General features: G+C 47.2%; 5 protein-coding genes across 5 annotated transcripts; 2 read left to right on the top strand and 3 right to left on the bottom strand.

Moving 5' to 3' along the window:
- Positions 1 to 25,215: 25,215 nt before the first annotated feature.
- LOC120842863 lies at positions 25,216 to 25,804 on the top strand (the record flags this gene model as incomplete). Its single annotated transcript, XM_040214049.2, has 2 exons — positions 25,216 to 25,380; positions 25,454 to 25,804. Coding segments are annotated over 2 exons (516 nt in total), but the record flags the coding sequence as incomplete, so codon positions are not given.
- Positions 25,805 to 28,318: 2,514 nt separating this feature from the next.
- LOC120842843 (P2X purinoceptor 7-like) lies at positions 28,319 to 37,351 on the top strand. The gene is made up of 4 exons (XM_040214029.2): positions 28,319 to 28,718; positions 29,519 to 29,740; positions 30,099 to 30,264; positions 37,257 to 37,351. The coding sequence occupies exons 1-3, from the start codon at positions 28,477 to 28,479 to the stop codon at positions 30,262 to 30,264; spliced, it is 630 nt and encodes a 209-aa protein (XP_040069963.1). The 5' UTR covers positions 28,319 to 28,476; the 3' UTR covers positions 37,257 to 37,351.
- On the bottom strand, positions 35,227 to 39,255 carry LOC120842864. Its single transcript, XM_040214050.1, has 6 exons — positions 39,031 to 39,255; positions 38,651 to 38,837; positions 37,229 to 37,471; positions 35,715 to 35,886; positions 35,515 to 35,660; positions 35,227 to 35,458 (listed from the first exon to the last, which is right to left on the bottom strand). The coding sequence occupies exons 1-6, from the start codon at positions 39,253 to 39,255 to the stop codon at positions 35,286 to 35,288; spliced, it is 1,146 nt and encodes a 381-aa protein (XP_040069984.1). The 3' UTR covers positions 35,227 to 35,285.
- A 468-nt stretch (positions 39,256 to 39,723) lies between these two features.
- On the bottom strand, positions 39,724 to 44,671 carry LOC120842865 (peroxynitrite isomerase THAP4-like). Its single transcript, XM_040214052.2, has 6 exons — positions 44,045 to 44,671; positions 42,027 to 42,198; positions 41,800 to 41,883; positions 41,380 to 41,725; positions 40,847 to 41,289; positions 39,724 to 39,734 (listed from the first exon to the last, which is right to left on the bottom strand). Exons 1-6 carry the CDS (start codon positions 44,375 to 44,377, stop codon positions 39,724 to 39,726), a joined length of 1,389 nt encoding a protein of 462 aa, XP_040069986.2. The 5' UTR covers positions 44,378 to 44,671.
- A 397-nt stretch (positions 44,672 to 45,068) lies between these two features.
- LOC120842866 lies at positions 45,069 to 45,734 on the bottom strand. The gene has a single exon (XM_040214053.1). The coding sequence runs from the start codon at positions 45,732 to 45,734 to the stop codon at positions 45,069 to 45,071; it is 666 nt and encodes a 221-aa protein (XP_040069987.1).
- Between the last annotated feature and the right edge of the window lie 25,048 nt (positions 45,735 to 70,782).

Here is a 70,782-nt window from a genome sequence, read left to right as displayed (position 1 = left end):
GCAGTTTCGTAATAGCGCAAAACCATGCATTGGTCGGGGTGTATTCGCCCTTTTTCGCGTCAGTTGAAATGCGATGGCGCCAGTGTGCAAAAAGCCCCCAACCACTTTCGGTACTGAACGAGACGGTAAGCTTCGCAGTATTTGCGATATGGCCACTTTAGCACGCTCACACTTAATCCACTCTAATGATAAAAGAATGACGAGTAAAAGTTTATGAAATATACTTGAACCGGAAGTGTGCCGGCGCTCTCCAATAGATGGTGCCACTGAGTTTTGCCAATCAAAAAAGGGGCGAATAACGCCACTTATTGCACAAAATTGTTACGCAATTCGCTACACCATAAATACGAAGATAAGGTTAAATAACCAACACGATATGTGTGTTTCATTGTCTAATAGTGTGGTGAGGAATGTGTTTCTACTATTTATGAAATATTATGTTATGCCGTACCGGTCTGTATTTGTTCTTCAGTCCGACCCAATAATTTAAGGCATGAACCTTATTCGTTTCTTAGCTTTCTCTATATAAAACGTTCTGGCAATCATTTCTATTTTCTCTAATTTTTAGCTTTTTAGGCTTGTAGTTTTCCATTTTTCCAGTGTCTGCCTCGTAATGAAGCCCTTTTCTCTGAAAAAACACAAAAAAGAACAAAAAAATTTGGTTATGTTGCACACGAGCAAACCTCACGCGAAAGTGTTATGAGCTATATCAGCAGATATAGCTCACAATTTGCACATTAGTTGATAGCGCCAAAGCCAGAGTTTACTCAGTAAAAAACGGCCTGGAAAACGGAGACTGCCGACACATTTATAAGAGCAGAATATTGCGCATGCGCAATATTCCTATTGATAGCTGAGTAATTTTTAAAGAGATAGCAGTAAGGAGCTTGTGCCACAGAGAAGCCGGCGTCGGCGTCGGTGGGACGGAAAAATCCAGGATTGGTCGATAGGGTCATAATTTCACAACCAAGTGACCTCGCGCGGGAATTTCAAACAACCAACAACGCTCAAGGGAAACGTCACGTTACGCGTGCGAGGAAAGTAGTTAAAACGTGAGATGTAATGGGAATTGAGGGTCTTAAATTATTTCCCTTTTTTAACTAATTTATTTGCCTTAAAAAAAATTGTAAAGTTTTAGGCGGGGGCAGGATTCGAACCCACAACCTTTCGGCTAGGAGCCAGAAAGGCTACCGAGTAGGCCACGCGGACACTTTCTTTTTATTGATTACTAGGCCACGTAAACAATTTTTTTTTATTTTTAAAGTGAAACACTAATTTATTTACAGTGCATATATAGTGCGACAGATATACTCTTGGTGAAGATACTGTGTATGCTCACGAGAGAACCCACAAAAATGTAGCAGATTCCGGTTTTGTCCCTTCGTGTCCCGGCACTAGAGCACCGTGTCCAAACAGCACGACAGTTCCGGGGGGTCAGCAGCGCGGAAGCCGTCTGTTCCCCTGCCTCTGGCTCAGCGCGGCCGCACGCGCTGGTCACTCAGTCGCCATGCTTCCAGTATCTTTTCAATTAGTTGCCACCAACTGTCAGCAGGAGTTTTGTCCCCAGCCGCGATCGTGGTCATCCACCTTAGCCCGGAGGTGAAATAGTCCCACGTTGGTCTGGCGTCGGTGTGGCATTCCAGCATAGCAGTTCGTGCCAACCAAAGTGCCTGAAGCCCCAGTAGCACTATTGCCGGAGCTATGTCCGAGCCGTTGGTAGCGTTAAGTTCGAAGTATTTTAACATCTTCCGGTCTATCTCAAGATCTATTGCCAAAGTTACCCTCAGTTAGTCCCAAAGCAAAGAAGCATTTGTGCACTCTACAACGACGTGCCAGAGTGTTTCGCTCGCGCCACACAAGTAACAGTTCGTTGACCACGATACGAATAACACCCTCGTCTCCAGCCACCTCTTCACCAGCTGCACCTTGAGGTGTAGTCTGTATCGTGCCAACTCATGCTGCCCTGTCCTGTCATGCCGGCAGCACCGCCCCCTCCCTTATCTGTGTGTAAACGGTTATGTAAGCAGTGGGAATAAAAGGACCAAGGGCTTTTTGATCATCGGAGCTGGCTGCGTCGGTCTGATTTGTGAACAGAGCGCCGAACGATATATGATGCCAGGAGTGGCTCACGCAGCCACAATCTAGAGAGGCGGTCATAGAACCGCTGAAACCGCCCGACCCTCTGCTCCTGTCTGGAAACGCTACCAAAAACTGGACGCTCTTCAAGCAGAAGTTTGAATTGTACCTTCAAGCCACGGCGCCAGAAAAAATAAGGACGGAAGCTGCCAAGACCGCAACGCTGCTGCTCATCGCCGGAGACGACGCCCTGGAAGTCTACTACAACTTCACGTTTGCCGACGAAGAAGGCAAGACTAACTACGAGGCTGTGGTGAAGAAGTTCGAGGACTACTGTTCCGACCAGCAAAATGAGGTGCATGAAAGATACGTCTTCCGTACAAGAATGAAGGGCGAAGCGGAGCCGGTGGAGCAGTTCATCCGTGACCTGAGAAAACAAGCAAGGTATTGCAACTTTGGTGAATTCTCAGATTCCATGATTCGTGACCAAGTGGTATTTGGTACCAGCAACAAGAAGCTGCGCTACCAAAACCGACATGCAGGTCCATGCAGTCGGCATTCTGGCATCACTAAAGATGGCCGTGCTCCAGGAGAACTGCTGCAGGGAAGGCGCCGCCGTACGCTGCTCTCGGACTTCAGCCAACAGCCGAGATCTCCCGTCAAAAAGCATCGCCAGCAGGAAACAGCGGAACGACGGCTGCACCCTCTCCAAGAGGGGCAGGTTGTAAGAGTCAGAGGCCAGGTCTGGTCTCGAAAGGCTAGGGTGATGGAAGCTGTCGCGCCCAGGTCGTGCCAAGTGGCAACAGAAAATGGAAAGATTCTGAGGCGTAATCGTTAACATTTCCTGGCTACGTCGGAAGAAACCAGCAAAGAGTCATAACGTGACAGCGATGATGGTGATGACTCGGGGACGCCGAAGCGGAAATACAGCTTCATCCAAGGTCGCCAGGAACATCGAGTATAACTCCTGTGCCCATAAGATTCACGCGAGAAACTGTTGCTCCCAGACATTTGGAGTACAACAGAAACTTTGAGCAAATTAGTTAAAACTGGGTGTTCTTGTTTTTATTATTTGTTTCCCTATACAAACGGAGGTGTATCGTGCCAACTCATGCTGCCCTGTCCTGTCATGCCGGCAGTGACGCTCCATGCCGTCAGCACCGCCCCCTCCCTTATCTGTGTGTAAAGGGGTATCCACACGAAGGAGAACTCAGCGGACGGATGTCGTGACGTCAACAACCCGGGGAAGCTCCGTACCCGGCTCCGCCGCGTGCACCTGCGGAGCTTTCGTGCTGAAAGCACGAAGCCTCCGCGCCTCCGCCGCGGAGTATAACGGCGCCGCGAGGCGTCAAAAAGGGATGACGTATGTCTCATTTGATGCGCGCTCCGCGGAAGGAAAGGGGCGGATTTCTCCTTCGTGTGGATACCCATAAACGGTTATATAAGCAGTGGCAATAAAAGGACCAAGGACTTTTTGATCATCGGAGCTGGCTGCGTCGGTCTGACTTGTGAACAGAGCGCCGAACGATACATAGTCGAACGAAGAAGTCCTTGCTGGTCGCCTGAACAAGGAGCCTCCTCACCTGCCTGAAGAACCTGGTTGCACATTGGAGAACATAATCCATCTTGTACAGAGGCGCTGGAAACAAGAGACAGAGGGTGTCCCAGCTCAGACTCTTGCGGTGACGAAATATGTTCAAGAGAAGCGTAAAAAAAAAATAACTCAATGGAGATGGCGATTTCGGTGAGATGGTGGAGGGCACTTCGTAAGATGGGGTCTCGCTTGTCTCTGAAGAGCAGGAAGCGCTGCACGTGGAGCTTTAGAACCACGTTTACTGGGCCCAGTCCACCAGCCTCAAGGCTCAAGGAAAGTTTCCTGCTTTGCGCGTCCTCTCCATCGACGATCTCCATATGAAGACCGCCCAGCTCGGGTTCATTCGGTTGGTGACTGACTCACTACGACAGGCAGTCTGAGCCCTGTAAATAATCACAGGGTAGGTCATAGCATTGCAGACATACGCTCTATTGAAGCGCGCTAAGCGCCTGCCAAGCCATGGAGATAGCTTGCCTTGGGTGGCACTGGTTTCCGACGCATTTCTTTCACTGTGGGCCCGCGCTCGCCGATCGTAGCTCCTAGGTAGTTGTCCACTGTGGTTTCCCATGCAACTACTGCGAAAGGTTTTGGCTTCGTGGCCCACTCACCCCAGCCAGGCTCCCAAGGACTTCCGATGACTGATTTCTGATCCGGACGCTTGGGCGAAAAGCGCGACGTGCCTGAGAGGGGACTCCACATGCGTCTTGGAGCCAGATATCAAAGCAAGATCATCGGCCTAGGCAAGCAGTTTCACGTGGTGGTCGCCCAGCCGGTGCCCCTCTATGAAAGTGTCCTGGATGATGGCCTGGCAGAGGGGCTCTAGCTGAAGTCAGAAGAGCACGGGCGGGAGTGGGCAGTCCTGTCGCACCGAGCGGCCTATCCGTATCGAGTGTCCAATCTCGGCATTGACAAGGAACCTCGCCGACATATCTCGGTAGCACAGAGCCACCCAATCCACAATCACTTCCACAAAGCCCCACTTCCTCAGCGCGGCCTGAAGGACGTCATGGGAGACTCGGTCGAAGGACTGACTCATGTCGAGCAGAAGGTCTTCAAGGGGCTAGTGTCCTTTCTCGGTTTCCTCTCTCATGATGCGTATCGCGCGTATGTTTCTTTCGATGGAGCGCGCAGGGAGATCGTATTTTTGGTGGTCACTCACCACGCACCGAAGTCCAAGGTCCAGCCTTTTTCCGGAATTTTGGCACGAATGTTGTAGTCCCCGTACAGGAGACTGATGAGTCTCAAGGCTGTTACTGCCGGGTCGTAATTGCTGGCAGCTTTTTTTTCGAAATGAACGCGGTCAGATTTTCTCTCATCGTTGGAGGGTGGAGTTTTCATTCAAAGATCTCCTGGAACACCTTCGTCGAGAGGGGGCGAAGCAGGTCCGCGTGCTTCTCGTAGAACTCGACGCCAATTCCTTCATGTCCTGGCGATGTGTTACCTGACAGCTTCCTGATTGCTCTCCGCACCTCTGTCTCTCTGACAGGAGCATTGATTAAGTCGTGCGTCTCTGCTGTGATGGGGGCGAGTCCGCGGAGGAGCGTCCGACTGGCAGTGGCATCACAATCCTGTTTCCTGAAGAGTTGAGTGCAGTTCGCCTTGAAGGCCGCGGTTATCTCTCTCTGCCCGCACGCGAGGTGGTCTTCGTACCACACACTAGAAATGTGGTTTGCCTGCGCGCGTTTCTTTTCAGAAGTGCGAAAAATCTTCTTGGGTTGGGTTTCACTCCTACACACTCCTAAAGGCGCGTTTGGCAGTGCCGTATATCATCCGTAAACGACCCGGCGCTTTTTTCCTCCTCCCCGAGAACCAAGCGGAGCGTCTTCGTGAGCGTTCGTTCCTCTTGTCTGGCCTAGATTGCCTTGGTACGTAAGAAGGTCTCGGTAGACTCCCGCAGCTCTCCTTTGAAGACCTCCCATGCGGAGGAGTCCACCGCGTCCCTGAGGTGTTCCAGGCGTTTTCTCACCTGCGTCGAGAACTCCTGGGTGTCGTTGGCCGGCCACGCGGCCTTGTAGCTCTGTGCTAACAAGGCCATTGTCCAGGAATGGGACCCCCTGACGCCGCACGAGCTCACAAGAGGGAGGAGATCGCCGGAGAGGCACAGACGGTTGAGTCTCGAGTAGGAGCCTGCTTGCCATCTCGTGTAGCGCGCCGTGTACTCTAGGAAGCTTGACGTTAAATTCACCATATCATTATCTCGAAGAGCGTCGCGAAGATAGCGGCGCTGCAGTTTTTTCTGTCGGTTCTATTCCTGTCCGTAGAAGCGAGTACAAAGCTGAAGTCGCCTCCGAGCACGACGTCTCCAGGTGTGTCGAGCATGCGGCTCAGCGCTTGGAGGAAAGTTCTGCACGGGGTGTTCGGTGCGTATGCGGAGATAAACTTGATCAGTGCGTCGCCGACGAGGCAGACAGCTGTGGTGGAGCATCCGGCGTCTCCCAGGACTTGGTCAACCACGGTGGCGTACATGCGTTTCCTGATAAGTACCACTGTGCTTCCCGAGTACCCCGTCGTGAGCGTGTGGACACAGTAGAACTCATGTCCAAAACACGCACAAAGTATTTGGCCATCTCTGGGGCGGACAGTTTAATTGCTTGAATAAACGCAACGTCTATCTTTCCTTCGTTCAGCAGGTCGAGAAGGCATCGTTTTCTTTTCCAGGTTATCAAACTGACTATATTGATTGTCCCAATTTTTTACTCTTTCTTTCGGGTGTTTTTTGGTTCATGTTAGAGAGATGTGAGGGGTGGAAAAACTTCGGGCGACAGGGGAGCGCCTGTGTGGTGGTCTAGGTCACGCGGCTGGAGAGGGAAATTTTCTAGCTTCATTTCACTCAGCGAGGAGGCTTGGAGACGAGAGGGTTTATGTATTTAGCTATCGCGTTCCACTCTTAAAGGCTAACTTAAGCGTCCTCTTGTGATTTTTATCACTGTTTGTTTGTGGAATTTTTTTCAAGTACTTAAGTTGCAAAACACGCAAAAACGGAAGACTGGAGTGCAGACATATGCAGGACATGTCAACCTGAGGGCCACGAGTCATAGAACGCGCCGAAAAGATAGGCGAATCCGACCTGACGCCCGCCAGTCAGTACGTCTCATGATTTATAGAGATGGTCGAGTCCGACCTCACGCCAGACCAACAGGAAGTCACATACTTTAAAAATTACCTCAATACACCATGGCGCCAGCTAATTAAGAAGTCACATTCTTTAAAAATATCGCCGGTAGTGGCCTGCCTTCACCAAATGACAGCATCACACGAGTCACGTGAACTCATGAGACGCTTCTACAGTTTGGCGGCTAATCGGATTCAGCATCACACAGTTGTGCAACAGAATGGCCGACGTAGCTTTCGAATCCGACCCCGCTGAATAAGCGTGACAATGGCAATCTTGAGCTTTCCTATACGTTTTACGACAGGTCAGCAGTTCCGTCCTTTCTCTAGTAGCACACTTCCCCGTCCCGTGCTTGGACCAGCTTGGCGCAAGCTGTGGTCAGGTTTGAGCCAATTTGGCTCTAGCTCGTGACAATCTGACCCAAGCCTAGGCCGTTGAAGTGTGCTACTTGGATTGTATGTTATGCATTTTCTGCCTTTTTTTTTTGTCGCGGCGTACGAAATGTCGGACGTTTTCTTCCCGTTGACACAAAGTTATCATTTAAAGGAAATGTTTATCAACGCTCACCACAACTGTACAGCTTAGGGTGCCTCGACGTCCTTCTGCTAAAAGTGATGCCATTTTTGCACTACCCGATTCTGACAGCACGCGCTCACAGGGAACCTACAAAAAAATCGCGGAAAGCTAAATGGCACTGAACACAGTCAACGCCAGGGGCGCGTGCAAGAGGAGGTAGTTTCACGCGCTCCAGAACAAAAAAAAGAAAAACAAGCGGTTGAAACAAAATGGTTAGATTTCATCACACTAAGCAAAGCGCACATGAAGGCATCATTGGATAGACGTTACCAGGCAAAATAGCGTTCGATAACTTTTAATCCAGACGATTAGTCATCCCTTTTTTATATCACTGGTGACTGTAGATTTGTGGCGACAGAAAGACGTTTGCCGGTTTAAAAACAAACAAATCTTTATCACCACAATTAATTAAAGAGAAAAAAAAGAGCTGCTAAAAATGCATCCTGCTGCCGTGATCCCAGCCAGTCTCGACGTTCGGGCAGAGCTCGTGATCTGTGTCTGGTACGCGCCACACGCGCGTCACGCGGCGTTGCATCAATGTCACGTGTCTTGGCATGGCAGACATTCCTATAGTTATCGCTTGTCCGCTACAAGGGCTCCCCCCCTAGAGGAGTCTCTAGGGAGATATTTTGTCCAAGAGACGAAGAAAGTTTTGCGGTACTGGGCGGGGTTTAGAGGTGGTGTCGAGTGTGGGGCAGAGGAGGGCCAACATAGAGGCTGGACACTTGGAACTTCTGTTGGCTTAAGGTGGGCAGGTTTAAGGCGGTCGATGGAGATGGTGTCTCGTCGCCCGTTCAAGTCTAATACAAAGAACTTCTCTCGTCTGTCCAGCACCTCGAAGGGACCGTCGTAGGGTGGGTCGAGCGGTTTCTTGACTGCGTCTCGACGTACAAAAACATGTGTGGCCCAGGTTAATTCGTCGCACACATACGTCGGGTGGCGGTCGTGCTGCCTTGTTGGTGAGGCACGAAGGTTCCGAATCACTTCTCGATGCTGTGTGACATAGCTAAGAGGATCGGGCACGGTGTAATTAAGCTGAGTGGCTATCATTTCAGCTGGAAGGCGAAGCGTCTGTCCATAGACTAGGTCTGCGGCAGTGCATCCGATGTCTGTCTTGAGGGTGGTGCGCAGGCCTAGTAGGACGATAGGAAGTAGTCTGGCCTAGCTCTTAGGGTCGTTGTGTGCTTTTAGCGCAGCCTTTAATGTTCGATGGAACCTTTCCACCAGGCCGTTAGCAGCGGGATGGTACGCTGTGGTGCGAATGCGAGATGTTCCGACGAGTACCATGAGCTCCTGAAACAGCCTCGATTCGAACTGTGCGCCTCGGTCGGTAGATATAGTTGACGGAACGCCCAAACGCGATATCCAGCCGTCGACAAGGGTCTTCACAATTCCAGTCTGAACAACTCCAGCGATGGGGAAGGCCTCTGGCCAACGCGTGAATCGGTCTATGCACGTGAGCATAAATCTGGCCCCTTGCGATGGTGGTAAAGGACCTAGAATGTCCAGGTGAATGTTGTCGAAACGAGCGGCGGCTGTCTTCATTGTAGCGAAAGGTGCAAAGGTATGACGTTGAACCTTGGAACGCTGACACAGAAGACAAGTACGTGCCCACGCGCGCACATCTTTGTTCAATCCCTGCCAAACAAAGCGTTGAGCGACGAGATGTTGGGTCGCTCTGATGCCGGGATGAAAAATGTTGTGCAGCGAGTTAAAAATGGGCCGCCGGAAAATGGCTGGTACCACTGGTCGAGGTGTACCTGTGGACATGTCGCAGATGACCGTTGTATTGCAGCCTGGGAGTAAAACGTCGCGTAGATCAAGGTTGCTGGACGCGGAGCGTAGTCTCAGGATCTGCTGGTCGCCCTGCTGATCTGCTGTTAGAGCAGCGAAATCTACAGCTTTGGGGATGGCTTTGCAACAAGTGATCCGAGAAAACGCATCAGCAGGTGAGTTGTCGGTGCCCTTGATGTGGCGGATGTCACAAGTAAATTCTGCGATAAACGAAAGATACCGACTTTCCCTGGAGGAGAGACGGCTGTGTGTTGCTTGGATTGCAGAAGTTATAGGCTTGTGGTCAATAAGGACGTGAAATTCCCGAGCCTCTAGGTAGTGCCGAAAATGCTTGATGGCGAGGTAGATACGTAGGAGTTCTCGACTGAAGGTACTGTAGCGGGACTCCGCTGGCGAAAGCTTCTTGGAAAAGAATCCTAGAGGTTTCCAGTGTCCACCAACAAGCTGTTGAAGCACTCCGCCGACAGCGACATCTGAGGCGTCTGTCATCACACAGAGAGGCGCACCAGTTAGCGGATGCGCTATTAGTGCAGCTTCTGCGAGGGATGCCTTGATCGCCCCGAACGCCTCCGCTGCTTGTGGAGACCATGGTAGAGGTGCAGAGTCGCGCTGATTTCCCTTCAGGAGATCAGTCAGGGGCTGTAGAATAGTTCACAGTGTGGTAGAAAACGCCGGTAAAAATTCACAAGTCCGAGGAACTCTCGAAGCTTCCTGCGCGACGTTGGTGTGGGGAACGTTGTGACCGCGTCGACTTTTGATGAAAGTGGGCGGATGCCTTTGGAGTCGACGTGGTGGCCTAGAAAATCCGGTTCGGAAACGCCAAACTGACATTTGGGCTTGTTGATAAAGAGTCCACATTGAGCCAGGCGCTGGAAAAGGATCTCTAGCTGTTCAAGATGTTGCTCGGCATCAGCGCTGGACACTAGGGTATCGTCGACATATGCGAAACAAAATGTCAGCCCACGGGTGACGCTGTCGACGAATCGCTGAAATGTCTGTGCAGCGTTACGGAGGCCGAATGGCATTCTGACATACTCGAAGAGGCCAAACGGAGTGATGATAGCCGTTTTCGGTATGCTGGATGGTTCTACCGGGATCTGGTGATAAGCTTTGACTAGATCGATTTTTGAAAATATAGTTGTCCCTTCCAACGACGCGGTGAAATCGGTGATGTGTGGTAGGGGATAGCGGTCTGGAACGCTGGAGTTGTTCAGCGCGCGGTAGTCGCCGCAAGGCCGCCAATCCCCTGGGAATTTCTTCTGCACCAGGTGGAGGGGGGATGCCCATGGACTTGACGAAGGCCTGATAATGCCGAGCTCAAGCATATGCTCAAACTCAGCCTTTGCGATCTTTAACCGATCTTCCAGGAGTCTTCGAGGTCGAGCATAAGTGGGAGGTCCGGTCGTCCCGATGTGATGAGTCACGTCATGTTCCACTGGCTGTAGAAAGTTGGCAGGACGTGAAAGCGAAGGGAACCTTCGAAGCAGATCTTGAAACCTTGTGGCGGGTGGAGTGCAACGTTGCGGGAGTGATGATGAGGATTCTATGCCTTGGACTTCGAAGTTGGTCGTTGAATCCACAAGGCGCAGTCGCTGCATGTGCACTAGGAGTTCGAAGTGATGAAGGAGATCTGCCCCTAAGACTGGATGCGTCACGTCAGCCACCAGGAACACCCATCCCAGAGGTCGTCGCAAGCCGATGTTTAGTGTGAGTACTCGTTCGCCGTAGGTGGCAATGGCAGACTTGTTCGCCGCTTGCAAAGTGACGTTAGAGCGCTCTGGCTTGCTTGAGATGGACGTCACTGGTAGGGTGCTAACTTCGGCGCCGGTGTCGACTAGGAACCGAAAACCAGAATTCTTGTCTGATATGAAAAAGAGACGGCTGGCTTCGGAACTGGCACCACTCGCCGCCTCTAGTGGTGCGTCTGGCCGTTTTCTGAGGCTGTGCATGGTGGAACGCACTTCTTGGCTTGCGCGCCGAAAGTGCGATGGTACCAGCACGTACCTTGGGAGGGCGAGGGAGAACGATGCCGACGCTGCTGGGAAGTTGATCGGTGACGTCGGCGTGTTGAAATGCGGGTGGTGAGGGCAGCGATCTGAGCAAACAGGCGTCCTATCTCACGATGAAACTCCGCCCTAAGGCCGCTGACGTCGGCTGTGGCAGTCATCACGCCAGCAGGTGAAGCCGTGGACGGTAGTGGTCCGGTCTGACCTTGGACTTGTGCAATGGTGGGCACAGCTACATCTATGACGGAGTCTGCGAGCTTTGCCAGTTTTTCGAGGTTAAGTCCAGACGCACACGTCAGGGCCATGCGGACGTTAGTCGGCAGCCTCTGAAGGAAAAGCTCCCGGAGCAACGCGACGTCGAAGGTAGGCGCCTTCTCACCCAGAAGTTGTAGGCGCCGCAGCAGCTGTAAAGGCTTGCGGTCGCCCAACTCCTCTGAAGTGACGAGCTGTTGGAGTCGGCGCTGTTCGGAAGACGTGGTCCTCCGTATGAGCTCCGCCCTGAGGGTGTCGTACGGAGCGTTCGCAGGCGGTGTAAGAACCAGGTCCCTGATTTCCGCTGCGATATCTGGCGGAAGCGCTGCGATGATGTGGTGGAACCTCTGGACTTGTGAAGTGATCCGCCAGGTGGTGAACTGGCTCTCCACTTGGGCAAACCAGGTCTGCGGGTCCGCCGTCCAGAATGGAGGCAGGCGAAGGTGGAGCGCTGACAGTTGACCCGCAGCGGGCTGCTCAGGAGTAGACATTGCGAGGTAGGGTGGATTGGATACCCTTGGCGCAGAAGATGAAGGTCTTCGGACGTGGAACGTTCTCCGGGTCACCAATTTGTGGCGACAGAAAGACGTTTGCCGGTTTAAAAACAAACAAATCTTTATCACCACAATTAATTAAAGAGAAAAAAAAGCGCTGCTAAAAATCCATCCTGCTGCCACCGTGATCCCAGCCAGTCTCGACGTTCGGGCAGAGCTCGTGATCTGTGTCTGGTACGCGCCACACGCGCGTCACGCGGCGTTGCATCAATGTCACGTGTCTTGGCATGGCAGAGATTCCTATGGTTATCGCTTGTCCGCTACAGATTCAAGTCATTTTAAATCGTTTGGGATGTTATGCAAGCATATTGCATTCCGATCACCTCCCAATTCTGTCCCCTCCTTGTCGTTGCATCCCTGCAGTATGACGAGTATACCATTAAATGTGTGACTAACCTTGAGTCCTGAGTCTTCCTTTCCCCTTAATTTATTTTGCATTAAAGTAAACACAATATAAATACGAAATAGATTACAAAAAATAAACACAATATAAATAGGATGTAAGTTATAACACAAAATGAATTTCGTTTTTCTGGTCAGAATTTCTAAAAGACGCCAAATTTAGAGGTTCTTATCTCAACGTCCATGTCGAATATACCAAATATGACTGAATTTGATACAGTTCAAATGTTCGGGTATCTAAATTATTTCGAACCGTAAACATTGATTCACTGCAGGTTCCAAAGTGTAGTTCCTAAAAGTCTCGCCGGTTCGCTCCTTTGGAGAGGGATTATGTCGAAGTGGCTAAATTAGCGCATTTCATCTGAACAGCTAGAGTGATTCCTCCGAAGTTCCCTGGCCAACATGTAGAAGATCTATTAGGGTACATACTTTGATTGCTGTAAGCCGCATATGTTAGATACGGTAGGTTACTGACTCAGATGCACTAGTTTCCTAAAAAAAACTCGTAGGTCTGCTCCTTCGGAACGTGATTATTTGAAGTAGCCATATTTAGCGCCTCTAATCTCAAAAACCGGGGCGAATCTCGCGAAGTTCCGGGGAAGTCAGATGATAAAACTCTTTGAGTAGATGTTTATATATTTATGAGCTTTATAAGTTGCACGCTGAAGGTTCCTCCCGCAAAAAACTCGTAGGATTGCTAGTTCGGAACGTGATTCTCTGGAAGTAGGCACGTTCCGCGCTTCTTATTAATACAACCAGGTCAAATTTCTCAAAGTTTCAGGCAAATAATCTAGTGCAACTCTTCTTGTAGATGATTATTTAATTTTTAGCCATATAGGATGAACAATATAGCTTAAATGCAATTTGCTGCGTCTTGTTTGCATTTTTTTTCATATCTCTTGTGCGAATATTTTTACTTTTACCTGCTCTTAAATCATTTTGTGTGTAACCCCCACTATAATTCCGGATATGGGTATTGAATAAATAAATAAATAAATAAATATGGAAGTCAACGGAGGGAATTAATTTTTTTTCTCCAGAAACCTACAGAAATAGTCAGGGTAATGAAAATATTCTTGGAGTAATAAATCCAACTTATATTATTATATCTATAACTCTTTTATTTGATTTGTATCAGGTACATTTTATTGTTATTCAGCAGTTTGCACACATCTGCCAAGAGATTGCTCAAGTGGTCGATGGCCCAAAATTCTGGGGATGAGGCAGATTTTTTTCAGTCGCGCATTAGTCACCTAGCTGTCTTTGAAGATTTGTGTTTGTCCTTTTAGAGCGCAGATCTTAGGCGCCCGTTTCCGGCTTGAGCGGCATCGCCGTTGGCGTCGCCGTCGGCGTCGGCGTCGGCGTCGCCGTCGGCGTAACCGCGCGGTGCATTATGGGTAAATTTCCCCGCTGTATCTGGCGGAAAAATTTCTCCGCTAAATCTAGCAGAAAAGTTTACTGCTAAATCTAGCGGAAAAATTCCCCCTCTAAATCTAGCGGAAAAGTTTCCCCGCTAAATCTAGCGAAAATTTCCCCCGCTAATCTAGCGGAACAATTTCCCCGCTTCATCTAATGGAAAAATTTCCCCGCTTAATCTAGCGGAAACATTTCCCCGCTAAATCTCGCGGAAAAATTTCCCCGCTAAATCTAGCAGAAAAATTCCCCCGCTAAATCTAGCGGAAAATGTCCCCGCTAAATCTAGAGGAAAAATTTACCCGGTAAATCTAGCGGAGAAATTTCCCCGCTAAATGTAGCGGAATAGTTTCCCCGCTAGATTTAGCGGAAAAATTTCCCCGCCAAATCTAGCGGAAAAATTTTCCAGCTATGTCTAGCGGAAAAATTTCCCCGCTAAATCTAGCGAAAAAAGTTCCTACTAAATCTAGCGGAAAAATTATTCTGGGAGTCACGTGACCCCCTCCGCCCTTCGAGGTTAAGTGACCACGGGGAGGGGGGGGGGCGGTCAGGTCATAGAGTTATTATAATGTTCGCTAAAGGTTCAACTGGCGCCAGTGTCTATACAACTTCCGTGACGCAAATTTAAGCAGACAACAACCAGTCTACTTTTGCGGTGCTCATGTGCATTCCTAGGGGAAAACTCGCGTGCATTTTGTCTCTTCGCCGGAAAATAACACGGAACACTTTGCTTATTTGGGTCGTACCGAATAGCATGTACCTTGATTAACACTGTAAACGTGTAATTGTTAGCGCATATTTCTTCACCAGTGAACGATATTTAACTTCGCTACATTTCAGTCCCAAACGTGTGTTCCGCAGCAGTTGTGTAAAAACAAGCGACGATTCAAAGCAAAATTACAATCGAAAGGAATATAGAGTGTGTTCAAGGCTCGCCAGCATTCCGGTGACGCTTATATATATTGATAAAATATGCCAGTCCTGTCACTATACGAAAATGACCCCGTCGTGCTTGAGCAGATAAAAACATTCAAAACGTAGAGTATAAAGTCCGTGGGCTATGAAAGGTGTCTCTTTGTATTGTTTTCTCTGCCGGACAGCTTTTATCGGGCACTTGTTCTCAAAGATTTCGAGCGTGCGGGTGATATTTTGAACGTAGAACAAGCAGCTTCGCTCAGAGCAGAAAGACTAAAGCGTCATATTACATATTTAAAATCAGAATAGATTACGCGGCCTTCAATTTATTTTTATCGTACATGCACGGGTAGTTACTGATCCAGTGTTACTGCGTAGTTCTCGCCGTCCCCTTTAATTTTCAAATGTACTTCGTTCGTTTGGCACGTATATCCCTCATGCTGAAAAGCGCCGACGTCGTGTTCGCGCTGTGTCCGACAGTGCACATAAATGCACGTACAGAGCCATTAAAGCACCGTTTTTAATGCGATGAATTTGAAAGAAAAACGCCCTAACTGAACAATTATTTCGTCGGTCGGACTGAGAAATGTTCCAAGCTACCTAGTACGTACGAATTATTTGGGATATTTGCTCTTATGATTGAGCGCTGAGAGAAAATGCACTCACTTTTTCCCATAGAAATGCATTACCGGAAGTCAATTTTAGACTGGTTGCTGTCTGCTTCAATTTGCGTCACCACACTAGCGCCACTTGAACCTCTAGCGTACATTATAATAACTCTATGGGTCACGTGACCCCTCCTCCAGGTCTCGTGACCCCCCCCCCCCTCCAAGAACACGTGACCCTCAGTACACTTTCCTCCTCCTCCTCAAGAGCTGCGCTCTAATTCAACGTTACAGGGACTTCTAAACGGCTTTTTCCCCTTTTGTTCCCCTTCTCAAGGGATTATTATTGTTATTATTGTCCAGCTCGCTTGCACACCTGCCTTTGCATTAATTGCATTATCATCACAACCTTAAACTGCAGGCCGTTTACTCTTGTTGGTGTTAGACTGGTGGCAGCTGCTAAAACCCGTTTGCTCAACTGACGTCTAACTCCTGGTTAGCGCAGCTGGTAGAGCGCTCCACTGGAAATGGAGAGTTTCCTAATTCGATACCAGGACCAAGCGGATTTTTCCAGTCGCGCACCAGGCACCTCGCTGTGTTTAGAGACTTGTGTTTTTCCTTTGTCCCCTTTGTTCCCCTTCTCCAGGGATTAATATCGTTATTCTCTTACAATATTAAAGCAGATGAAGGTCTTACTCGCTCAAAAACGTTCTCCACTGACACGACTCTTTTCAATCAGATACTTTTCCGCGCCTTCGCCCGAGCTTGGTGATCGATATTAGATATTAATTTATAAAATCACATGCTGATAATAGGTGCTGCGTGTTTTTTATTCATGTGAGAAGCATAAAAACGGTTGGTGCCTCCTAAAATATTAAAAGCTGTGGATTTATTCTGAGAATATTTCGCTGGGTCAATTCAAAGTTTCTCAAGCGTGACAAGTCTCAAGTAAAAATATTTACACATGGGTACGGCAGCCGCTTTCTCTGATGTCTTTTAAAAATATTTACATGAAGTTTGGCCTAAAATAATTTTCACGTAACTATTTGGAATTCTAAAGTGGTCGAAATAATATTGTTTTAGCACGTCTTTAAGTTTGCTGTCTATCCGTGCATGGCAGTAGTTATGGTATTGTTACCTCATCTGATCTAGACCATCTAATCTAATAAACCTATTGAGCCAGCACCAAGGCTGATAAAGGGGTTCCTCAACTATAATCAAAATTTATGGTTAAGGTTATATTTTTGTACAATGATAAAGCATTTATTTTTTATTTCAGTGAAGAAGGTCTTCGAAATATAAAGATCAACAAGTATGAGGCATTTTAAAGCTAATTATTTTGAACACGTGTAGCAAATAGTAGTCTATCAATACTTTCTGATTAGCTTTAATATATGCCATGTGTAGTCATATGAGCTGATGTGAGGCACATATACCCTTGCAACAATTTTTTTTTCAGGTAAGGCAATAGGTATAAATCAAAACATTATCAAAATTTAACGCCCAAATTATAAAAAAATATTAGTATACCTCATTGGGTTAACAGCTAAACGACTTGGCTTTAAAAGCAACCGCGAGAATATTCGCGTTTTACTTCGCTTCCTTTAAACAATATGCCACTGCAATCCCTAATAGAGACATGCGGTTGACCAGAATTGTTGGCAACAACCGCAAAGAAATGATCGGTTGTCAAAAGCATTACCGGAAAACGGCGAAAGCTGTTACGTAGGCCGATCTCGTAAATGGGAGAGCTAAACGGGCCATCATGGCAATCGACCGCTTTCACCCAACGATGGCAAGGGCTAAACTAGAGTGAGAACAAGAAAAGAAAAGACAGCCCGTGCGACGGTAGAATACGGGGAAACTACAAGCCATCTGTATTATTTCTTCTTTTCCTGAGACATCCGAGCGAAAGCCTGCCTGGGGCACATTTTCGGTGTGTTGGTGTTGCCTGCAACGCCATTTGCGCTTAAGCACTTCCTGCTTATCTTATGTCGCTTCCAGATGAGACGCATTGTATTTTTGTTGTTGTTATTATTGTTGTATTTTCGAAAAAGATTTAGGTAAACGTAAATGATACTTGTTTTGTTGGTTTGTTTTATTCGCATAGTTGCTTGCGTACATATAATATTGTAATAATAATCTTAACTTCACGTTACAGACCCCTAAAAAAATTGGTGTCGGCAGGCTGATCAACTTTGTTTTATAGCGGCATAGTTTTTATATACAGGTGCTTTTGAATTTCAGAAAAAAAGTTATGAGAAATATAAACCTTAGACGCTCGTAAAAATAATCCTTTTGCTTGTTTGGTTTCATACGTTTTATGATGGCATAATTTTCGGAGGTAGTTATAAACTTCCCAATTTCTGGTTTCGTATTTGTAGTACTTGGATTAAAGCAGATAGGAATAAACACGGTTTTAAAAATTTGTGAACCTAATATCTGGCCCATATAAACTGATATGTGCGGCCGAATTTAGAAAACAGACCAAATTCCTAAATTACAGTATTTCTATTTTTTTAAGTAAAGAAAAACGATATGCAGAATTTATAACAAAAAAAATGGAATAAATTCAGGTTTTGGGGGTTTTGAAACAAGCTCTAGCACCAAGTCGAGAAGATGACCCTTAGCGCACAAGCTGAATTCGCGACCTGAACACTCAAGAAGACTTACCTGAAGCAGTTCCATGCGATTACAGTTATTCAATTGTCACGCGCTCATACAGTTTGCTTATAACGGTTTCATTAAGTATGTTTTACAAAATCCTCTTGCTCAAAATAATCCGTGCGGGAGAACTTTGCAAATTCCAAAAGCTTCAGCCTGGGTTTCAGTGCCGTTTCTTCATGATAAGCATGACAGATAAAAGTTGTACTAGGGACAAGCAAACTCTACTTTATACTCGCCAAATCGGGTTATTTCATCGAAGCAGATTATGTCTCACGGAAGTTTTTAAAGATTATTTCGCCTACTCGACGCAGACTGATTTCCTTACTATATTGGGGGACAACCTTCTGTGGTCATGCAGTTAGGAGTACGAGAGTACGCGTTTGAACGCCGTTTAAAGCTAGGCACGTGCGCTCTTGCATTTTTCGGAAATGCCTCAGGACGTTGTCAGGATCGTATATAAACGCATGCTCATAACAAAAAACCGGCAGGGCAGCTCCCTGGTGCATCCGAGACAAAAGGAACACGAAATGTAATTTTCACAAAACTATACTTCGTTTTAGCTAAGTTCAGATTCAACAGACGCTACGAGGTAATGAGAGCAATCAAGCAGTGCAAAAGAGCGCGAGTCACTTGGCCCTTTTTGTTTCTGATTGATTGAGCGATGATAGAACGCGTAGAGAATCATGACGCTTTCGACGTTGTCTGATCGGTCCCATCAGCTCCTAGCGCCGGCTGCATTTGGACTTAAGGTGAAACCAAGTAGAGAAAAAGCCGGACCAAAAGTGCGAGTGGGAGAAGCTAGACCAATCAAACAAGATGGCTGGCGCAGTTTTTTTTTTGAAACAAGGTTTCAGAGAGGTGTCCACTAGTTTTGAAAGCTTAATATTTATGAAAAATCTCTCACTTATGCGTTCGGCTTTGGTGTCTCAACGGAACAGTGTGACATCAAAAGCACTGGTACAAGGGATTGAGCTGAGCTGACGAATAGCCCCGTGTAGAATGGAAGATCTTTCGAATTTTTAAGACATCCCAAGCAGACCAGTACGCTGTAGGAAAAAAAAAAAACACGTGAACGTTCAAAAATATTTTTAAATCACGGAATGCGAAATAAGTGTCTTCTATTACGTTTTTCCGCCCAATTTACAATTTTCCATCTAAATTTAGCTTGGAAATGGAATTACTGTGTAAGTTCGAACAAATTTTGGTGTTTGCGCTATATTTAGGGGGGTATTACGCTTTTAGGTTACAGTTTTCTAATAAAATCTTGATATATAATTCTATCCCGAAAATATTCTGCGTAAAATGTTGTATGCGTTTATTTTCGAAATTCCTCAAGAAAAACGGAACTGCTTCCTGGTCATCATCATCCTCGAAGCTGACTTAGCACCACTTGGGTGGGTGATTCCCCAGAGCACCCAGACATCCAATCTTCATGTCTGAACCCCTTCGTAGCGTCGCAGTCGAGGGCTCCAGCACACGGTTCATGTGCAGCCAAATTTTACCGGAACAGGCAGAGTTTCCGAAGACTGCTGGCCCGACAGGCAGACATGTGCGCGGACTGGCTTACAGGCTCCCAGATAGAGAAAGCCCTGAAAAAACCTGTCGATTATCACCCTGGAACCATGATTCATTAAGTATTCAAAGCTTCCTAGCAAACGTTTTACATGCGCTTATTCATATTTATATTTTTAACCGCGTCTCCAACTCCAATAATTTTTCCGCACGTGTACGCGGTGTTCTGTGCAATTTGTAAGCCCAGTGTAGTGGGAAATTGAATGGCTGCACGAATTCTTGTTGTATCCTACGATATTTGTCATGGAGGAATTAATTTTATGCTATATTTAGCGGGGAAATTAAGTTTTTGTATATTCACCAATGACGTCATGTGACATTACTAATTGAAACCGTGACGTCACGCTACCTGAGGTCGCCTGACGTCGTGCTACGTGAAATTATTTTTTATTCTCAGAAACGTCTTTTTAATGTCTTCTAAACAAGTTTTCGCAATCGCTCCTACAGTACTGAATGTTATGCATTAAAGACTTTGGGGATAAACATCACCAACGATTGATTTCCGGCGTTACTACGGCGTAGATTACCCAACGAGAACGCTCGGTTGGCTCAATCCTCTAGTTTCAGCGGAAGCCATAGAAGGTAGTTCTCTGGAACTATTCTACGACTTTATTTAGTATGTTTCGCAATACCCAAAAAGCAGCCAGTTAAGGTCTAACTTATTATTATTTCGCGGTCTCTTTATTTGATGTTATAAAAATGTTACAAAAATTGCGATGCATAACGCATTATGCAGGACGTTTCCGTGGGGTAGTATAATCCTTCGCTTTTTGCTCTCGCAAAATAGCAACAAGAGAAAGAAAGGGAAACTTTAAATCCTAGTATATTCAGGGACTAAAAAAGTGAAAGCCGTTTACAACTCCCAGTAACACCGAATTAGAGCGCAGCTCTTGAGGAGGAGGAGGGAAGGGTACTGGGAGGGGGGGGTCAAGTGACCTGTGGGGGTCACGTGACCTTGGGGGGTCACGTGACGATGCCGATGATGCCATCAGTGACGTCACTGATCAGTGACGATGACGATGCGGATTCCGATGACGTCATCAGTGACGTCACTGGTGATGTCATCAGCGATGATGACGATGACGATGCGGATGTCAGTGATGTCATCAGTGACGTCACTGATGACGTCATCCGGGACAATGACGATGACGATGCGGATGCCGGTGACGTCACCAGTGACCTCACTGATGACGTCATCCGTGATGATGACGATGACGATGCGGATGCCGGTGACGTCATCAGTGACGTCACTGATGACGTCATCAGTGATGATGGCGATGACGATGCGGATGCCGGGGACGTCATCAGTGACGTCACTGATGACGTCATCAGTGATGATGACGATGACGATGCGGATGCGGTGACGTCATCAGTGATGATGATGATGATGACGATGCGGATGCCGGTGACGTCATCAGTGACGATGACGTCATCGGGGAGGTCATGTGACCTCGGCGGGGGTCCATGCTCGAAGAGCGAACCACCCAATTTATCTAAGACAATTCCGCGGGGAATTGGGGGACGCGGAATTCAACTTTCATAATTCCCTCTTCGCATATGATTTCGCACACCTCTGCCCACTGGGAAGCTTCGCTTAGCATGGCGCAGTTCCATGTTGAGCTCAATAACGATGGCGTGCTGATAGAACAGCCGACTTTTAGAGTACGGAGAACTCAACCGTAGCGATGTGCGGTGATTCGTATACATTTTTGTTTTACGAATAATTTCTTCAGCTATATTTTTAGAGCGCAGCTCTTAGGCGCCCGTTCCCGGCTTGAGCGGCGTCGCCGTCGCCGTCGCCGTCGGCGTTGCCGTCGGCGTCGGCGTAACCGCGCGGTGCATTATGGGTAAATTTCCCCGCTAAATCTAGTGGAAAAATTTCCCCGCAATATCTAGCGGAAAAACATCCCCGCTATATCTAGCGGAAAATTTTCCCCGCTAAATCTAGCGGAAAATTTCCCCGCTAAATCTAGCGAAAAAATTTCCCCGCTACATTTAGCGGAAAATTTTCCCCGCTAAATCTAGCGGAAAAATTTCCCCGCTAAATTTAGCGAGAAAAATTTCCCCGCTAAATTTTGCGGAAAAACTTCCCCGCTAAATCTAGCGAAAAAACTTCCTCGCTAAATCTGGCGGAAAACTTTCCCCGCTAAATCTAGCGGAAAATTTCCCCGCTAAATCTAACGGAAAAACTTCCCCGCTGAATCCAGCGAAAAAACTTCCTCGCTAAATCTGGCGGAAAACTTTCCCCGCAAAATCTAGCGGAAAATTTCCCCGCTAAATCTAACGGAAAAACTTCCCCGCTAGATCTAGCGGAAACTTTTCACAGCTAAATCTAGCGAAAAATTTCCCCGCTAAATCTAGCGGAAAAATTTCCCCGCTAAATCTAGCGGAAAAATTTCCCCGCTAAATTTAGCGGCAAAATTTCCCCGCTAAATTTAGCGGAAAAAATTTCCTCAATAAATTTAGCGGAAAAACTTGCACGCTAAATCTAGCGGAAAAAATTCCCCGCTAAATCGGGCAGAAAAATTTCCCCGCTAAATCTAGCGGAAAAATTTCCCCGCTATATCTAGCTAAAAACTTCCCCACTAGCGGGAACTAGATCTAGCGGAAAAATTTCCCCGCTAGATCTAGCGGAAAAATTTCCCCGCTAGATCTAGCGGAAAAATTTCCCCGCTAAATCTAGCGAAAAAAATTTCCCCGCTAAGTCTAGCGGAAAAAATTTCCCCGCTAAACCTAGTGGAAAATTTTCCCCGCTAAATCTAGCGGAAACTTTTCCCAGCTAAATCTAGCGGAACAAATTTCTCCGCTACATCGAGCGGAAAAATTTCCCCGCTAAATCTAGCGGAAAAATTTCCCCGCTAAATCTAGTGGCAAAATTTCCCCGCTAAATTTAGCGGAAAAAATTTCCCCGCTAAATTTAGCGGAAAAACTTGCCCGCTAAATCTAGCGGAAAAAATTCCCCGATCGGGCAGAAAAACTTCCCCGCCAAATCTAGCGGAAACATTTCCCAGCTAAAAGTAGCGGAAATTTCCCCGCTATATCTAGCTAAAAACTTCCCCGCTAGATCTAGCGGAAAAATTTCCCCGCTAAATCTAGCGGAAAACCTTCCCCGCTAAATCTAGCGGAAAAATTGCCCCGCTAGATCTAGCGGAAAAATTTCCCCGCTAAATCTAGCGAAAAAAATTTCTCCCCGAGATCACGTGACCCCTTCCGAGGTCACGTGACCTCGGGGGGCACGTGACTCCCCCTCCACGTGGACCCCCTCCCCTGAGGTCACGTGACCCCAACAAGGTCACGTGCCCTCGGGGGGGTCATGTGTGACCCTTTCCCCTATGTCACGTGACCCCCGAGAAACCGTGGCCCTCAGTACACTTTCCTCCTCCTCCTCAAGAGCTGCGCTCCAATTCGGCGTTACAGGGAGTGGTAAACGGCTTTCACTTTTTTGCTTGCTCATCAAACTAATCTTAGCTCGTTTCAATTCCAACTTTAATGAACCTTTCTTATACCCCTGTCAGACGGACGCGTTAAGCTCCTTTAGTAGAAAGGACCTTCTCTCAAAAGGAGAAGGAGATCGTGCTAGACGGCGCAGTAAATGCCCTTTCCCGAAAATGGCATTTTCGGGAAAGGAGCTCCGTAATGGACTTTAGCACGAAAAGGAGTACTCTCGGCAGTAGGCACCCGTAACATAGTAATTGAATCTCTGGCTTAGAGCCATTAAAACTTTAATATAAATAGTATGCGAAGTGCGATTACGAGAAAGCACAATTTTTCTGTGTTTGCGGTGACTGCGAGCGAGAGGTAATTCGGTATACTCTCGCAGCACATGCGGTCGGTTTTCATTTCCCAAGATGGCGGACGCAAGTGTAGTGGGGGTGAAGCGGAGCTCGCTAGCCAAAGGTAGTCGGGTGCATTGGACCGAGTCCGAGACCCGAGCCCTCATTCAAGTGTGGGAGGATAACCTGCAAGACCTCCGCCGTCAAAAAAGGAATGCCGGCGTCTATGACACAATGGTCCTTCATCTTGGACGCCTGGAGATACACAGGACCCGAAAGCAGGTGGTTGCCAAGATCGACAACCTGACGCATATGTATAGGCAAGTTTCCCTTCTCTTCAACCTCTTTTCTCAGGCAGGAGGGGAAATTAGTGGCCAACTGGGCTAGCGTAAAGCCCCTTGATAAGTGAAAAAGGGCTGCTATTCATTGTAGAAATACTCGAGCACGTGAAACGCGCTACTTCCGGGAAGAAAATGCCGTCTTCATATAGCTCAACTCAGTGCTGCGCTGTGCTACTGCTTTTCCCCAGAACTACACGAGGCACGCGCCTCGTGCATCGACCGACCTTGCGCTATTTATATTAAGTTGTAAAGGATCTTTATGCTTGCGCACACCAGCTCGGAGTGCGTGGAGCGCAAGCTGGCTCTGCTAAACCCAGGCCGCCCCTGCCAGTTTTCGAATTGGATAAGCATTGTGCCCTTCAGTGTAGCATTCTTACTGCAGAGGCTAAATTCATCTTTAACGTAAAGACGTGTCGGCCCTCGGGATGGCAGGCATAGCGCTGTTTTAACTCCAGCACGCCTGTACATTTCTACCTCCCAAGTGCAATAAATAATATATCAATATCAAACATTGAGGGACGCCAATTTTACCTCAGCATCTACTTTGTTAACTCACCTGTTGTGCGAGTGCGCTGCTTGAAATCACTGTACTCTGCTTCATACACGAGTGAACAAAAGTTAGAGGTGCGAGCGCGATCTTAGGGCATGTTATGCACGAGAACGCGTGAAAATGTGCGATATCAAGCCTATGTGGGAAAACGGTGTAGTCTCGTGAACTGTCGGCGGCCGAGATGTTGAGCAGCATGATCAAAACTCAAGCACAGCCTTAGGGCATCAGTCGATCACATTCTGCGCAACAGTAGTACGTCACGCGCAACTCTTTGGCTTGATAGCAGTTGTAAGCCGAGAGCCTCGACTATGTACTCGTGGTCGTAAAAACACCTTCGTTGAAAATAGCGATTATACACTACTCAAATATACTTCTGCTATACTTTTTTTTTCAATTGGCAAAGCATCGGTTGCTGTGCGGTGCCACACAACACTTGCAAACTCGGCGAGAACAAATTGGACTGCAAAATAAGCGAATAATACACAGATAACTTGAACATTCCTTGATCAAACGAGAAATCAAGTCCAGTCATTGAGTGACTGAATATTAAACAATAGCTTTAAATCATTGGCGAAAAGCAACAACCCAAAACCTTTTACGCACAATTCGATGTCACTAATAAAAATAAGGAACAATGGTGGGTCAAGGTTGGACCCCTGAAGGACACCAGATGAAGGAACAAAGGCATCAGAAAGAATATTTAAAACTTGCACACTGCTTTTATTGTTGGTAAGGTAACATGTTTGGGGAGAACAAATACTGTTAAGAAGTTTTTCGAGGACATGCTCACAAGCAACATCAAAAAAGTTTTGCAGCTTCAAGAAAAAATGAAAAAACAAAATAAATGTCTTTTTGTTGTAGTGCTACATTTTTTTGGAGATAGCACACCTTCAACAACAAGAGGAATTATCATTTTAACACCGCTGAAAATGTTGCGCTAAGTTGTCCATTCCAAATTTGTTTACTTAGCAACTACAAAACCTTTCATTTTATATATTTCTCCGGGACGCTAATTACAATTTCTATGTTTCTTCAGGACGCTGCTCAAGGGGTGTACGACCGGATCAGAAGGAATTTCGTGGATATATTTCTACGAGCTGCATCGGTTTTTAGGTGCTCTGCCCATAAATGACTCCAGCCTGGTTGAGGAATGCATCGACTTTTCAGACGTAGCAGAGGTATGTAAAATATTTGAAGCTGCAATCATTTTCACACTTTCGTGACCTTGCTTAACACAAGTTATCACCATAGGAAAACATCATAGAGGTTACGACCAAGGAGGATGCTGTCGCTGCAGACCCCGACGAAGACAATCAAAACCAGGACCTTGACCTGCCCGGCACCAGCGCAAAGCTCATGAGCGTTGGAGCCAAGAACAAGACAGGCTCCAGAAATGCAGGTCCTCAGCAGCCTGCAAAAAGAAAAAAAGTGGCTGAAAAGCAGTTAGAGTTCATGAAAGGACTGCTGGACGAGCAACGTGCCCTCCGTCTCTGCTGGGAGAACTCCAGGAGCTCGGAACTCGCCCTCAGAGAGAGACAGCTGAACCTCCTTGAGAACATGCAGCAAGATTTTGCAAGCATGCGCCGCAGGATGGAAAAGTAAAGGGATACCAAAATGTATAAACTTACCAAAACCTGAAAGCAATAAACTTTTTTACCTATTTGAAACAGACGGATGATGGGGAGTAGTTGGGACAAGGACCTCAGGCAAAGGGGTTTGTGTGTGCCCCGTTTAATCGTCCATTGTCCCCAGATTTTGTAAGACATTATATGTCAACCAGCTCACTTGTTTAATAACATTGTCTTCAAAATATACTTTTGTTTGAAACATGCACTATTGATAAAGTAGCTGGAAAAAGTGATGCTCCACCAGGAGATAAACCTTCTCATTACAAGAGGGGTGACTGTTAGGGCTAGTTGGTTGGTCATTTGATTGAGCGCGCGCAGCAAAGACAAGGACGAAGGGCGGACAGGACGTTTAGTTTGTGTCCTGGCCTTCTTTCGTCCTCGTTTTTGCTGCACATGCAGGAGTTTTATGAACTTTTCATAACAGTTCTTAAGGAAACACGAGTACTAACATTGAAACCCCTCAGTTAGGGAGTTAAACCATATACATGATTTGTTTTGCTGGAACTCAGTAGCTTACCATGATAGATGGCTACCAGCTAATCGTCACGCAATCCAAGCTCCGGATGTGCTGCGAAGTAGTTGACCAGAGCTGCACGCACGCTTGGGCCACTGTCCTCCTCAGCTTCTGTGGTGCAGACTGACTGGTTAGCACGCATTTTTTCAATGTCCTTCATTGTGTCCTTCAGCCTTTGGGGGTCCACAGGGTCATTAAATCGCTCGCAGACATTGTGCAAAATGCAGCATGCACGAACGACAGAGTTCACATTTTCTATTCTTGTCTCAGTCCTCTTCATGATGATCCTAAATCTCGCCTTCAACCGGCCAAAGGCATTTTCTACGATTCGTCTGGTTTTTTTAAAGGCAGTAGTTGTAGTCTCCTTGGGGCACTGATAACTGTGTGCCATGCGGGAATGGCTTCATGAGGTTTGGTGTCAATGGAAATGCCTGGTCGCAGAGCACGATGGGTGGTACGGCAGTCCCATTGACCACCAGGGGTGTCTCTGCCCGAAGACTGCTGAGCAGCGCTGGCAGCCTTGAATTGCGGTACACGTGGGCGTCGTGGCACTTTCCAGGTGAACCGACGTTAACGTACCGAAATGTGTACCGATGGTCCACAATGGCCAGAAGGATGATGCTGTACCTTAAAGGAAAAAACAAGAAATAATCAGTGTGAGGATACACAATGCTAGCACTCAATGAAGAAACTAACAATGGAGTGCAGTAGTGAGTTTGTATTTAAACTCCACCTTCGGTCAGCTGCGTGGAGGTACTCGCAGTGAATAGGTAGCAAGACAATTGTGGTGATTGGCCGGGGTGGGTCGCTTGTCGGGGGTTTCCACTTGTGGTGGGATGAACGGCATTGGTTGCTTATGCTACACCACAAGGTGGGGTCTGCCCTAGAGTACTTCACGAAAGACGAGCTACAATGTTAACCTAGGAAAGGTTAACATGGCGACAGTGTTTACGTTTGTTTAGGTAAGGACAAGGTAGGAGTTGCACACGACAAGGTTTGTTGGATACTTAGATGTTTCTGTGAGCCAGGTCAGTCAGGGATGCTACAAGGAGTTGCCAGCAATAGCATAAGTGCATGGAGACACTCGTATATATACTCCGTTCCACCTTCAGTCCGAGCGCACTGGGCGCCCACGAGCTATCCCAGCCGATCCAGCGTCGGGAGAAAATCGCGTGACCTTTCGGTTGGCCAGAGCGACGCAGGGAGCTCAAGGTCACAAGACACTCTCTCAACGCTGGATTGGCTGGCATAGCTCCTAGTGTCAGCCGCGCTCGGACTGAAGGTGAAACGGAGTATAGTAGCGGGTGGTGAGTTGCTTGCGGTGGTTAGCTTACAGTGAAATTGACTATTCTGTGTGAAACCTTATGTAACCCTTTCCCGCTTGGATGGTGGAAAACCATTTCCAGTATTTTGTAAATAAAAAAAAATGGCTGGCATGAATAATCTTGCATTGTGGGGTTATTGAGTTGTATGTGGTGAGTAGTTTGTGGAAAACCATGCATAGTGAGTTAAGCTTTGAGTTGCATGGTGGATTGTGGCACATGTTTAGTTGCTTGGTAGGAAAGTACATGCGGAGAACATCTTTCTTTGTTATGAGTGATCACTTGCTTCACGGGATGTGAAGGGAGTGTATGCAAGTGAGAGCATGGGGTTTAACAGTGACGATTGTGATGGAGGCGATGTACTGGTGCCTGGAACGCATAATCGACTGGTGCGTTTACCTGGTCTTCATTTTTGTACCCTCGATTTCCTGCTCGTGGCATTATCATTGTTAATGTTGCTGCCCGCTGCGACCCGTGCCGGTGGCACAGAGCCCTGCATGGATTCTGGCTGACCTTAAAGGGATACTGAACTGTGAAATCGGGTCGACGTTTTTGGTCTTAATCGCAAGAATGGCACGTCATTTAATTTTTACTGGCGCTGGTAAAGCGAAAATACCACGTAAATTTTAATAAACCAGAAAATAAGCATTTTAAGGTGCCCCTGGTGAGCGTCTCCGGAACCTCGCTTCGTGACGTCAAAGACCTCAGAGACCTCGCGCAGCTGCCTCAGGAGACGCGAAAAATCACAACTTTGTTGGTTTGCTGTCACCTGTGACCTGCCGCGTTTACCTCGAGCTCGGTGGCGTGGTTATGGCGACACGTGCGTGCGCCAAGAGCGGCAGCAGCAGCAGCAGTAGCTGCAGCGGGAGCGACGCAGTACCGTCGGATGAGGAGCGCGAGCACCTGCCAGCGAAGAGGCGTAAGGTGCTGCCTTACGCCTGCGACCCGTCCGCGACGTCGGACAGTAATGAAACTTCAACGGAGCCAGCAGCGGAGTCCTCGCCAGACGCTCTGCCGCGAAGTGACAGGCGGCGGCTACTCAACACACGCTGGTAAGAACACGCGCACATGGCGCAGCGTATGTCTTGCATAGGCCCGGGAGAGCGATTGTTTTGGGGTTGCGCGAAGTTGACTTGCAGCCTCGAAGAACCGATTGTTTTGGGGTTGCGCGAAGTTGACTTGTAGCCTCGAAGAACCGATGATAAATGGGGTTTTATATATTATGTTATCAGGTGTACTAGTGACTGACATGCTCTTGGTATCGCCGAGCGGCGGCGAGTAAGCTCCAACCTGAACTTATCGGCTCCATCGTTTGGGCTACAGAAAGATGCGCCTCCTTTTGCTAGAAACTGTCAGTGCTAAGGCAGGGGCTACCCGTGCACCTGTCCCGCGAAGGCGCGTTAGAAATTGGATGCATCAGCTGCGTGCGGGCTTGAACCTGCACGTAGTGCCGATACACCGTCGAAGTACTCACGTGCGCGCTGTACGTTTTTTTTTGTTGTTTTTTTTTATTATGCACGTGTTTGCGCAATGCTGGGCCCCAGGTTGGGCACTCAGGCCTTTGTGGCATGGGCAGCACTGCTTTTTTGCGGCCCTCTATGCCTGGGTCAAAGATTCCGGAATATGAATAAAGTATTACTATATTATTATACGCAAAAATGTAGCTGCTGTATAGTGACTGCATCGTGGTTGTGGATACTCCCAAAAGGCATCTGAGGCTTGAGCAGTGTTTGGGTGACACAATTGGATTGAGAAAAGAAAGAGGCAAAGTGTGTAGCCACACCAGTGCCCACACAGCATTACAGAAATGTTGACATATGCACTAATTCATGTTTCTACCTTTGGGAAACAGGTGCTGCTGCGAATCCCGGTGTGGCACCATGTCCACACCAGTGGAAAGTGTGTGCTGCAAGGAGCAGTGCAAGGTCAAAGAGAAGGCTGGGAGCCTTCCCTGCATCACGGCACACAGGCTCTTCGAGCTGTACTGCCTGGACAGGGATATCCTGGACCTAGAGTACAGGAAGCTGAGAGTCTGCCGGCCTCTCAGCACAAGAAACATAAAGGAGATAAATGCGTACGTACAGTCAAACTAAATTAGTATACTTTTTTACTATCATGTGCACCGCTTTGTAAATAAAGGGAGGATGCAAAGCGAGATTTGCATTAGATGAACCAGAAAAGGCAGTGCCTCAATGTTGGCAATTGAAGTTTCCGACACAGGCAGGTTTTTATTGGTGGCCTGAAAAACATACCCAAAATTTAGAAGCAAACCATTCATTACATGCTTGCTCGCTCGAATATGCATGTTTTAATGAAACTACAGCTTGTGGCGTCTTGCTGCTGGCCATCGAACTAAAAACAATGAATGCCTTCTAGTTCCAAGTGGATACCTGGCAGTGTAACTAAATAACTTTATTATGTTATCATTGCAGTAAGTACAGGTACACGGCATACTGCCAATTTGTTTGGTGGATACACGGAAGGCTCGGAAAGGAGAACCGGGTCACCTTGCCCAGCTGCGTGGTGACCAGGGTCCGCAAAGAGTTCCCCGCCCCGAACCCTGCAGACTACACGGGCTTCAAGCAGTCAAAGTGCTGAGTAAGTTTGCATGCTATCTACCTTCAAACCTCCTAAATATGTATCTTTTCCTACCAAGCACTTGGGAGCAACAGCTTGCACGAGCAGTACATAATTAATGTTAGAATGAAGAGATCAATATTTGACATATAAGAAACTCACTGTTTATTGCAAACTAACCAATTTTTTACTTTACAAACAATGTGTAACAACGATCACAGACTGGAGACGAGGAAATGGGCCAGAGACGTTTTGAAAAGGAGCTCATGGCAAGGAGCTAGTGGCCTGGGAGCGCATGGCCCAGGGCTTGTGCTCGGAACACATGAGATTGACACGTCAGATCGAACTGCTTTGTTCCTTGTGCATAGTGTAAATAAATGTTTGCATCAACGTAACCAACAATGACACCAGAAGTTCATGCATTTTGTGCGGAAACCCGCTACGTAACGATTCGACGAAGGGAATCTGGTAGACCGAAGCAATACCTATCGAACGAAAGAAGCAACGTTCCATCGAGACAAGACTGAAAGATCATGGACATCCTCAAGAAGAAACGGAAGACTCTGCAAACACAAGTAACTAAACTCCTCAGCGAGGCAAAAGAATTATTTCAGCTGACTCCAGCAGTCATCGATGACCTAGAGATTTTGATTGAGTGCATAAGCCTCTCTCGGGATCAACTCGGCCACGTAGATGCCGCGATCGAGCCTTTGATTACCGAAAGAGACGTGAAAATGGAGTTCACGCAAATCATAGATTATACTGACAAGATTGTCACATGCCTCACGAAGCTCAGAAAGAAGGCGAAGGGCGTGGAGAACAGCCAACGAGCAAGTGGTCCCTCGAACGATTGGAGAGCAACAGCCGTAGAAAGTCAAGCTTCCAAAATTAGAATTTATCAAGTTCAACGGCAACCGGAAGAATTGGCAAGCATTATGGGAGTGAAACCACAATCCACGAGAATCCGGAACTGACTCCATCGAAAAAGTTCAATTACCTGAGATCAGCGCTTACCGGAGATGGATCAGCTGCCATCCGAAACTACAGCCAACCGCTCAATGCTATGCGGACGCGATCGACCTTCAACAGCAGCGGTTCGGCAAGCAAGAGACTCTGGTACACAACCACATGGAAAGTCTGATGGACATCCAGAAGGTACCACTACAGGGCAATGCCCGAACCCTGCGTCGTTTGTACGACAGTCTTCAGGCGCACATCTGGGGACTTGGAGTACTGGGTGTGGGCGAGGAATCCTACTGCGCCATGCTCTACTCGCTCCTACTGCTAGCACTACCGAAGGACATGTCCCTGGATTACAACCGGAAGATGTCGTTGGAGGACACCAAGAACGCCACCGCAGTGACGGGCACCAGTCCCGAGTCTCCAACAGAGAATGTTCATCTAAGAGCTCTACAGACTCTACTCAAATTTATTCGAGTTGAAGTCAAGAGCTGGGAAAGGACGTCAGAGGAACAAGAGGACGACTTTGGCGGTAAGCCTGCAATTCGTTTCCCTAAACAAGAACTGCCGAAGAAACTTTCAAACTACACAAACCTTCGAAACTCTACCGCAGCGGCCTTGTATGGCAAGACTGAAGGCTTAGAGTGTTAGTTCTGCAAATCCGAAGAACACGCCACACCTGACTGCAACGCCAATATTGAGCTCACTGAGAAAAAAAAACAAAGATTGCAGGCTGGCAACAGATGCTTTCGTTGCACAAAAGCAAACCACACGGCGAGAATGTGCCGAAGCACGCCGTGTTGCACCAGGTGTCAAGGATGGCATGCGCCTACTATGTGTGACCCGGATTACGTACTGGAACGACTTTTCGCGGTGAATAAAACAGAAAGCGAAGATAAAACACCGGTCAGTCTTCAGATCAATGGAAAGAACTGCAAGCCAGCAGTGTTCTTGCAGACGGTGACCGCATGGGCCGAGAACAAAAACAAAAGAAGACTATCCCGAATTCTTTTTGACAGCAGCAGTCAACGTTCCTTCATTACGGAGGAGCTGTCCCAGAGACTCGGTTGCAAACAACTCGGGATGGAGATCCTCACGTTCGGCGTGTTCAGAGGCGAAAGCACCGAACGTATGTTTCGCAGGGTGCAGCTTACTTTGCGGGACCAACGGTACTACAAAAAATATGAAATCGACATGCTAGAAACACCTACCATCTGCGAACAAAATCTCCCGAGCCCAGATTAATCCATCGTCGCGACATTAAAGGAGCTCAGTTGCTTAGTAGGAGATGCCATGACCGGACTGGAACATCGGGGCATCGATATCCTGCTTGGCCCAGATCACTACTGGGAGTACATCATTGGAAAGATTCACCGACAGAGGAAGCTTGACTGCAGTGCAGCCCGTATTCGGATGGGCGGTTCAGGGACGAAAAGGGTCAAGCTCCCCGGTTATTAGTTGCTCCAGGGTGGTCATGCGGAGAACGGCGGTCCAAGAGCCCGAACCCATGCCAAGCCTCAAGCAATTCTGGGAACTTCAGAGGATGGGTGTCATCGACGCATCGGTGGACGATCCTTCGGATATGTCATGCGAGACTCCGAAACTATGATCGCCAAGACCAATGGGAGGTGCGAAGTCGGCCTTCCATAGAGGGCAGACATCAGGTTGGCAAATGACAAGGTTGCTGGAATGCCACAGAAGAACTGCAATGTGTGACATGGCACCACCTGCCGGGAAAGGAGAACCCCGCCGACCTCATGTCACGAGGTCTGACCACCTTGGATTGGTCTCCACTCCACTCTGTTGTTCGGGGACCAGTTGGTTGCCGCTGCCAGCTAAAGAATGGCCCAAGGAGAAGCGCGAGGAGCCACCTCGATATAAGCTCGAGGAGAGGGGACCGAGAGCTGACATATTGGACATTTCAACACCATCTGCAACGTTGCTTGATGTCACCGCATTCAGCTCAGCTTCAAAACTCAACAGAACAAGAGTGTGGATGTTTCGATTCCTTCACAACGTTAGGTCAACGGGAAAACAATCGGGGCCTCTGACTGCAGAGGAAATCCAAGGAGAGCGGACATATTGGCTAAAAGCTAATATCGGCGTTTGCCGCCAAGCTTCGACGTGCGACCAGCAGAACCGAGACCCCATCCACTTCTCCTCTTCGAGACTTCAGTAGTTTCATCAACCAAGAGGTAGTGCTTCGCATAAGAGGGCGACTCCGATCGAACAACATGACATACGATGAACGAAACCCTATCGTACTACTGAAAGAGCATCGATATTCCACGGTACTTGTGATCGACGCTCACAGGATGGTGTTACACGCAGGAGTAAGACACACTCCAGTCCAGCTCCGCGAGAGGTATTGGATCCTTCGGGGTACGAGAGCTGGTGAAGAAGATGCTGCGCTGTGTGTAACGTGCCAGCGATTTAGTGCTATTCCGGCGAGTGCTCCAGTGCTCCAGCGGGACCTCTGCTGCGTACGAGAACGACGCAGGCTGAACCTTTCGAGGTAGTTGGTGTAGATTTTGCAGGACTGCTGTACATACAGGCAAAGGACGTCGTACATCACGCTGTTCACTTGTCCAGTGGCGCGGGTGGTCCACTTGGAGCTCGTACCAGACGTTTCAACGAGAAGTTTTCTTGTAGCTGCCCGTAAGTTTGTGTCATGGAGGGGACTTTGCCGCATCATCTACTCAAACAATGCGCTAACCTTCAAGCGAGCCTCCAGAGACCTGGCAGAACTTCGGAAGATCCTACGACACTCAGAAGTGGTGAATCACTTCGCCAATGCAACCATCGAGGGGAGTTTTATTGTTGAGCGCGCTCCTTGGTGGGGAGGATTCTACGAGCGACTGGTTTGATACGTGAAGGTGGGACTAAGAAAAGTGATCGGGAGAAAAACTATGAACGCAGCAGAAGAGTTGTCCACAGTCCTATGCGAAATTGAGGCGATGCTAAATTCTTGTCCCCCAACATTCGTTTACAATGAGCTTGACGAAGGCCAGCCGCTCACACCGACTAGCTTTTTCAGGGGAGGACGACTGACAGCACTTCCAGTGGCTGAAAGAGAAGACTTTGCGTCGTCTCCAGAGATGCTCCGAGAAATATGGAAACAAAGGAAAGCATTCTTTAACAGACTCTGGGTAACGGGAGGTCAGACTACCCGAGAGAACTTCGATCTGCCCTTGAAACAAAAGGCCAGCAATCGCCACGTCTGGAGGTGGGCGGGCTCGTCCTTCTGAAGGAACAGCTCCCACGTTTACTCCGGAAGATAGGAATAGTTGAAAAGGTTTTCTGTGGGCGAGACGGCAGGATTTGTGCATGTATAGTGCGCCCGGACAGGGGCAGTCTTCTGAAAAGACCAACTTCTCTATCCGCTAGAGATAACAAATTTAAAATGGGGTAACACCCATTCGGTGGGGAGTCTGTACCAACAATCGGAGACCTAAGACGAGAAAATGGGCCACAGAGGTTTGGAAAAGGAGCTCGTGGCAAGGGGCTGGCGGCCGGGGGCTCGTGCTCGGAACAGATGCGATTGACACGTCAGATCGAACTGCTTTGCTGCTTGTGCATAGTGTAAATAAATGTTTCAAGTTCCTGCACAATGTACTGTCAGGGAAAAATGATATGCAAACAGAGGAGCGCGTGGCTTGCGGTACAGGTTGCGCTGCCTGGAAGTGAGCCTAGGGGCGAAGGTGCGTGGCCTACTCCGATATGTTTATGCTCTCCGCTTGGCGCTCCCTAAGCTTCATCAGTGCGTCTCTTAGTGCACTGAAAGCTACCACCTCTATCTTTGCTCGCTCCGAGAGAGTGCGCGCTTTAGCTGCTACAAGCAGCAAGCTTCCTTGTGCCGCATGCGCCGAGTGAGCAAAGATAGTGGTGATAGCTTTCAGTGCACTAAGAGGCGCACTGCTGAAGCTTGGGGAGTGCCGAGCGAAGGGCGTAAACGCATCGGGTAGGCCATGCACCCTCGCCCCTAGGCTCGCTTCCAGGCGGCGCAGCTTGTACCGCAAGCCACGCGCTCTTCTGTTCGCATTTGATTTTTCCCCGACAGTACATGTTCCTTCAGCTTCAGCTTAGCAGTTGAACCGGGAACGGTGGTTAGAGATGAGCAGGTCATTGTTGGGGCGTTCATATTCACTGGACAGAGTTGGGGGAGCCTCGACACAGTTGGCCTTTCGTGCAGCTCGGTACGACGGGTAGTGGCAATTGAGGGCGAGGGTTTCCTTCATGAGCTCTTGTACATAGGCTGAAATTAAGACTAGATGTTAGAAGCTGGTAGTTGTACTCGTTTTGACATCTTACCGTATGTGCAGGGCCCTTTCATGGGAGATGCAATTGGCCTCTTTGTTTGTTTAGGCCGCTTGACCAGGAACCTTTTTTTGCCTTCCTTAGTAGTCGCCTGTGGCCTGTCGCTGTTTTCGTTGAAATGCAGCGCTGCCACAAAGACTCTGAAAAGTTAAGACTTTAGCGGGCACATGCAAACAATTGGTTAGCTTGCATACCTTGCCTGCATGCTCTCGTAACCGAAGTGTGTCGACTTCGGTGCGAACTGGTTCACAGTGCTGTGAAAGCACTCAGTTGCGTAGGTTTGCGCTGAGGTTGAGAGCTGCGGGATGTCCTTCAGCAGTGGCTTTGACAGCACGATGCTCTTTAGCTTGTCGTGTGCCTGAAGTCCTGGATAAAGTAGGACACTTGTATTACAGACTGTGTGGTTTCAAATCTGCTATTACAACAATAACACTAAGGCTCATAAGAAAAAGTAGTAGTTTTGTGTAATTAAATTAAAAATATATGATATCCAGAGGTTAATAAAAGGGTTAGAGCTGATGAGAACAGATTAAATTGGGTAAGTTTAATAGGCTGCTACCAGTCCTGCTTACTGCCCGTGTTTATGATGCCTAGATTTTTTTATCGAATAGACCAAGCGATGCCGATTTTAATTTTGCAAAGCCATGATGCACCAAATCGTCATGCTTGGTTGACTCGTGTGCCCGAACATGTAAGTACAGGTCCCAGCGGTCCGTATAAACACCGCGCGGTAACGATGCACGCGGAAGAAAGCTGAAGCTACCACCTATCGGCTCACTCCCCTCTACCAGCAGTCATAGGTTCTTCCCTGGCTGCCACACGGACTAACCAGTATAGAGAGCCAGTAAACTTGCCACATTCATAATCAGACACCTTGAAACTAAGAACCAGTACAACAACTTGGTTGAAATTGTTAAAGAATTCAACCTGAGGCCAATTCAAAAGTTTTATGTGTGATCAAATTGCGGTTCCACTAGAAAAGGCACACCAGGGCCCGTTTGCTTGAAGCGCTAACTATGGCTACAAATTGACTGCAGTACCTAGGCGAGGGATTTTGAAATCACGCGACTGGCTCGGTAGAGATGCGGGGAAACATGGCAGTGCCCCGGTGAGTTAGCGCTGCTCGCTTTGGAACTAATATGTCGTTGTAGCTGCAGTATCGGGTGCGTTAATCAGCAACGAATGGTGCAGGAGCCTTCACTTTGCCTTACCTCACTTAAATCGCAAAGCATGAGCAATGACCTTGCCACATTTTTTAGTCTTTCCATTCTGGCCATTTCTAAGCCTAAATGAATGCGATAATTGTCAGCATGGCAACGTCTTTGGAAAACGGATTGCCTTGACTGAATCGGCCGGGTATTCATACCACACAAAAGCAGACAGCGTCGCAGCAGACCTTTTTCTAAATACCCAAGCATTGAGGAGAACGCTGAAAGTGTAATTCTATGGTCCACGAGCGCTGGTCTTCCTCTTATAAACGATTCAAAGTAAATAATCATAAGGCTTTGACAAGCATGCGTGCAAGGCAAAATTTGTTTTAGACTTGTGGGCAGACCAGCATGTCTGCCCACATCTCATTGCGCAATGTGTGGCACTGCTATCGGCCGGACCTGTTTGTTTGCAAACATGAGTTGGTGTATACTTCACAGCATCACTTGGTATGAAACACTAACATGTCAACACTGTTAATATGCTGTGGTCTACTTGCCCTCAGGAAGCCACTTTTTCTTCCCCAGGTCTCCGTGCTGGCACCTTGGATACAGGGGGTCGGCATGTTCGTGCAAGTCAGCCACGTGTCCCACCAGGGAAGTCCACTTAGGAAGGATCTCCTCTGGCGCTCCATCGCTGGATTCCGCACACCAATAGAGGTGCTTGACAGTTGCCTGCACCCAGTCTTGGAGTCCCACAAGGGATTTGAGTTTCCCAGCTGAGACCATGCGTTTCTTGATGCCTGAAAAATGAAGCATTGTATTCATTCTGCTAAGCACCAAGCTTACATTGCCAGAAACAACAGCTTGACAAAATAAAGAGTTCATAATTAAATAATTATGAACACCAAAAACAAGAAAAACCCAATCCTGCCCCATTTTCTCAAGTATAAAAAAAACATGGCGATACCTCACTCTAGGACACTTTACTTTTTAGACGCTTTCGTCGAGTGTAAAGTTTGTGCCTGCGGTCTTCGATGCTGCGCAAATAGTTACGGGACGGAAGAAACATCAAAACCCAAGCAGTTTGGGCTCCAAGTCGGCATGCGCATGGCCTGGTGAGCGAGATCGTTCCCAACCGCTCTGGGGACGCCACCTCGCCCAACCTTGCCAACCGCGACCGGACCCTGAGGCCGAAAGGCTCTGGCACAGCCAGGAACGGCACCGAGGTTGGAGCTCCTCTTTCTGCCTAGCATGCAGTGCTCAGAGCTATCGGCGTCTGTCCTTGCACTGAAGGCTCTAGGGACTCCTTCGGACACGAAGGTCCTATTTCGCGAGGCCTGGACAAGGGCCGCTTTACCGAGCAGATTTGCTATATGTCGCTCACATAGTTTGACAATAAAAGCTTGCGGTTCTTCTCTGGAGAAAATATTGCGGGCGACCACACGGACTGCTCTCCGCCGCCGCCGAGGGTGGCTGCCGCCATGTTCTCAGCTGTTCGCTTGCTCCCAGAGCGGGTGCCTTCCCATAATCCTCCCCGATCCAAATTGCGATGCAACCTCCATTTACATGTTTTGAATAAATGTGCATTCGCCATCTCAATCCACCTCTGTCTAGCGACTTGAATGCGATGCGCTCTCCTACTGTATTGTTTGTTTACATCACCGCATTGAATGCGACAACTGGATTCGATGCGACTAAGCCGCATTCATGTAAACACGGCTTATGTTTCAGCTTATATTGTACTGCAGCGAAAACTAGAAGCGCAAGCTCATGGCCTTGGCAGCTGCTCCTGCTGCACGAGAGCTTGTGCCGCCGAGCAGTTGCCATACAGCAAGGAGCTCCCGCTTGTAGCCTTTCCTGCAGTACAACATACGCAGAAACAAAGTATAGTGGCAGGCAAGGGTAGGAGTGTTCTGCAATTAAATGTTTTTTTTTTTTTGTTTTTGCATAACCTGGAACCCCGATTACTTATGGCTCACCTTTTGCAACGTGCCAGCAGTCGAACATGTGCCGAATCTGGGGGTACCACTTGGCAAGGAATGACTTGATCATGGAGTGGCGATCAGTGATGATTCCTCCCACAGTCAATCCATTGGCTTCACAAATCAGTAGAGTCCTTTTCAGGCCCTCGAGCTCCATTGCCCAGCTGCCCTTCGTTTCGTTGGACTGAAGTGACAAATAAAACATTGCATTATCACACCGAACATGAAGTATCCAGAACGAAGTCAACTAGAGCTGTTGAATGAGACAACCCATGTCTGAAACAAGTTGTTTTCGCCATTCATTTTCAATTAATTACAGAAAGGTTTCATTCCAGAAGAACAGAAGCATCAGAACATTTATAGCAGGGGAAATTTACCTGCACTGTTTCCACATGGAGAACCTTCTTCGTTGACACGTCGACGACGGTGTACGTTCCATATTTTGCTGAGTGCCCGGGGGAGTCTGACCGCCCATCACCAGCGAGGACCAGTTCTCGTCCACTTGCTTGCTCGAAGAGCTCGTTTTGTTTCCTGTTACACACCTGGAAGTTTATTTGCAAAGACTTTTGTAAACAAACAAAAATCCTGAACATGCTTTTCATTTCACCTATAAGTATACTGCAAGCTTCTTTTCTTTATGTGAACGTCCATGGAAGTTCAGCATTTAAGTTTGAATCCCAGTAAATGCGATCAAAGCATTGACAAATTGTAATTCGTCTTTCTTTCTTTTCAAAATGAGGGGATGAAATGCTCCGAGTCGTGAGTATAAATATTGAAGGCACATATGCACTACTAGGTAGATTGGCAAAACACTTTTTTACTTTCTATTATCTATGCAAGGGCTAGTTGATGAATAGCTTTTGACATTTTCCGTATTGAAACTCAAGAAGCATAGTTTTGCACTTATTTAGGTCGCATACACCCCTGCCTGTTCAGGTCTTGTTCCCCTCGTAGCAATCAACAAGGACAGTTTGGCTGCCGAGGAGCCGCCTTCTCAAGAGCGGGCTCGTTTTTTTAACCTTGAAGAAATGCCACCCCGTATAAAAAATAGAGTACTCGCCGATTAATCTTTACGATCGGCCTGGGAAACATTTATTTTTGATTCTTTTACTTATTCCCCAAATCAAAATCTGCCCTTTACACTGTACACTTATCCAGTAGGTGCAATCAGTCACGAAGCAGGAGAATAAGAACTAATTAAAAACGTTGCCTCCACGTTTAGAAACACATAGGGCGACAATTCACCCACATGAAATGCGGCGAGCCTTCGAGCTTGAAGTATGTGCCATGAACCCTGTATATACTTGCTTTGCCCACACAGTTGGTACCTTTCCACCCCAGGAGTGTGGTAAAAATAGGTGCAGAGGAACAGAGGACATCTCAGCTCTCCCTATTTACAATATTTTCCAGCACATAAGTTGTTTCTTTCCTCAAATTCCTGTCACTGCATCTTACACAGAGGTGCGACTTACACCGCTTTTTTTTGCAAGTATAAGCCATAGCTGTGCAAGGCCGTATCAAAGTTACAACAAAGGAGAATCGGCAGAGCCTGTAGTTTGTATGGCATCGCACAGACCTAGATCCATTAGATGTAGCCTCGGATGCTGCAGTGTATTGAATCGTACAGACCTAGATCCATTAGATGTGGCCTTCGGGTCGGCGGATCAGCTTTTCCTTACAATTGGAACCTTGGCAATATGCCGGCTTCCAGCAGAGCTTACAGCCGGCCATATCAGAACAAATTTCCCACGGTAGTTCGCAAGAACATTGAAGCTGGCTCTTACTTGTGCTTATATTACAATATACATATGACAGCTTAACAATGCAGTTTTGCCTTGCGGCCCGTATAAAGATGTGCCACCTATAGACGTTTGCAAGTATGGCCTCGGGGCGCCGCCACCTTGCCCAGTTGGAGTGCACTTGGGCGCATTAAATTCGATTACGATGCCTCACTAAGGTGTCGTAATCAGACTATGGCCGCGCCCAAGCACAACCCAACTCGGCAAGATGGAGGCACCCTGAAGACGCACTTGCAAACATGTATATATCAAGCTTTTTGTAAAAACAGCCGTTTATAGGAGTGTGCGACTTGTAGACAGAAACATATGGTGCTTCCTACGCATGTACTACACCATTCAGGATCCCATAGGAGTGCTGAGCCTGAAATATTGGCACCTAAAATACACCTCTCACAGGAAAGGAAAAGCTTGAAAACGTGCCATACCTGTCTGATCGCTGGTAGAAGGAAGGCACCCTGAATCTTAAAGTATGTCTCGTACGATAAACAGGGCACGCCCATCTGGTGGAGGAGCCTTAGCACTTTTTTGACGATGCTCCCAGAGAAGAGCGTTGCTGCAGCTAGGAGCACATCGCCCAGGGCCCTCCTATTCACTGATGGTTGGCTGGTCCAGGTATGTTGGTGGCCATTGTTGCACATTCTGTGCACCCGGAGACATGTCCCTCTGATCTTCTTCTCTGTGATGCGGCACAGTGCAGTGCACTCAGGACAATTACCTAGTAGCTCGTCCAAACAAGACTCGAAAACAATAAACTTTCGTTCCGAGACGTAGTCGATGCTTTTGCTGCTCTCATGCTGACTGAGTGCGCTGTCAGATGCAGTGTTCTGCTGTGCATCCCTGGAATAAAAAAAGAAAAGAAAAAAGCAACCTCTTACACACCCTCTCATACTCGTCACTAAAGATGACATATATCCGACTGATACCAACCTCAGAAAGCCGGTGTCGGACATCATCATGAGGAAGCTAGCGTCAGAGGGGAGGTATAGGCTGTCTGCTTCCACGTGTGGCTCTGGCAGCTCCGTGGGACACTCTTCAACAGACTCTTCCTGGCCTGCACTGGGCAGCTCATTGTTTATTGTTGGCAGCTGTGGTGGGTCCGGTGGTGGAGCTGGTTGTCTGCGCACTGGCGGCTGCGGCGACAGAGTCAGCCCTTCAGGCAACATCCAATCCAATGGAGCCTGGGGGACATGATTTGGTGAAGAAAAACGTGGTGTCACGAGGACAGGATTCGTTTGGGACTTTCGTGATGAAGTCTTCAAGGTGACTTGTATGCCTGTGCCATCATAACGTGTTACAACGATCTGAACAATGCTGCCTTCTGTGAAATTTCTTCTTGCAGATACATACCTCGATTTCTGTAGATGCCCGAGGTCTGCGTAGCAGCGTTCCGAAGGTCAGGTTGAGCCTGTTTGGCATTACTGATGGAGGGGGCTGTTCACAGCAGAGGAAATAAAGTGTCTTTCAAAACAAAATCATCCTTGGCTCATGTAATCAGCAATAGGCTAGATTACCCTAATTTGGCAGAATTCAGTACTAAAATATGTCAGCCGAGTAGTTTCAATTGGCGCACATACCTGAGCTCGAACAAGGTTCTTCGATGCCAGCATTTGCATCATGCATTGGTTCATGTCCAGAGTCAGGACCTTGCTCAGTGTCGTCACCAGAAGGGGTTGACGATGTGCTGACTTCTTCAGCGATGAGTGTGGCCTTTGCTTGTGCCGGTGCCTCCAGCAATTCAGCAATTATCTATAAATGATAGGCATAAAAACTTACAACATGCAAACAAACACACTGTCAATATGCTGCTAACACCCAGATTCTGCTCAAATGAGGGTGACTGGCCCAAGCCCTTATCTTCGTTAGGCTCATGTCACTCTGTGTACCCTCCTCATCTTGACTTTGCTTGAACTGGTAAGCAAATCACACCGTCAAGTGCACAGTCATGAACACTAAGATGAAACGGTCGAATGACGACCGAGGTTAATTAGTGGCCTTGCCTCGAGTCGAGAAATTGAACAACACTTGTAATAACCTCTTGATTGGGGTGCAATTGTCATAAATGGCCAGCTGGTGTTCTTAGTGAACTTTATAAATAAACACCACATTCCGCGAGATTAAGACAGAGTAACTCAGCAAAAGATTTTGCAGTGTTTATTTTTGTTCTAAATTGGCACGCGTTTAGCAGCATCTATTTTTGGCACTAGAATTGATTTTTGCTGCAATTTAATTCCATACACCACCAGGTTTTTAGGCATTCTCGGCACTTGTCGACGTGAAGCATTACTGCGATCATGTATTCAATGTATGGGAAGAACATAGACGAAACAAGATCTTATAAACCGGCACACTGTTTACAAAAAAGCCTGCATTTGCCCACACCAGGTGTGGGGACTGTGCGAACGCAGAAACCGAATTCACGTGAAGTGAAGCCTCTGCGCCTGCGCAGTGCCGTCAAGAGTGCCACCGCAGCTGCGTGACGTCAGGGCCGCGTGTTGGTCTATAACTAAGATATCGTCATAGTAATCAGAAATATAAACAAGGGGTGGAAATATGTACCATAACAAGGTTCTCATTAAAAAAAACTGCAGCGCTCTTTTTCATTTATTTTCCGCAGTTGAGAGAAACTGCCTTCCAGGTTAACACTGAAAAGATGAAGCGACAGCAGCTTGACCACCTCATCAGGGAGAGCAGACCAGAGAGGAAAATGAGTTTTCCAAAACAGAATGATGTATACAGGCACACTTTTCTAAATGGCGTGGCACTCATACTGTGAGTACCCTATTCCGAAATTCAACAGCATCTCCTTATGCGCCACAATGAAGAATAGCACATGCTCAAGATGCCGCGGAGTTTGCACATCCTGCTCAAGCTCGGAATATACCCGCTGCAAACCTAAAGGAAGTACGTAGATCATCAATTAACCACATTCTCCAGGAATGGTTCAGCTCGGTCCTATGTGTCATTTTCAGGTAGCCCAAATCAAAATTCGATATTTATTGGTTTATGCCAAATTTCTCAAATTAAAATTAGCTGGCATTTATCAGTAGTAATAAAGATAAATACCAGCCTTCACAACTGAGCCAAAGGTGCCGGCGCAAGCTCGTAGCTTCAAAGCAAGTTTCTAGCAAATGAGCCCGAAAACCGAGTGCCATCGCTCACCTTATGTTGTACCGCAACGAAGGCAAGAATCGCGAGCTCACAGCGTAGGCAGCTGCCTACGCTGTGAGCTCGCAGGAAAGGCTACAAGCTCGAGCTTGTAGCCTTTCCTGCGGTACATCATAAGGTGAAACAGAGTATAGCTGCAGTTAGTCTCGCCATGTACACGATACCGACAGTGGAGCACCTGCGATTGGCGGCAACCTTTCGTCCGGCTAAGGGCACGATAGCGAACACGGATATAGTACACACTTACCCTGCGCGACGCTGCTAGCGAAAACGCGATCTCGGCGTTTCTCCGCGCTCGTCCTCAAAGGCGAGTTAGCAGGCTTGCGCTAACAGCGTCGCGCAATGTACTACGCTAATCTCACGACCACTCGCATTCGTGCTTTCCTCTCAGAAACAAACAGAAAAATATTTTAGTAACTGCGCTCACCTCTTTCCGTCGCCGTTTTTCCACGGCGCCGCTGTACCGCTCTCGCTTGCGTTTTCGCGTGAAGAGCGATGGCACCACGTCAGGCTTCAAATAGGCCTGTTTTACAGGCAAGCCCAGACTTTGCAGTAACTTCGGGCTCGTCTTGTAGTCCTCGTCTTCGAAGTGCTCCGTGCAAAGACAATCGCCTTTGGCGGGCTTCCATGTTGGCTGGGAAGGACGGGCCGCGCGAATCCACAGCTTCCGCAACGTGGGCTCACTCGGAAACTTGTGCGCAGGCCTGCCGCTGTAACATACGCTGTTCGAGCAGTCTTGTGCAGCGCAGTACCGCGGCATAATTATTGAAGAAACTGGATCAGAATGAGGAACACTCGGCGCGGTTCTCCATTAGGACTGCAGCGGGACAACCGAGTCTGCCAAGGAGCGAGAGGTCTGTGACGTCAGTTCCGCTAGGGCTCCTCCGCGGTGGCGTCAATCGCACCGGCGGCTTCCGGCCGACGGATTGCTCGAACGCGGCTCTTCAATCAAAGAAATATAATAATCCGATCACCATCCCTTGGTATGGTCTTGATTTTTAGGTATAGTAACGTCCCGGGCAGCTCGTCCGGGGCTTATTTTGAAAAGTTCAGATATCGGTTCAGTATCCCTTTAAACCCCTTGTTGGGCTGATATTTAGGGAGATTTTGGGCTGATTACTAACAAAATTCTTCAGCGGAGAAATGTCTTTACCACTGCTCGCCTACATAATTGCACAGCACGCTTTTAGTGCCCGTCCTCAAGTTTCGATGTCAACGAAGAAATTGTGCAACATAAAACAGCAGCACCATTACAGCAAAGAGACCCAAAACTCCAGGGTCAACTTCACTGCACCTGCCTGCCTTCCACCCCAAACAAAAACAGAAAAGTTTAATGAGCAACCCTCGCGGTTGGGCATTAAACATGCTTGTTTTGAAGAGTTGAATGGAATTAACTTGTACACATCCTAGGTGACAAAAATATTGAATAAATAAATGGGCTGACTGGTAACTTACCATCCCTTGTAGTTCCGGTAGTCGCAATCCTGATGTTTCGGCGGTGACACTGCAAGGTGGCAGCCGTCCAAGGCTCCGATGGCGCTTGGGAAGCCGCAGACGGCCTCGAACTCCAACATGTGGTTGTAGAGTTCGGTTTGCCGCACCATCGCCACTGTCGACTCCTCTAGCTTGGCCACGATCGTACCGCAGAACTCGCGGTACACGATATTCACTGTTGCGCGACCTACGCCAAAAAGATGGCCTATCGTTCTGTCCTCGGCTGTTGAGCATAGTTTATACAATGCAATCGCCACGCGCTTCTCGACACTGATCGGGGTCCGCATGTTCGTCGTTTCTCTTTCCATCGTCGGGCGGCACACGTCGACGAGATAGCGAAATGTACAGGGCATAACTCGGAAGCACGCCTTGAAGTTCTGGACGCCAAGGTGCGGCAAGGTCGTCTCAAACCAGCTCTCGCCCCTCTGGTAGGACCAGAGCCTGCGTTCAATCCGCTCTGCGCTTTGCACGGCAAAAGCGGCAATCGTAAAAGAGTTGGCGAAGAGTGCCATCTCTACAACTTCCCTCTCGCTTCTCGTAGAGTCAAGCTCTATTTCTAGTGCCAGATACTGGCTCAAACGTGCCTGCACGAGGCGCATGGCCTCGGCACAATCAAACTCCATCCTGAATTGTGCGCGGTGTTTTTGTTTTGTTTTTTCGTCCAATATACACGTTAATAAATTAAAACTCACGCGAAAGCACGGAAGGAGGCGAAACGGGTAGGCGAAACGAGGAAGAAATCAGCGGAGGAGCAAGAGAAAAAACAAGCAGCAGCGGAAACGCGGTTGCCAGACGGACATAAAGATTTCTACCAAATGCAGACGTAAATCTGTTCACACATAGAATACTGGTATAAAATATCTGGTTTGCCTTTATATACACTTTAAAACGTGTTACTACTATTAATATAATCAACTGAGAACGACATAAAAAGAAAAAAAAAACACCGTAATATTTTTTTTAGTTTCGGTTTCACCTATCGGTTGTCAGCACCAAAGCAATAAACATCACTCGTGCATTCCTTTTACTGGTCGTGTAGCTACTTCCCCTTTAATAGAAGGTCCTTTAGTGAAAAGGCCATTTAGTGAAAAGGAACTTTAGAACGCCGTCTGACACGGGTATTAACTTCATCCTCACCTTATTTTCTTTTTAGGCGAAACAAATACTACAACGTGTCCAAGAACTCGCATTAGTAACTCTGTAAATACCGCGTAAAAAAAAAAAGACGGTCGTACTACGCGTCTTTAGGAAAAAAACGTATAACTGGGAAACAGTAGTAAACAATGAAAGCATGTACGTTATGTAAGGCAATTCGTCTCTGCTATTTGGCATTATATAAACCCTCCCCCCCTCTCCGAATACGTCTGCCGTGAACAATTATATAGATGTCTGTATTTTGTTTTCTGCAAATTTAATTACCGGTTAGAAAAAAAAAGAAAATGTGATACATAACTATTTCAGGAATAAAGCAGTAAACCTTACACATTTGTTTCATTGCTACAGCATAGTAAGCCTTGAAAGCACCAGGTTATCAGTCATACTGTAGCGACCAAACGCTTTACAATATGTAACAGCTATGTAACCAATATTTTTTCCAACTATTCAACATGAAAATTTTATCTTTCAAACTGTTCATAATACTATTTTTAAATATTGATGACGATGACAATGATTTTGATACTAAGATGGTCATAATCATGATTATATGATTACGTTGATACTAGTGATAGCGATTCTGATAATTGTGGCGATTAGTATCGGCGAAGCCCTTTATATGAGCGAAATCCTGTGACACCTAGCTTAGATGAGAGTGATGTTGATGTTGATGAAGAGAAAAATGCCTTTTCGGAGCTCTCTGGGACACAAAGTGCGTGACTGCTGCTGCGCACGACGGCTCAATACACGGGTCTCCTGGGATTAGAGCAGAAGACAACCAAAGGCTTCCCGACCAAATGTCAAAGCAACTCAATCCGCGGCAATATTCCCCGCTTATTTTTACCCCAACTGGTTAAAGTGCAGGTGCGTACATCTAGTGGACGACACGCACCCAGTATCAATAACGTAAAATATAAAGAGTAGAACGTATAAATGCGGTTTCCAAGGCAGCCGAAGTACAAGCGCCAATATGGTTATCATCAAAAGACGTCGTCCGATCGCCGCGAAGCTGATGCTAGTCTGATGAAGCTTCGTCCAAGATCTCTATATCTCCTTTAATTTTTGTTTGTTCCTCAACAAGTTTGCCGGAGACGATCAGCAGGTTGCCCCTGGCATGGTTTTGGCCTGCACTGACCTTCTGACTTATTTAAGGTTGCCCTCCCAGTCAAGGGCATCGAGTAGCTCGAACAATTCTAAACGCAACCATCTAAAAAAAGAAAAAAACAATGTTTTTTTTTTTTGACACATGCATGCCCGTTTGAATGCGAAAGCCAAACTACAGTGGCTTAAAGGGGGTAGTGTATTTACCGCGCAGCCTCCACCATCCATCGGGAACGGCCGCCCCTTGGAAGACGGTGTTGGTGGCGCTTTGATCCGCAACTCCTTTAGGGTGCCTCAATCGGCCGGCGGATATAGTCACCGTAACACGCTTCATAACTAGTAAAAATACCTCAAAACAATTATTTGTTTCCAGTGAACTTCCAACGACATGATTTGTGTTTGAAGGTGAATAAAAATGTGAAACTAGCAGACGACAGTGTAGTCGACAGCAGCGAATCGGCCGGAGCGGGCCGGAGCCAAGCTGGCCAAGCGGCCAAGCCGGAGCCATAGCCGGAACGACGGTGCTGCAAGCGCCAGCGCCACCCGCGGCCGTCTTCCAACGCTGTGCCGCTTCTCAGGTTTCGTTCGTTACACTACCCCCTTTAAGCCACTGTAGCCAAACGCCGGACGCCGGCGTTCCATGTTTTAACGGGTTCGACGAGTGCAGTGGAGACAAAACCTGCTAGCTTTAGGTCTACCCACTAATCATCCTAATCAGAGCTCAGCGTTCTTACGTCTCCGTGCGCTCTCCTCTCCTCCTCTCCCTCAGGTTCTTCCCGTATACCAAGCCCTCAACTACTTATACGATTAAAGCAATAGTCTTCGCACCCTGTTTCACTCTAAGGTTTTGGGTCACTGATTACTCAGAAACAAAAAAAGACTTAAATTAACACTTTTAAAGGGCATTGATGGGACACGTATTTTTTTAGCAATCTTGCGACGAAATAGAGTTTTCCGCGCAATATTTACACCGTTAGACGTAATTTAGGTGGAGGTCATGGCACGCGCGCTCTAAGTCCAGCCCACAGATCCGTCGCCTCGCCCATACTACTGGATTGGCTTGTCTGCTTGACCGAACGCGCTAACAAGCCTAGTGTCTTCTTTTCGCGCCATCCGGCGCGTCATCTGGCGTCTGACGCCGCCTGCTAGTCTTGCGAGCCATAAAGGTTGGAAGAGGAGGAGGCGACTAGAGTCACGAAATGTTCCCAGAGTACCGAAACTTCCAAGTTTCGTTTTATAATCGAGTCGCGGCGCAGCAGTAGCGCTCCAACACGTCTCCAAAATGGCACTGCGCTGTGCGGTCGAAGCGAGGCACGCACAGTGCGGCGCTCATTCTCGGCGAGCTCTTCAATCCACTTTGCTGGTCTGTCGCGACACTGTTTTGTTTTTATTAAAGTTCTTTCCTTCGTTCCGAGCGGTGCGTGACTTGCTCATCGCTGTCTCTTCTCTATCTCTCGCCTCAAAACACATCGAAGTCGAGTTTTAGGCTCGGCGTCTAAGGCGTAGAGTTTCAAACGCAGCACCAGCGCAACAGGAGTGAGCCAGTGAGCCGGCGATCTTCTGTGGGGAACCAGGTTAGCAGCTACTTGATATAAAACAAATCTAGAGAAAATCAACGCACCTTCCGTTCGGTCCTAACTCATTGATGCCTAAAGCTTCCACCCGTGCGTACCTGCCGTAGCCGTGGCAACGCAAAAACTTTTTATACACTCTTTTTATTGTTTTGGGCCCGTCTCCAAAATCGCAGACAAAATGGCAAGCTATTCAGAATTGGATTCTGCGGAATTCACGTTCGGTAAGCGAACTAAATGGAATTCGGCACTCTGGGAACACTCAGTGACTCTAGGGGCGACATACCGACTCACGCCGGCCAAGCAAGACAATCCAAAGTGAAGCGGGAAGTAGAGGACGCGGTCGATGGGAACGCTCCTATGGGTGACCAAAATAGCTCTTGGTGCCAAGTCATCTTTCGTCCAATAGCGTCTTTTGGTTTTGGTCATCGTTGGAGGCATGTCCCTCCACACTTCAAGCCTCACCCCTGGTGGCGTAATGTTGCCTTCAGACGCTTCCTACCTCTATGGTGCGAGCAGACGCACGGCAGCCTCCGGCAACGTCTGCTATTTCACCACCGTCTATCGTCATCTGCAATGTCCGTGAGACGCGGACACTAAAGCTGCACGTCGGCGTCCGTTTTCATATTTGTCCGTCTGCTATTCCGTACCCGTCTCAAAACTCCTGCTAAGCTCATACGATGCGACCAAAAAAGCGCCGTTCTAGTTTTTCATCATGCGCGATCCGCGATGCAATACGAGCGTCTGTCGATTTTTGATAAAATAAAGTGACCGAAAGGAGTAAGCAAAAACAATAGAAAAAATATGCAGTCACTTCATATTTTTTGGTTTTTTTTCGCATGGCATTTACGAGCAAGGCGAGTGAGCGTCATGACGCACAATGGACCTTTTCCGAGAAGCGTTCTGCGCACGCGCGAGCGCCCGATGCCAAGCGGTGGAAGTCGGCACGAAAAAATCGAGGAAATTCGGAATGAGGCTGTAAATTCCATGAGTAGAACACGTAATTGCAGCATATATATAATTGTGTTACACAAAAAAAGAAAGTGGACGGAAAGAAAAACACGACGTTTGGGTGGACGCTACGGATTTCCGTCTTTAAAGTCGCGCTAGGCCTACCTCGTTGCGTTGGGCACGCGACGCTGCTCAGAGAGCGAAGCAACTGGTAACGTAGCTCCCATTATCGATGGTAGCGCGGGTAGGTCACTTCCTTGATTTTTAGTTCGTACAGCCACCGCCTGGTGCCGTCGGTATTTGGAAAAGGTCCATTAAAACGCGGCCTAAAAACATTCTTTTTGGCAGGCCAGGTGCACTGCAAAATTTGAGCTACTTGATTTTTGAAGCAAAAACAACGGGAAAATACCTAGACAAACTTGATGCGTGCCGATCGCCAGATAGCCTCCAAGCAAATATCTCGCAAATTCTTACTTCTGTAGGTGTCTAGGTAGTGAAACCCATGGTTGCAACCCCGACGGTTGCACAATTCGTAGAGCAGCGTGGCCGCTTTTACGGGAACCAACATCTTTATTCAGCATCAACACGGGCAAACGAAATGAAACAATTGGGTCACATCGAGCGACATAGTTGACGTGGGGCGCTAGGCTTAGGACAGTCCCGCTACGAAAAAAACATCCGGACAAAGTTTCCGAATGCGCGTACTTGAGACAGTTGTTTGCTGCAAACTACGTCGGTTAAGGAGACTTTCATATAAACACCTCGGTGAAGGCCAAACGACTCGCACTCATGAAAACAGACGAGCTTGACGAGGTGCGCTTGCTGAGCACTCCGCCGACGCCGGCAACCATGCTTGTTATCGTTTCCTACCAATACGGAAAAGGCAATCTTGGGACACTTTTAGAAACAAATATGACTCTACCTAGATTACTTGTGTTTCGAACGTAAATATATAGCCGATAAAAATACTATTACGGCGCTGAGAAAAAAATTTACAACAAACAATCCACACGCCAATCATCTCTCCAACCAAGGAGTGCCGAGAAATGGAACGTAGTTAACTACGCTAATCGGCGGGGCCTAGGGCAAGCTACATCTCACCTAGATTGCGTCTAACGGCGTAAATATTACACAAACAATTTCTTGTCATCAAAAAAGAAAGTATACGTGTCCCATATAAGCCCTTTAAACTAATTTGTTTTTCATTTCAGCGTCTTTGTAAGTTGTCAGTGTGTTAGAACAAAAACACCAGTTCACGGCAGCGAGATTCGAACAGCCAAGCTCGCAATATATAAATGCGGAGAGACAGTCCTCTGCTTCTTGCCTAGGGATTGCAGTGATGTCAGAACGACATCGAGTTCTGATGGGCTCTGATTGAAAGGATAATTGGTAGACCTCAATGCTAGATGTCTTGAGGTCTACCCAATAATATTTTGAATCAGCCAATAAGAGCTCGGCATTCTGACAACAACGCAATCCCTGCGCAAGCAGCAGACGAAGTCGCGTTCCGCGTTGACTTTTGTATTTTAAAAGCAATAGCCTTTCTAGGGCCACCAAATTAATTGTTTCGTCGGAACGAAATAGCTAAATTCAGCACTGAAACCTAAATCGGTGCATAATTATAACCTATTCAATATTCCCGCATACATTTTGCCGGAAATCCTGAGGTTGTTTGTTATAGACGAATTTGAGTTCCCTCGTGAATTTAACGTTTAGAACTTATCCGCTGAATTCAAAGGGAAAATCTGAATTGGTGCGCAATTATACGCAGATTCAATTTAAAGGAGAAAATTGACGCGAACGTAACGCCGGGCAGGGAAAAACCGAGAACGCAAAGCTTGATAAGGACCTCTTAAGTGGTACGAAGGATCTTAGATGCCATCGCGTCACATCTCTCTTGGCTGCACCCGAAAGAAAAAAATAAGCCGTTCCACTCTGTGGAGGTGGATGACCAGCGAAGCTGTTTATCACACGACACAGACGTGAAACAAAATTTTGAACAAAGGTGCGAACACATTTATTGTCTAAATCGGTGGTCATCATGACGATAGGTACGCACACACATTTATTGTTGCCTTAATCGGTGGTCATTATTTCGCGTGGACGACTATCGCCGCCCCCAGGAGTCGGAGGAAGCTAGACACGCGCGACGGGACCGCCACCTGGCGGAAAGTAGACACGCGCGACGGGACCGTCACCTGGTGGAAACTAGACACGCGCGACGGGACCGCCACTTGGCGGAAAGTAGACACGCGCGACGGGACCGTCACCTTTCGGAAACTAGACACGCGCGACGGGACCGCCACCCCAGCGCTTGGAACGACGACAAAAAGAGTGCGGTGCGAGCGTAGACATGGCCGACACGGGTCGCACAGCGGCGAATCTTGAGAAACCTTTATTATCTACCTTCGAGTCTACTGATCTTGAAAATGGTGCCTATTGATAACTAATCTACTGAACAAACCCATTGTTAAATTATCCGAGCATCAAGGATAAGGCAGGGAACGGTGTTCCACGCGCCGCATGTGCCGGTGTCTGCAGCAGTAACTGTTCTAAAAGAAGAGCCTAAACAAATGGCATCATGCACGCGCGTTCGGCAACGCTTTATTTTGGTTATTTTACTTCGAATCTTTTATACGGGGAAGGCGCGTGCGTGCGGAGCGTGCGGCGGTCTGAGCGTAGAGTTCTTGTTGACGCACATAAAAAATCCCCGGAATCCTAGCCGTAAACAGCTTCGCTGTAAAAAGGTGGACATTTATTTTTTTTATTTTTTCCATGAATTAGATGCTATTGTCGCTACATAAAGGCATACGATCGAACCGTTCCCTATGCATGCATATACGTACGTGTAGGAAGCACATATCAAACCAAATCAAATAATATTTGTTTCCATAATTGAATTTGCAATTGCAAGAACGGGTCTAGAAAAGGAAAAAAAAGGTCTGGTTGATAGAATGAAACGGCCTGAATCAAGGGTCCAGAGGCACGGGCACAAAAACACGACTAATAGCAGGGATACATAAAGAAATAATTTAATAGAGCCTGTCGTTTAGCACATCATGAAAACTTACAACAATACACACTGAAATTAGGTATTGTAGCGTAAAACGTGACGTAAAAATTGTAATTATATATCTATAGTACAAGACTTCTTATATCGTGTGACTATTTAGAGAGACCATGTCACAATTGTGAGAAAATAGATACTTTCTCTAGTCATTATGTTCAGCCTAAATTCTCGGGAGCCAACGTTTGTCTGAGATGCGCATTTGCATCTATTGTCACCGGCGAGGGATGCCGACGACGACAGGAATCAACCCATTAAAATTTAAAAACATTTTAACCTGGATGTTTTTTTTTTTCAGCCTCACAGTTATGTGCTTAACCGTGGTATTAAAAATGGCTCCACTACGTTAATGGAAAGAGCGACTATGTCTGCTCGGGTCGTATTGAATTTTATCTGTAAAAATTCCCCAAAAATTTGTCTTGCAGTCAGGTAGGTCCTGACTGAAGCAGAAGTACAGCGCGGCTTCAATTATTAGAATATCTTTACGAGATGAGATGAATCATCTGCTCCGTTTAAGACTAAATCGAATTCACTTGCGCAAGAAAACCCCTTGAGACCACGGCGCTCTTTCGAAAATATGTCCGGCATGATTGTGTCGTCATTAATGCGCACTGGCTGGAGAGGCAAGCTCCGGTAACGCAACATTCCCGGCGAGTTTCTTCGTGCCTCCAGTGGGTTGAGTTGCCTGCATAATTTCCACCAGTCTGACGAGCTTATGCTTTCGTTTCGTCTCGACAAAACATAGGTCTAAAAATCAGTGAAACAGTCCCAAATAGACCTTCTACGTTAATTTGTTTGTGCGTGAAACTGCTCTGGAGGAATACGCTGGCTGCTCATTAACTAAACAACGCGTACGCGCATTTGATAAAATAAAATATTTGAGTTTGTAATCAACATCAATTACAGCTGCATCAGGCTTAAGCAAGCACATATTCCCTTAGATAGGGATAGTTCTTTCCCATTGAGAATTGAACATAAGACTGTCGAAATCTCGCTCACAACTTAAACCAACACAACGTTCGAACATTCGAAAAAAAAAGAAAGAAAGAAAGGAAAGAACTCTATTATTTTGCCGAGTATTTTCGATTTATAAAATCCCCAGCTTTTTTCTCTTTTTGTTTTCTCAAAAACCATGTTTCCCTTCTTTTGATGGGCAGGCACATGCCCGGACGGCACCTGTAATACATCCGATAACCCCTCAGTCATTTTTTCAAATTTTACAACATCGTATCTCTCCTTCGTTGAGGCCGGGGCTTCGAAGGTATTCCATCGTCTTAAAGCAAACTAGCGTGAACAAAAACTTTAAAGCAGCTAACGCCAGGTGCTGTTTATACGCAACCGCGCTCCTTGTTTCTAAATCAAACGAATGAAGAAAAAAATATAGCGCGCGTGGTGCACGCTCTTAGGACCATTCTCCATCACCGCTTCATGAGATCACTAGATATTTTCTTTCATATATACAAATAACTATAAAAAAGCAATACGCGAGTTTTTGAGAGCTTACTTGCACATTGTGATGCCCCAGATTTTAATTGTTTTTTTTTTGTTTTTTTTTTTTTCAAAATAACAATAAATTGCTAAGGAGCTTACACGGTTCAGCGGATTATTGAAGGTAGTGCACGACCTCCAATAATTTATTGAACGGACTGTTGAAACGATGGTGCTTACTCAAACAATTTCAAAATCGTTTCTTTTGATCGCTCACGGCCTTTTTTTTTCTTTTTTTTTCACTGTCGAGCAATAAAAGAATTGCGCAGGATAAACTCCTCCGCCTCATCTCCAATACACAGAGAGAAATGGCGTCAGTGCGCCACTCTCTAAAAACGCACGTTTTACTCTGGACGTCTCTAAAAAAGAAAGGAGTAACTGTAGAAGATATATTTTGTTTTAAAATTTTGAGCCCACAAAGAAAAATCTCGGCCTACTGCTAAATGCGCCAGAGCGCATCGGGCATTGAGTGGAGATTTGTTCTCTTTCAAATAGGCCCGTCGGTGCGTTCTTGAGTCCGTCTGTTCATACCTGATGACACGTGACATCTCGTAATAAAAATAGTTTCCACGGCACGTGACACCGCGTAACGTAACTTCAGGTCAAGTGACACGACAACTTGACACCACAGCGCCACGGGACGTTCTAGACCAATCTAAACGATTGCTTCGCAAATACTGCAGTTCTCGCATTATAAGACTGCAGGGGAAGGTTCGTTCCAATTACAGGTATTTGTCGAGCTTGTGGCGCCATGCACACAAAAGAGCTTACACCGGAACTAAAGTCATAGCTCATTCACTTTTACGAACGCATGTTTTCTTACAGGACCCTCAATCGATTGTTTCCTACTTTAGCCGCCTAGGCTCTGGGAGATTATTGTCTAAATGTGCAGAATTAGTCTGATATTTTGGCCGCATAGGTGATTTGAAACTCTCTAAGCAGCTACAATGAGCACCATTAGCAGCATTGCAACTTTCGACTGCGGTCGCCGGTTCACGTCCCGTACTCGATTGGTCTTGTCTAAGGACGCTGCGATGTAATAAGCGTTGCAAAACTATGATAAGATGATTCAGAGTGGTTTTGTTTGCTCCGATTCTCTGTGAATAAAAAGGAAGGAGGATTGCTAAAAACACTCCCGGTATTTTTATGATTATGCTCGATATTCTTCAATGCAACCTTGCACAGGTTGCATTAAGCAGCAACCTGGCACAGAACGTTTAAGTTAACATTTAGAAAGAACAAGCGTCGAATGTGATTTTCCAATGGTCGTTAATACTGTTTAATAACGTTGGGAACACTTTTCCTAACCTCGAGCTTGTATGGGTCCGCCCTTAATTCGCGTCCGATCGCTGGCTCGTAGTTTTCCGGATATTGGACTCTTGCTCAGTATGGTTCGCACCGCGGGTTCTTGTTTGCACGCGACTGTCACCAAAAATACCTCATCACGAAATCGGCTCATTTCTTCCAATAATCCACTTTCCTGATTTCGAAATCAACCTTGGTAACGCTGCGGGAGATTCCACGAGAAATTTGAATGCCAAAATATCACGCTATGAGCGTTCCGCCATCTGTAATAAAGCCAGGCATTATCGACTGGGGCGCACCCAAAGTGGCGCATGCTTTGAGCTTTTAGCCTACTGCTAAAATGCTACACAACTCTGAAGGACAAGTAATTCCGAAAAAGAAAGGATGAATGAGAAAAAAAGAAGAAATTTAGACGCATTCTAAAATTTTGTTTAATTATTGTCGTCGCTAGAGTGACAATGCGACATCCACCAGGGGTGGAATTGGCCATTGGGTGAAGTGGTGTAAGAAAAAGAAAAAAAAAAAAAAAAGATTCAGTATACTATTTGGGGAATTCCTATTACACAAACACTGAATCCTCTTTGAAATCTTTGGAATATAGTTTGGCTCACTTCCGCTGACAGCTAGTCCCGTGCATAATGGCATTTGGGATAGGTATAAAGAAAACCATGAAGCTGAGCTTTTCCATTTCTCATTCTTGCGACGAAGTTCTCAAATTCAAAGCTCAGCTACAGCCGAAGCTTTGAATTCAGAGCGCCGCTCGGACCCCAGGATACGTGATCTCCGAGAACAAAGCGGAAAATTAAAACAAAAATTGGGCAAATATTAAGAAAATATTTGGAGCCTCATACTTTTCTTATAGTAAGATTCTGCTTAGTTTTGTCTTTGTTTTTTGCAGAGAAGCGTTCTAAGAATACATAAAAATAGAAACTGGAAGCACCTCTATCCTCTTTTTAATGGACCTTTTCCACATACCGACGGCACCAGGCGGTGGCTGCACGAAGTAAGAATCGACGAAGTGACTTGCGCTACCAATCGATACTGGAAGCTTAGCTTCCAGTGTCTTCGCTCTCTGAGCTGCGGCGCTCGCGCAACGGCACGCGAGCAGTAGGAAGGTTCGCACCTTGGGACTTTCATACCTCGTGATGAGCTTCGTAGGGGGAACCAGGGGGACCTGTGAAAAACAAGGTAAGCTAGCGAGCAGCGAGCGTCTATGGCGATGGCGGCGGACGGGTGGGGCACGAGGCAGTCAGAAGCCTAAAGCCTGATTCAGACAGTTGCGTTTGACTGCGTTTGACTGCGTTGCGGCTGCCAGAAACCAGGACATCTTTGCTGCTTATATCGCGTGCCAAGATGATTCCTTGAATGGGATTCCACGTTTCTGACGAAGCACAGATGTGCCGGTGACTCGCTTTTGGTTCTTGACGTAACACAGTCAAACGCACTCAAACGGAAGTGTCTGAACCAGCCTTAAGGCCTCATTCACACAGCCGTTTTTTACTCCGTCCCTGCGATAGAGCCGGGCAGCGTTCCCGCCGGGGCAGACGGTTTTTGGACCGGTTTCGGACCAAAATCGGGCAGCCGGATCCGAAATGAGCCGAACGACGGTGTTCTACCTCCCCGGTGCCAACAGCCATAGAGTTATTATAATGTACGCTAGAGGTTCAAGTGGCGCTAGGGTGCTGACGCAAATTGAAGCAGACAGCAACCAGTCGAAAATTTACTTCCGGTAATGCGTTTCTATGGGAAAAAGTGAGTGCATTTTCTCTCTGCGCTCGATCATAAGAGCAAATATCCCGAATAATTCGTACGTACTAGGTAGCTTGGAACATTTCTCAGTCAGGCCGACAAAATAACTGGTCAGTTACTGTGTTTTTCTTTCAAATTCATCGCATTAAAATACGGTGCTAAAACAGCTTCGTACGTGTATTTATGTGCACTGTCGGACACTGTTAGCGCGAACACGACGTCGGCGCTTTTCAGCTTGGGGGATATACGTGCCAAACGAACGAAGAACATCTGGAAATTAAGAAAGACGGCAAGAACTACGCAGCAACACCGGATCAGTAACTGCACGTGCATATACGATCAAAATTAATTGAAGGCCACGTAATCTATTCCTATTTTAAATAAGTACCGTTTTAATCTTTCTGCTCCGCGCGAAGCTGCTTGTTCTACGTTCAAAATATCACTCGCACGCTTGAAATCTTTGAGAAGAAGTGCCCGATAAAAGCTGCCCGGCAGAGAAAACAATACGAAGAGACAACTTTTATAGCCCGCGGACTTTATTCTCTACGTTTTGAATGTTTTTATCCGCTCATGCACGACGGGGTCATTTTTATATAGTGACAGGACTGGCATATTATCAATATATATAAGCGTCACCGGATTGCTGGCGAGCCTTGAACACACTCTACATTCCTTTCGATTGTAATTTTGCTTCGAATCGTCGCTTGTTTTTACACGCCTGCTGCGAAACACACGTTTGGGACTGAAATGTAGCGAAGTTAAACATCGGTCACTGATGAAGAAAAATGCGCTAACTAAAGTAATTACACTTTTACAGTGTTAATCAAGGTACATACTATTCGGTAAGACCCAAATAACCAAAGTGTTCCGTGTTATTTTTCGGCGAAGAGACAAAATGCACGCGCGCTTTCCCATAGGAATACACAGGAAGACTGGAAAAGTAGACTGGTTGCTGTCTGCTTCAATTTGCGTCACGGAAGTCGCATAGACACTAGCGCCAGTTGAACCTCTAGCGTACATTATAATAACTCTATGCCAACAGCAGATGTGAGACACCGGCGCCCCGCCCCATTGAGGGACGGCCAATCACAAAATAGGAAACTTTCGCTCAATCTGGCGGATCCTCAAAAGTTGGGTGACCATGGGCACGGCCGCAGGAGGGAGGATTGACCGTACTCTATAGAAAGAGGCGGTGAAGGCGTGAAGAGCTGGTGACTCCGACGAAGCACAGGTTGCACAGCTGACGACTACGGCGACTAGAGGTACAACCGCCATTCTAGGTACTTTTTTCCTACGAAGTTGTTGACTGGTCGCGCGCCCAACGCGACTTTAAAGAGGAGCATCCGAGGCGTCCACCCAAACGTCGTGTATTTCCTTCCTTCCACTTCCTTTTCTTTTTCTGTAACACAATTATATATTTGCTGCAATTACGTGTTCTACTCGCTGATCCACAGCCTCCTTCCGAATTTCCTCGATTTCTCGTGCCAACTTCCGCCGCTTGGCATCGGGCGCTCGCGCGTGCTCAGAACGCTTCTACGAAAAGGTCCATTTTGCATTTGAATGTCCTTGTGATAGATATATTTTCCCAAAGAAGGGGCACCTGAATTCACATAATTTTCCTACAGGAAGACGAGCGTCTATCAGAAATCATAACAAAAAAAAGCCGTTTACAACTCCCTGTAACGCCGAATTGGAGCGCAGCTCTTGAGGAGGAGGAAGGAAGGGTACTGAGGGGAGGGTAGACCCCTCCTCCTCCTCCTCCTCCTTCTCCTCCTCATCCCCTCATTCTTTAATATGCTCCGGGGGGTCACCTGACCTCGGGGGGAGGGGGTCACGTGACCTTGGGGGGAGGGGGGGTCACGTGACCTCGGGGAGGGGGCCATGTGACCTGGGGGCCACGTGATCTCGGGGTCACGTGACCTCGGGGGGGCACGAGACCTTGGGGTTCACGTGACTTGGGGGTCACGTGACTTGGGGGTCACGTGACTTGGGGGTCACGTGACTTGGGGGTGACCTTGGGAGGGGTCACGTGACCTCGGGGGTCACGTGACCTTGGGGTGACCTTGAGAGGGGTCACGTGACCTTGGGGTGAGCTGGGGGTGACCTTGGGAGGGGTCACGTGACCTCGGGGGTCACGTGACCCCTCCCAAGTCAAACGTGACCTCGGGGGTCACGTGACCTTGGGGTAACCTTGGTTACGCCGACGGCGACGGCGACGCCGCTCAAGCCGGAAACGGGCGCCTAAGAGCTGCGCTCTAAAATGAAAGCCGTTTACAACTCCCTGTAACGCCGTATTAGGGGGCAGCTCTTGAGGAGGAGGAGGGAGGGAAAGGTATATCCTTCCTCCCTCCTCCTCACCTCCTCATCCTGTCTGCTACTCCTCCATCCGAGCGGCGTCGCCGTCGCCTCTAGAGGGTCACGTGACCTCACGGGGGTCATGTGACGTCAGCGGGGTCACGTGACCTCACGGAGGTCACGTGACTCCTATGAGGTCACGTGACGATGACGATGACGTCACCAGTGACGTCATCAGTGACGATGACGATGCCGATGCGAATGCCGATGACGTCATCAGTGACGTCCCTGATGACGTCATCAGTGACGATGACGATGCTGATGCCGATGACGTCACTGATGACGTCATCAGTGACGATGACGATGCCTATGACGCCATGAGTGATGTCATCAGTGACAAAGCCGATACCGATGACGTCATCAGTGGCGATGGCGTCACTGATGACGTCATCAGTGACGTCACGCGTCCCATAACGCACCGCGCGGTTATGCCGACGCCGCTCAAGCCGGAAACGGGCGCCTAAGAGCTGCGCTGTAAAAAGAAAGTCTTGTTTGTGTGCGACAAAACCGCGCCTTTATTTTCATAAAGGGAACCGAACCTGACCAGCTCCAAGTGCCGACTTGTTGAGTCCACACCCAGCGTCGAGTAGCTAAACTGGAACTTCCAAGCCAGCGTACAGGCGGGTGTCTTGAGTCCTTCGCATCCTCAGCCCAGCGCCGATCAACCTGTGACAGTGGACCCACTTCGCGTTATCCACGGAAGCAGACGCTGACGACGCCCATAGGTTTCGACCGTTTCGTTGGAGAGACGGGGATATAGCCATTCACACTCCACTGTTCGATGGACCGCAAATCAGGCTAGTGGAGTTTGTTGTATTTTATTGGTGGTATTCTTCTTCTAGATGGTTTAGTATTCTTATTTTTGAGGACTGCCCTCCCTCTCGCACTCAACCACAAACATAATTTTGTAAAACAAAATTGAATGCACGATTCTTCTAGAGCGCAGCTCTTAGGGGCCCGTTCCCTGCTTGAGCGGCGTCGGCGTCGGCGTAACCAAGGTCACCCCAAGGTCACGCGACCCCCAAGGTCATCCCAAGGTCACCCTAAGGTCACGTGACCCCTCCCCCAGTGTCACGTGACCTCCCCCTCCCCCGAGGTCACGTGACCTCCCCCCCCCCCGAGGTCACGTGACCCCCCCCCCCCCCCGAAGTCACGTGACACCCCCCCCCCCCCGAAGTCACGTGACACCCCCCCGAGGTCACGTGACCCCCCCCGGTCACGTGACACCCCCGAGGTCACGTGACCTCCCCGATGACGTCATCGTCACTGATGACGTCACCGGCATCCGCATCGTCATCGTCATCATCACTGATGACCTCACCGGCATCCGCATCGTCATCGTCATCATCACTGATGACGTCATGAGTGACGTCAATGATGACGTCACCGGCATCCGCATCGTCATCGTCATCATCACGAATGACGTCATCAGTGACGTCACTGATGACGTCAGCGACATCCGCATCGTCATCGTCATCATCGCTGATGACGTCATCGGAGTCCGCATCGCCATCGTCACTGATGACGTCATCAGTGACGTCACTGATGACATCATCGGCATCGTCACGTGACCCCCAAGGTCACTTCACGCCCCCCCAGTACCCTTCCCTCCTCCTCCTCAAGAGCTGCGCTCTAATTCGGTGTTACAGCGAGTTTTTTCTTTTTCTTTTTTTAGATTTGGAAAGAAACTTTGGAATTTGAGTTTTGTTCAAACTGTCGTGCAAGTGAGAAAATGTAATCAGTCCATCAATAAATCGGTTGGTTACTGTGTCCAGGAAGAAAGGACGTTACGATCTTGTGCTCGCACAATAAAAAGGAAATAATATATTTGGAAGAATAGGTATACTAACTGCACAATACAAGTTTGTCAAAGCTTCAGTAACTTTTGAATTGAACCATAGTTGCAGTGATCTCAAGAAAAGTTACCATTAAACAATCGAGCCGAAAAAGTTGAAATCATTACGAAGTCCTAATGGCAATTCCAAATGAAGTTTGTAAAAGCGTTATTTGGAATAAAACGTGTATAACACAACCGTAAAAAAACGGTTGTTGCATTGATTTACAACTGAAATATGTAAATTAAACCATACAATGTGCAGGTCCAAGCGTAATATTAATAAGAATATATAAAAACAAGTAATAATGGTCCCGAAAATGGAATTGTTTCCAAAAGGGGCAACATTATTGGGTTCACTATTTTTACCTAAAAATCGACATGTCTGCCCGTGCGTCACCCGTCTATGTTTCTCCAACGTTGGACCAACTAAAGACGATACCGAGATACCAGAAGGAAAAAAAGAAAGACATACCAAGATACCAGGAGGATACAAGAAAAATAATGTAACCACTTTGAACATATGTGTGCATATTTGAGCTCGTAATAAAAAGGTAAAAAAGGAACGTGAAAAGTAATCAATTACCTTCTGGAAATGTGAAGCAGTATTTTTACTGTAAACAGCTACATTTTTCAAGAAGTAATTGTAATTGGCTACATATTCTTTTTTTTTTTTTTCTTTGTAACGCGTGCAAGATTGCCTTCGACTAACTGCAGATCCCGAGCCCCCGACCGTCGAGCTGTATATGTGCAATTAATTCCGCATAAATTACGAGTGTCCTCATCACGAGGTGGGGAAACATCGCGCGCTCGCCTACGCCTTCGAATTCACGCAGTTCGTGTTCTCGGCAAAGCATTTGAGTTCGGTACTTTGCGTTTCTTTCGCAATGCGCGAAACACGCAGACGATGGGATTAGAAAACGTCAAAGTGCACTAGCCGTCGCGGCACGTGCGGGAAGCACGTGCGTAACGACTTCACAAGTCCGGCGTTCGTTAGAAACTGCGCGGATGACGAGCATCCTGGTTTAAATTGTGGATCTTGGAAAAACGTAACGCCGGATGTCGTGAAACCGATCACTCGTAAAGGCAAAATTTATTCCCGGCGTTCGTTAAAAAAAAATACATGAACGTAAAAAAAAAAAAACATGAAGTTTAGGAGAAAGTTCGGGATAAAACGTTTTGAAACGATGCGGAGTTTCCTAGCGCGTCTGACGTCTCCCGTGACCGCCACGTGAGGCACCTGAGCCTCGCGACCCCTTGCGCGAAAAAAGAACCGAGGCAATACACGAGTAAAACACTCGAGGTCGTTCACCGTTAAGCTTATCACCACGCTCCTGAAAATTTCCCAAATCATCGAGACCTTTCTTCGAAGGTGATGATGCGAGGGGCATAGAAGTACACCCTTCTAAACAAACTCACAAATAATTGCTTGATTAGGTGCGCTTGTGCCGGCAAGAGATGGATTTCATACATCCTGCGATGGCGACAAAAAGCGACTAATTACCTTGCCTGATTGGAAGTAGACTTTTTATACGCCGAGGAACCGAGATAGGGAGAAGGACAGGAGAGTGCGTGGGGACGTGGGAACTCCGAGCTCTGATTAGGATGAATAGTGGGTAGACATAAAGCTAGCTGCCTTTGTCTCCACGGCACTCGACGAAAGCGTTAGAACTCGGAACGCCAGGGTCCGGTGTTTGGGTCTTAGATTCGAATGCGTTCTACGAGTGTAGTGGAGATATAGGCAGCTAGCTTGAGGTCTACCCGCTAAACATTCCAGCCAGAGTTCCGCGTTCTGCCGTCCCCACGCGCTCTCCTCGCCTCCTTTCTATCTCAGTTTCTCGGCGCATACCTTTTAAATCGTAAATTACTATACATTCGCCGCAAATTCATTGACCTTTAGCATATACCGGGTGTTCAATTTTCATTCGCGCAGAGTTACTGCGAAAACATCCGTAAAAGAGGCACCAATACAGCTTCGGCAAGTGAGTTAAACCAAATACCATGTAAGCCAATACTGGCAATGCTCGCGGAGAGCGGGCGAAAAGTGATCGCAGCGCCCCTGGTGGGCTGGGAATCTCCGCTAGCAGATGAATTCTCCACAACGCATTGGTTTCGCCTATCTCCATGAGAGGTGACCCATGAAAGAATATTGTCACGGGTATTCGCTGCTTCGAATGTTAAAAAAATAGGCTCCACCTTATGAGTGAAGGACATTTTCTTCGCGTGGGAAAGATGTCGGAGCTTTCAGGTTGCAATTTCGGGGCTCTCCTGAAAAAAACACTCTGTCACAATTCATCTAAGTCAGAAAAAACACAGTTGTACCTTCGCACTTTTTGTTTTAAAAAGGACAATGTATAAAAATTTCAGAACATAGCTACGTTTCAACTTTACTGTTCCTATTAATCAATTTGTTTTGTTGTTGCAATTCTCATTTGTTATGAATGTCTTGATTATAACTGGTTTGTCGAATAGGCGAGCTGGCTAATCCCGTTAAGATCGTCTCCGGATAAAGAAGCAAAAGGCAATTTCGAACCAGGTACGTTACTGCGATGTCAGTACGCTCTGGAACAAGTCGATTGTGCACATACAAAATCTGTCACTATTACTGCAATTAATAAAATCGGACGTACAGAAAAAAACGGACTTCTCGCGCTTGCAAAAAAAAAAAAAAAAAGAGCAGAACGTTGTATTGCAAATAACGATTATTTCGGTCACGTTATATACGGTGCACAAATTCCTATTGTTAGCGCCGGGACGACTGATGTATTCTGCGTCTTTTACGATAAAAGCCGGCACCCGTTAGACCGTTTGTAACTCGTTAAATTTTCAAATTCCACTTTCTTTTTATAACGAAAGCAATCCCCGGAGAATGGGACCGGGTGTCGACCCGGGACCTCTCCATTACAGGTGGAGCGCTGTACCAACCGAGCTAACCAGGGGTTAGACGTCAGTAGAGCAAACGGGTTTTATCAGCCGCCACCAGTCTAACGTAACAAGGATGAAGCTTGCAATTTTAAGGTTATGATTATAATGCAATTAAATGCGAAGGTGCAAGCGAGCTGGACAAGAATGGCGAAAATAAACCCTGGAGAAGAGGAACAAGACGGACAAAGTACAAGTACAAAGCTCCAAACACAGCTAGGTGACTGGTGCGCGACCGAAAAAATCCGCCTGTCCTCTTGTTTCGATACCTGGACCAGGAATCGAAACCTGGTCCGGGTTTCGATACGCGTGACGCGCTGCTGGTGCGCCACCGAAAACAAATTTTCGGTCGCGCACCAGTCGCCTAGCTATTTTTGGAGATTTGTGTTTGTCCTTTGCCCCTCTTGCTACCCTTCTCCAGGGTTTATTTTCGTCATTCTTTTCCAGCTCGCTTGCACCTTCGCATTTAATTGCATTATAATCATTTATTTTTATTTTTGAGGCGACGCTACCGCGGGGCGGTCTCTCTTCCTCCTGCTCTTATGTTGTGTGTGGGTGTGTCTGTGTGTGTGCGTGTGTGTGTCTGTGTGTGTGCGTGTGCGTGTGCGTGTGCGTGTGCGTGCGTGTGTGTGTGTGTGTGTGTGTGTTTCTCTCTCCTTTTTGTTGGACGTTGGAATCATTGCGTATTTCGCTTTGCTTTGTTTGGCTAGTTTTTACTCACTTTCCTTCGCTTTGGCGCTTACTACCGCCGGGGTCGTCTGCTCGTCTGCTACGCCATGCTCGGGCTGAAGATCGAGGACCATCTGCAACTTTGTTGTTGTTTTTGTTTTCTATACTGTCGTATACGATAATCTCCTATTCTCGCCTTCGATTGAGTTTATACTCCTAAATACTCATATATGCTTTTTCAATAATATTAAATATAATAAAAAGTGTAAGCTCATCATAATCTCTATTCAGATTTTATTTGTGCACGCGAACATATCTGTTATGGGTCATCGTTTGTTTACCAATAGGCCACCTCCAGGCATACACCTGCACATACTTGGAGATGGCAGGCATGCCATTGGCTGCCTGCCACTGCAAAAACAAGTTTGTGCGATGTGATGGAAAACCCTTCCTCCGTTTTCCGAAGACCGAACAAACGTGAGTATTTATAAGTTACTGCAGCATTCAAATTAAACTAGAAGAGCTATCCAAGTCTGGGTTCGAAATGGCCACTGATGCCTCAACGGACGATTATGACAACTTCACGGAGATCGCGGAGAACTTCACGGACGAGAGTCCAGACGTACAGAGCGCGACGCTGTTAGCGCGAACAAGCGATCGTCAAGTTTCTGTGTTTTTCTCTTAGAACCGAAAGGTGGTCATCAAATATACCATTGTTACACAAAGAGCGCATTTAGGGCACTAATATAAAAGGGTAAAATTGTGTGCCTACTAATACCCTTTTCTAATAAAATGCGAAAATGCGCCGATGTCGTGTTCGCGCTAACAGTGTCGCGATGTGTACAACTGTACAGCCAGTCCTACGTAGCCGGGTGGGCAGCCAGTCAAAACTGTTATTTTGCTTGCCAAGTTCAACTGCAATAAAAAAAACATGGAACACCTTAGAGATATTCGCATGCAAAAATGACACCATCTTCCGACTTAGCTCGTCACTTAGCCGGTAACATGAGCCGTGCCTTTGACACACCAACCAAGAGTTCAGCTGAAGGCGGACCTGAGGCCACTGATCGACGAAACAAAGGCGCGGTGTGCAAAGCCTGCCTGGACACGTACTGCGTCAACTAGGTGCACTTGAATGTACTTTCGAACTGCTTCGCCAAGCGAGCAATCGAAAAACCTGCCAAAGTCACTAGAAAAAGAAATACGCAAGCAAAAAAGGTCACACACTGCTTGCACGTACCGTATTGCAGCGTGCGACTCTGATTTTACGGGCAGTGTGAACGTTATTCCTTCCCCTTTTTGTTTTCAGTTCCTACCAACGCCGAGAAAGCAAATAAACAAACCTGTAACAAGCAGCTAAAAAAAATAAAAAAATGGAGCTCTTTTTTTTTATTAGTGTCGTCGTGTTGCTTACTCTTTGTTTGTTGCAACAACGACGGCTACCACCACCTGCGCAACGATCGTCGTCATTGAAGAAGTTTCTATGCTGGGTGATTTGTATGTTTGCATCGTTTGCTAACTTTTTTGTTTTATTCGCCGTTGTTTGCGATCGTGCCCCCAATTCTTTTTATTTCGCTTGGGAGTGCGACCCCATTTTTACTGCAAAGTTCGGAACGTTTTTGCACAAACATTGTTGTCGTTGCTTTTTTTTTTGTTTTGTTTTGTTTTTGTGCTGCAGCGGCTGGTGCGCTTGCTCTGGAATTATTAACATGTTGTTTGCGCACGTTTTAATGGTCCCCTCTTCAAGTAATAAATTGTGACAACTCAGTTTGTAACAGATCGAGAGGAACCTCTTACGAGGTAGTTCGAGTAGCTTAACGCCTTTTCTCTGCATCCCAGACGCGCTTCAAACTCATGTGATCCCCTGAGAGGCGTTTGTGACCGCTAAATAAACTGCTCTATCTTTGTGCGCGTGTTGTTATTTGTTTGTCGCTGCGGTTGTGATCAGTTGATTCCGCTTTGCAAAGCGGACTGACCGTAATGAATTTTCTCAGCTGTTGGGGGGACGAAACAAGGCTCGCAAAGCTCGAGGACGTCGCGGCGCCGAAACCTTTTATTGCGTCGTCTGCTTCCGTAGACTTCGTCTCCACTAGATGCGCCACTGTCACGTTCGCCGCCACTCCCATGGGTTTTCTTGGGAGTTTCCACTATTTGCGAAGCTATATCGTATATGGTTAAACAGTCAGGGGGCATCATACAGTTGGCTAATTTTCGCGATAAGTAAGATAATTAACTCAACTTCCTTAATTAACTTTTTAGTTAGCAAAAATAATCATATGATTTCCATTAGGAACATGCTGAGCATAATCGAAAACCACTATATACGGCAAATTTCGAAAGACTAAAACCTCCTGGGAAACTCGGGGCCGCACCAAAGTTACCAATCGTGAAGCAGGCGCAAAGCTAGCAGTGGCGGAATGCGAATGACCAGATTATCATCGCGTTCCGCCACTGCTAGCTTTGCGCCTGCTTCACGATTGGTAACTTTGGCGCGCCCCCGAGTTTCCTATAGGGTCAAAGTCTTTCTAAAATTGACTGATTTAGTTTTTGTCGATTATGCTCAGCCTGTTTCTAGTGGAAACCAATGATTATTCTTACTAATTGAAAAGTTAATTAGGTAAGTTTAGTTACTGATCCGACTCATCTCAAAGGTTAGCCACCTTAATGGTGTACCTTTGGCCGTATAACTCACCTGCCCGTACTGTATTAGTGCATCTTTTACGGATTTTTGTAATAAATCTGTTCGAATTAGAATGGAACACCCGATATATACTAGGCTTCACAACAAGACCGACCGCAGTCAAGGCCATAATCCGATGGACCCGATGAAGCAGCGGCAAAAGCGTGGCTTCACGGCGCTCGAGTCTTCTTTTGTGCGTTGTCCTTCAGTGACCAACACGATCACGCACGCTGAATGCAACATGATCCGGGGCTTTCTTTCTTAATTTTTTTCTTCACGTGATTTGTCTAGCCGGTGATAGAAAACGCGCAAAGACGACGAGCGTGATTATATGGAATTAAAGCGTTGACATGGGGTCGGACCTAATCTGACACAGAGTGTGTAGGCTAAAGATATACTGTCACTCTTCCGCGGTGAGTATGAAGTCACCGACAGCTTTTTTTTTTTTTTTTTTCAGGAAATAAGAACGTGGCAAGTAGCTATGCACCTTAGTATTACTACGCAATTAGTGAAATTAAAGATCTAATTACGAAGTAAAACGTCGTGAACATTAAAAAAAAAAAAAAAAACATTCCCCGCATTTATAAACATTCCAGCGACTATGGCTATGTGCGTAAGCGATGTAACGCAAATAAGAAAAGCCGTCTTGGGGTTAGTGAACACGAATAATAAAAACACGCCTTTGGACGAAAAATGGCGGCACGTTTACACGCTCAGTGAGCAGACTTTCGCAGATATACAAACACCGTTTTCGTTCGATTATAGACGGCCTCTCATTTCAAGCCCTCGATTGGGACCTTTCACGTTCGGGGTTCGTGGGACGACGCACAATAATTTTGTTCCTAATGTCTTTAAAATACAAAAAAAGAAAACGCATGAGGATTATATTATGGGGGTCTATAAAGTCAGTAATGAGTGAAGTACTCTGCAAACGCTCTGCCTGAAACGCGAGTTTGTTTGGTCTTTGAGTTAACACTTCTTCGAACGCGCTTCAAGATTCAGAAGGAAGGCAACGAGCGGGGGCTAGAGGTGAGAACCCTTGGGTTTCTAACCTGCCTCCGGCAACAGTATGTAAATACGACGAAGATAAGCCCAGGCAGTGGAAAAACTAACACCCCCCTAAAACGGGAACTTAAAACAGCATCTATATTTAATTAAATGAAGATCAGCTTGCGATCTCGACTTCGGTGCGTTCCACTTTGCCTACGCTAGTTTGCCGATTCTCTAACTACCTTCTGTTGTTATAGCGTTGGGAATGACGTGTGAGGGAATATGAGGCCAGTAGGATTTAAGCAACCGACCAGACACTTGGTACAATCATTCTGCTGGGTTTCCCTTTGCTCGTACGCATCGCTGTTTGCCACTTTAGGAAACGCACTTCCATCTTCGAACCAATGAATGTTTTAAAATTTATGCCAGTAAAAATACGCTCTTTATCCGCGAATCGGGACAGAGACAGACAGTTAAAAGGGGAAGCCTTCGTTGCGATGTCTCATATTTATTTTTGATAATGGGATGGCGCGGGCACTTTTTTACAACATGAGTAACCAGATTTGATCAGTTTCACTTAGACGCATATCAAAAGCGCGCCCGTTCCTCACACACGCCCGCACACACCTACACACACGCAAACAGAAACACACACTCGTACGTACACAAGCATGTACACGCGCACGCACACGCGCAAGAAACACGCGGCACACACTACCATATTCACACGGAAACAAACTCACAGATACAAAACAAAATAATACCCACATGCACACGCACGTGCAGGCGCGCATGCCAACGTAAGACACACACGAAGGCCCGTACGTACGCAGACATCCACACGCACGCACTAACCTACAAACACAAATTGGCATGCGCACGTGCACCTGCAAATACAAGAACTCACAGAAGAATGACACAGGTTTGTGGAACACGACAAAAATTTTTTTTAGTGATCGCACCGGGAAGCATAAATACATTAGAAAGAATCGCCTGATCACAAAAGGAGCGGCAGACGATTGGAACTTTTTTTTTTTTACATTCTTTCACAGGCTTTAATTTTCACTGGAAGAAATTAAAAACGATCGGTGGGGCGATCCTGAGATGCTGTTGGCGCTTAGATTAGTTTTTCACGTTTGCACGTCTGTTGCAGCGCATACGATGCTTGAGCGGTTAAGACCGTCCATTCCCGCGATGACCCGTTCAGCCCCTCCGTTCAAAATAACGGCTTATGAGCTGGCCGTTTCACTCTTCCGTGTTAATATGAGCTTAAGCATTTGCGATCGTTTCCCTGCGGGGCGTATCAAATTTGACTCCCTGCAAGATACTGAATAAAGTGTGGTGTGACGAATTGTTTGAACGGTGACAAGAAGAAAGGTAGGAAAGAAACTAGCACTCAATTGTAAGAGAGGAGAGTGCAAAATAGAGGCAGTTAGTATTAGTTAAAATTTTGCAAGATACTCAGTTTCCTGCATCGTCTTTTGCGAGGAAGCTGCAGCTGCCTATTTGAATGTTTTACTTATTTAGACAGTAGTTTACGCATTTCAGGGTTTTCCCTAAGCACAACACCAACACACGCCTATGACGTTACGCCATAGCGGTGGCGCTGCTGTCGGCACTGCGCATGGGCAGACGCTTCACTTCACGCCACTCTGGTTTCTGCGCATGGGCTGTGCCCGCACCTGGTGTGGCCAGTCGAGGCCTTGTTTATAAACAGCGCGTTCGCCTATAATTTCGGAGCATGAACTAAAAAAAAATCTATTTGATAAGCGCGTTAACATTGACCGCTGCAAGGCATTTACCGCATCTAGGGATGAAGAAACCGTGAAACGAT

Source organism: Ixodes scapularis, unplaced genomic scaffold (genome assembly GCF_016920785.2).
Source record: "Ixodes scapularis isolate PalLabHiFi unplaced genomic scaffold, ASM1692078v2 ptg000178l_1__unscaffolded, whole genome shotgun sequence".
NCBI lineage: Eukaryota > Metazoa > Arthropoda > Arachnida > Ixodida > Ixodidae > Ixodes > Ixodes scapularis.
This window is presented reverse-complemented; position numbering and strand designations above follow the sequence as displayed.

Coding starts and splice junctions, on each gene's coding strand:
- LOC120842843 (XM_040214029.2), top strand. CDS start 28,477: ATGGCGACACGTGCGTGCGCCAAGAGCGGCAGCAGCAGCAGCAGTAGC. Junction 28,719..29,518: donor CGGCTACTCAACACACGCTG/GTAAGAACACGC, acceptor TTTGGGAAACAG/GTGCTGCTGCGAATCCCGGT. Junction 29,741..30,098: donor AACATAAAGGAGATAAATGC/GTACGTACAGTC, acceptor TTATCATTGCAG/TAAGTACAGGTACACGGCAT.
- LOC120842864 (XM_040214050.1), bottom strand. CDS start 39,255: ATGAAAAGCATGTTCAGGATTTTTGTTTGTTTACAAAAGTCTTTGCAA. Junction 35,661..35,714: donor TACGAGAGCATGCAGGCAAG/GTATGCAAGCTA, acceptor TTAACTTTTCAG/AGTCTTTGTGGCAGCGCTGC. Junction 35,459..35,514: donor GAAAGGGCCCTGCACATACG/GTAAGATGTCAA, acceptor TCTTAATTTCAG/CCTATGTACAAGAGCTCATG.
- LOC120842865 (XM_040214052.2), bottom strand. CDS start 44,377: ATGCCGCGGTACTGCGCTGCACAAGACTGCTCGAACAGCGTATGTTAC. Junction 42,199..44,044: donor AAAAACGGCGACGGAAAGAG/GTGAGCGCAGTT, acceptor TATCATTTATAG/ATAATTGCTGAATTGCTGGA. Junction 41,884..42,026: donor AGAACCTTGTTCGAGCTCAG/GTATGTGCGCCA, acceptor TGCTGTGAACAG/CCCCCTCCATCAGTAATGCC.
- LOC120842866 (XM_040214053.1), bottom strand. CDS start 45,734: ATGGAGTTTGATTGTGCCGAGGCCATGCGCCTCGTGCAGGCACGTTTG.